The 72,089-nt window shown below is 49.4% G+C and overlaps 1 protein-coding gene and 1 long non-coding RNA gene across 3 annotated transcripts; one reads left to right on the top strand and one right to left on the bottom strand.

The window, feature by feature from the left end:
- Positions 1–34,743: 34,743 nt before the first annotated feature.
- LOC103634869 (uncharacterized) lies at positions 34,744–41,587 on the bottom strand. 2 transcript variants are annotated; one of them, XR_002264722.3, is made up of 5 exons: positions 40,781–41,587; positions 39,143–39,332; positions 38,987–39,060; positions 36,000–38,059; positions 34,744–35,048 (listed from the first exon to the last, which is right to left on the bottom strand). It is a non-coding gene; the product is annotated as an uncharacterized lncRNA (long non-coding RNA). The 2 variants fall into 2 exon arrangements; XR_004851893.1 differs by having other exon boundaries at positions 34,750–35,048; positions 37,907–38,059; positions 40,781–41,541.
- A 1,996-nt stretch (positions 41,588–43,583) lies between these two features.
- LOC100277806 (uncharacterized) lies at positions 43,584–44,590 on the top strand. Its single transcript, NM_001151283.2, has one exon. The coding sequence runs from the start codon at positions 43,889–43,891 to the stop codon at positions 44,252–44,254; it is 366 nt and encodes a 121-aa protein (NP_001144755.2). The 5' UTR covers positions 43,584–43,888; the 3' UTR covers positions 44,255–44,590.
- Positions 44,591–72,089: the final 27,499 nt, after the last annotated feature.

Below are 72,089 nucleotides of genomic sequence, written 5' to 3'. Positions count from 1 at the left end.
GAAGGATGGACTTGCCTTCGTCGAAGCTTTCCTGGCACAAGAGGTTTATCTCGGAGGGGTCGGGTTCTTGCCCTTCTTCCGGAGTTATAAATTCCGGAGGATCTGATCCCTCTTCCGCTAATCAAACACAGATAATAACAATACATCAATCATGGTGACTTTAGTGGGGGTGTGCCATTTCTTATATCTCATTATTTTGGTGCCCTATAATTTATTTGAACTATTTTTGGTACATAAAATATTAGCATATAATTCTATATGAGAAAATGGGAAAAGAAAAGAGAAAATAAAAAGAAAAGGGTTTTTCCTGCCTTGTTGGGCCCGGGGGGGGGGGATTTCGGCCCACTTGGGCGCGGGCGCGCTTGCGGCCCAGCTGGCCCAGCAGCGAGGGAGAGACGGCGGGGGACGGCGCCGTGGCGCGGGCCCGCATGCCAGGGAGAGGGAGGGGGCTGACGGTGTTGACGACAACGGAGGGAGGGGGGTTCGACCGGAGTCCGGCCGGCGGCAAAATCCCGCGGCAGTTCTCCGCCGTTGGTCCGGTTCTACGGCGGGGAGGCGGTGGCGAGGCACGGGCGGGTGCAGGGGATCACGGGGGTGGGGCCAATTTGACCGGCGGTGGCCTATGGCGGCCGGTCCGCGGCGCGGTGGCGGGTGTCCGTGGCGGTGATGTCGTCGATGCGGTTGCCGGCCACATTAGGAGGGTAAAAGTGGTGCCTTGCGACCGTGAGAGTGTGGCGGAGCTTCGAGCATGGTTTAATTGGACAGAGGATCACTAGAAAGGGGGAAAGGAGCTCACCGGAGCAACGAGGGAAGCACGGCGGCGCTAGCTTGATTCGCTTGGGGGAAGGCGGAGGAGTTGGCCGGAGCCGGTGTGGTGAAGACGGGGCTCACGCGGGTCCTTTTATAGGCGCTCGGGGGAGGGAGAGGGATGGAGGGGACGGCGAGCACCGGCGAGCTCGCCATGATGGCGGGAATGGCGCTAACGCCGATTGAGATGGCTCGGGCAGGCGAGGGGGGGAGGGGACGGGTCGGGTACAGTGGCGGGGTTGTCGCTGAGGTCGGGCGAGCCTTAATGGCGAGGCGACGAGGCGAGAGGGGCTCGGTGGCGGATGCGCCGGTGAGGCATGGGCGAGAACAACAAAGCTGACAGGTGGGGCCAAGCTGCTAGAGAGAGGGAGCGGCGTGAGAGGGAGGGAGGCGAGTCGCTGACGGGCGGGGCCAAGCTGTCAGCGAGGCGCGCGGCGCGCGGAGCTGGGCCGCCTGGGCCGGGGAGAGGGGAAGGGAAGCGCGGGCGCGCGGGGCTGGTTGGGCCGGATTTGGCCCAGCCGAGGGGGGGGAGGGAGTTTCTCTTTTTCTTTTTCTGATTTCTATTTCTTTTCGTTTTCTATTTTTGTTTCTTTTCATTTCTTTTTCCTTTGAACCAAAAATTTTCTAAATGATCTTGAGTGATAAATATAGTCTAAGTGAGGTGCTCCTATCATTACAAGTGTATGCATATGATGAGGTGATCTAGGGGTAGAATTAAGGGAGAAAATAAATTAAAGGGGGGGGTTTAGGAGGTTAGGGTTTCAAACCTTGGGTTGGGATTTTTGGGATGTTACAAACCTACCCCACTTAAAGGAATCTCGCCCTCGAGATTCAGTCTAGATTTGAGAAAAGATAAGGGTATTCCCTCCTCATGGAGTCCTCACTCTCCCAGGTAGCTTCCTCTTCTCCTTCTCTGCTCCACTGAACTTTACAGAGCTTCACCTCTGAGGTGCGGGTCTTTCTGACTGCTGAATCAAGAATCTTCACTGGCTTCTCACGGTACTGAAGATCTTTCTGAATCTGCACTGCCTCTTCATCGATGTGACTTTCTGGTGCTTGCAGGCATTTGCGGAGCTGGGACACGTGAAACACATTGTGGATGTCAGACATGGACTCTGGTAATTCAAGACGGTACGCTGCGGGTCCTACTCTGCCAATGATGGGATAGGGGCTGACAAATCGTGGTGCTAGCTTTCCTTTTGCTTGGAACCTCCTGACACCACGCATCGGAGAGACCTTGAGGTAGACGAAGTCTCCTTCCTCAAATCTGAGTTCCCTCCGCCTGTTGTCCGCATAACTCTTCTGCCGACTCTGAGCTTCAAGTAATCTCCTGCGGATCAGGGCAACTTTCTCTTCTGCCTCTTTGACAAAGGCAGGTCCTTCCAGTGCTTTTTCCCCTTCGTTGGACCACATGAGAGGGGTCTGGCATTTTCGTCCATATAGTGCTTCGAATGGTGACATCTTGATGCTGGCCTGATAGCTGTTGTTGTATGAGAACTCTGCGTAGGGTAGACTGGATTCCCAACTTCTATCGAATGCTAGCACACATGCTCTTAATAAATCTTCGAGGACCTTGTTAACTCTTTCTGTCTGCCCATCTGTCTGAGGGTGATAAGCGGTGCTGAAATCTAGCTTGGTGCCCATAGCCTTCTGAAGGCTTGTCCAGAATTTGGAGGTGAACTGAGTTCCCCTGTCTGACACTATCTTTCTTGGGATGCCATGGAGTCTGACTATCTCCTTGAGATAAATCCGGGCAAGGGTGGCTCCTCCAAAGGTAGTTTTCACTGGGATGAAATGGGCTATCTTGGTGAGGCGATCTATTATTACCCAGATGGAATCATTCCCTTTTTGCGTCCGGGGCAGTCCGGTTATGAAGTCCATGCCTATTTCTTCCTACTTCCATTCAGGTATCGGGAGGGGTTGCAATAGGCCTGCAGGTTTTTGGTGCTCGACCTTTGTTCGTTGGCAGATGTCACACCGGGCCACATACTGAGCTATCTCTTTCTTCATCCCTCTCCACCAGTATCTGGTTTTGAGATCTAGGTACATCTTGGTAGTCCCTGGGTGGATGGAGTAGGTTGAGTTGTGAGCTTCTTCGAGCAGGACCTCTCGTGCCTCCCCTTTTGGTACACACAGACGATTTTTGAACCAAAGGACTCCTTGGTCATCTGTCCTGAGGTCCGGGAGTTGTTCCTTACGGGCTTTCTCCACAAGTCTTGCTGTCTCTGAGTCTAGACGTTGAGCTTTGTATATGAGGTCTTCCAGTACTGGTCTGACTTCGAGACTGACACTGTTTCCCAGACATGTATTTAGTTGAGCTGATTCCTTCTTCCATTCTTCTAAAAAGTTGGTCCCCTTTATTCCGAATGGTTTTCGACTGAGGGCATCTGCTACCATGTTGGCCTTCCCGGGGTGATAATGAATTTCTAGGTCATAATCCTTGATCAGCTCCAGCCATCTTCGCTGATGGAGGTTGAGATCTGGTTGAGTGAATATATACCTCAGACTCTTGTGATCGGTGAAAACGTGACATTTGTTCCCGATTAGGTAATGCCTCCATATCTTCAAGGCATGCACTATGGCTGCCAATTCCAAATCATGGGTGGGGTAATTCTGTTCGTGCGGCTTGAGTAGACGCGATGCATAAGCAATGACTTTCTCGTTTTGCATCAGTACACACCCTAAGCCTTGCCTCGAGGCATCACAGAAGACGACAAAATCCTGATGGATATCTGGTAGTGTCAAAACGGGTGCGGTCGTGAGTTTCTTCTTTATGATCTAGAAACTTCCTTCACATTTTGGGGTCCACACAAATTTATGGTCTTTCTTGAGAAGCTCGGTCATAGGTCTTGCTATGCTGGAGAATCCTTTGATGAAGCGGCGGTAATATCCTGCCATTCCCAGAAAGCTTCGAACTTCACTAACGTTGGTCGGCTGCCTCCATTTTGATACTGCTTCCACCTTGGAAGGGTCCACTTCTATTCCTTCTGCGGTTAAGATATGCCCAAGGAAGGCTATCTTTTCCAACAAGAATTCACATTTACTGAGTTTGGCATAAAGTTGGTGTGCCTTGAGTTTTCCGAGAACAATCCGAAGGTGACGCTTATGGTCTTCGCGGCTCTTGGAGTAGATAAGGATGTCGTCAATGAAGACCACGACAAACTTATCTAGCTCTTCCATAAACACTTTGTTCATGAGGTTCATGAAAAAGGCGGGTGCATTTGTCAGTCCGAACGGCATCACTGTGAATTCATATTGTCAGTACCGGGTGACAAATGCAGTCTTCTGGATGTCTGCTTCCTTGATCCTTAATTGGTGATAACCAGACCTTAGGTCTATCTTGGAGAAGTATTTGGCCCCTTGAAGCTAATCGAAGAGGTCGTCGATCCGAGGAAGTGGATACTTGTTCTTGATGGTGACTTCATTTAACGATCGGTAATCAATGCACATTCTCATGCTTCCATCTTTCTTAGAGACGAACAGGACTGGTGCTCCCCAAGGGGATGAGCTGGGACGAATGTATCCCTTTTGCTGAAGATCTGCGATTTGAAGCTTCAGTTCTGCTAACTCGATAGGAGCCATGCGATATGGTCTCTTCGCGATGGGTGCCGTTCCAGGGATCAGATCTATGTAGAATTCCACTTCTCTTTCCAGTGGCATTCCTGGTAGTTCTTCTGGAAACACATCCATGAATTCTTCTACCACTGATATACTTCATGTTGCTAGATTGAACATCATTGGATCATTGGCGGGTGGCTGGGCCTGACAAGAGACTGACTTTCCTTGGTGGTCTGTGAGGAGGACTGTCTTGTCTGCGCAACTGATGATACCTTTGTGTTTAGTTAACCAGTCCATCCCTAAGATCACATCAATTCCTTCGGATGGCAAGATGGTTAAGTCTGCCAAGAATACTACCCCACTTAAATGGATTCTGACTTGGGAGCATTTGAGCTGGCATAGAAGGTCGGACCCTGGGGTTCGGGTGACCAAGGGAATCCCTAGAGGAGTAGAGGGAATGCCATGTTTCTCCACAAAACTAGTGGCTATGAAAGAGTGGGATGCTCCAGAATCGAAAAGTACGGTAGCGGGAGTAAATTCAATAAGGAACTCAACGAGCACTACTCCCGGAGCTTGCTGAGCCTCCTGGGCATCGACGTGATTCACTCGTGCCCTTCCTTGGTACTGGGTCTTGTTCTGTTGGCTGCCGGAGGAGGCGCCTTGGTGGCGGATGCCGAGGTATTCTTAGGGCCATTCACCGAGTTGGAGTAGGCGGGTCCTGGTGGCTTCAGCTGGGGACAGTTGTTCTTGAAATGACTGGGATCTCCGCAGTGCCAACATGCATTCGCCGGGGGTTGGTTACTTGCAACTGAGGGGGCATGGAAAGAGCTCTGACTCTGCTGACTGAATCGTGACGGGGCGGGTCTAGCTGGTCTACTGAAGTTTGGTCCCTTGGGTGGGAATCCAAATGATCGAGTCTTTTGGTGCCGGTCTTGCTGCTGAGCCCGGAGGACTTGGAACTTTCTTTTGAGATGCCCTTTTTCTTCCTCCTTTGCCCTTTCAACTTGCATGGCCTTGTTGGAAAGGTGAGAGAAACTAAGGAAGTCTTGGCTAGCCAGAATTGTCTTGAGTTCTGGCCTGAGTCCCTTCAGGAAACGAGCCATCTTCTTGCCCTCGGTACTGACGTCATCTGGCGCGTAGCGGGCTAACTCCGTGAACTTGTGCACATATTCGCTAACAGATCTTCCATCTTGAGTCAGTTCTCGGAACTCGTCTTCCTTAAGCTGAACGAGCCCCTGGGGCACATGGTGCTCCCGGAAAGCCGCTTCAAACTCTGCCCAGGTAGCATCTCTGATGGTGTTGGGGACTTGTTCTCAAGTGCTATGAGTTAAGAACAAGGCAACACGAAAAACGTTAATTGGTAAAGTCCTTCGTCCTTCGAAGCATTATCTCCCTTCGGATATAATGAATTTCGGACAAAGGTTATAAAGGGCATACCTTCATAATCATAATAAAAGATGAAGAAAGATTCATATGTAAAATATTGAAAAATAGCATGATTACTTTAAACATTATTATCAATTTATTTTTATTTATGCTACTTATGTAAACAATAACAAATTACAAAAGTACCTTCGGCTCGAAGGAAAGTAAAAGTACAAGCGTGACGCTAGAGCGAATGCCAAGTCAGCGTGAACAGTACAGGAGTACTGTTCATCTATTTATAGGCAGGGGACACAGCCCATGTACAATTACATCCATGCCCTTTACATTTGCTAATAACTCTATAGTAATTCTTTGAGGTCTAATTTGCCTTTTCATCTTTAAGTCGGTTCCCCTTTTTTGCTACCATGCCGAAGCTTTTCTACGCACAGCTTCGTGATCATCGAGACCTTCGTATTATTTTGGGCTTCTCCTACTGTGATACCGACTCGAGTCCGAAGGTACCTGTTCACACATTATACTCCAGAAATACTGTTAAATCATGTTTTTGAGGACCTTCGTAAGCCGAAGGCCCCCAACAGTAGCCCCTCGCAATATTAATTTGTTAAAATAATAAATTTAGATTGCGCATGGACGAAGGCTTTAAGCCGAAGGTCCGAAAAAACACCTTCCCTTTGCTAGAATAGCAACATTCACTGACAGGCGGGGTCTTCCAATTTTTAACGCACTGGGCGTATAAATAAGAGCATACCGCGAGCTCATTTGGCACGCTCTCTTGTCATCTGTTCTTGCGCACTCAATTTTTAGCTCTTGCGCACCAAGATTTGCTTAGCTTTTTAAGTTTTTAAGCTTCGGCGTTGAAAACAGTTTTTTAGTGTTTCCGAAGATGTCTGAAGATAAGAAGGCTGTTCCCGAGATGAAGCTTAGCCTCTCTGAAGAGAAGAACCTGGGGTTTCTTATAGCAATGTCGAAGACTAATACAGAAAAAATCAGCAAAGAGATTTTAGAAGGTTTGTCTGAAGATACTAATGACAGCGACAGTTATGATGTGGACAGTGGTGGTGAAGACTCCGAAGATCGCCCCTGGCGACCAAGCCATTCAATTTTTGGCAAGTCAGGTATCAAAGAAAATCATCTTGTCAACATGAGGGGAAGATACTTCCGGAATTTATCCATTGTGAGAGTTGACGAAGGAGAGAAAACTTGCCCGACCCCTGAGGAAAATGAAGTCGTAGTGTTTCGAAGCCTTTTGAAAGCTGGACTACGATTTCCCCTGAACAGCTTTGTCGTAGAAGTGCTGAAAATGTTTGAAGTCTATCTTCATCAACTTACCCCCGAAGCAATTATAAGGCTGAATATCTTCGTGTGGGCCGTGAGAAGCCAAGGTCTGGAACCTGATACGAAAAGTTTCTGCAACATACACGAATTATCATACGAGACAAAACCCTGGGGTAAGGAACAGTATCACAATAATTTTGGCTGCTACAGCTTCGTTTCTCGGTCTGGGTCAAGCTGTCCCGTGCCGACCTTTCGGAAGAGATGGCCCGACGACTGGATGACAGAATGGTTTTATGTGAAGAATGACCTGAAAGCACGGGAAGATATTAAAGGTATAATTATGCGACCTATTTGGCAAAGTTTCGGCCTGCGAAGGCCGAAGGTTGAAATGAATGAAGCTGCCGAAGAGTGCCAGAGAGCCTTCGGAGTTATTTGTTCTTTTATTGGAACGAGAGATTTGGTTCAAGAGCATATTGCTTTTAGAGTATGGCCGCTCGCGGAAAAATGGGAAATGCCACAAGAAACCATAAAGGAGGCTGACGAAGGTGGACTTATCAGGCTGAAGTATACTTTCAAGTTCAGAGATAAATTCGTTGAGCCAGATGATGACTGGCTAAAAAGTATTGAAAATTTAAGTGATGAACTGCTTGGGGCTTATTCGAAGGCCGAAGATACTGCATTGTCAGCAGCCTTCGGAGGCCGAAAAAAGAAAAGACTGAATCGGGTATTTGATGCAATCGGGTTTGTCTACCCTGACTATCGTTATCCCACTCGAGGGCAGAAAAGAAAAAACACAGCCTCTGCGAAAGAAGAAGCTGCAACTGCTCCTAGCGAGCCAGAACCGAAAAGAAAAAGGATAAAGGTTCTTACACACCGGCCACGTTATATTGAACCAGCCTCGGTGCCTGAGTTCACCGGAGAGACTCCTTCGGCGACCGAAGCTGAAAAGCCAACCAAGCCAATGTTGCTGCCAGAAGTCGCAGAGATGGCCGAAGCGCCAACAAGGATAGAATTGGAAGAACCAAAGATTTTGTTACCAGAAACCAAAGAAATGGCCAAAGTGCCGTCGACAGAAAAAATGGAAGAAGTAAAAGGACCAACTGAGGGATCAAGAATATCAGAAGTTTTAAGTCCTTCAGCAAATGTTGAAACAATAAAAAATCAAAAGGTACCGGCGGTGACTCCGAAAAGAAAAAGAATGGTCAATGTGCTAGATGTTCTGGAAACAATTAAATCCTCAAGCACACCTCCGAAAAAGACTGTTGCCATTTTTGAAGCTAAAACTGAAATTTCTGATACTAAGGCTCCAGAGCAAGAAACTGAAGCTGAAGCTGGACCCTCAGAGCCCACGAAGGTAAAATCCTTGGAAACCGAGGAAGAAAAAATAACGGAGCCAATTCTTTCTGAATAAATCAGTGCTATTGCCCCCGAAGCATCCCCCAAAGTCCTTGATTATATTGTTCGTCATGCTTCGGGGAAAAAATTATCAGAAAAAGAAAAGCAAGAGGCCCAGCTTTACGCCCAAAAACTGAAGTATCTAAAGGGGGCGTTAATATTCAATGGCAGTGGAGAAGAAGACTTTTTGTATTGTCTCCCTGACAGCAAGGAGATTTCTGTCTGTCGGGAGATGAGCAAGAGCTTCGGATTCCCAACACTAGAAGACGGGCTCTCGGTGCTGTCGAAAAACGATCTGGCCGACAGCCTGGCATATAATAGCTTAAAGGTGTAACAAATGTGATCTTTGTATTTTTTGTTGAGACCAAAATTTTTCATTTGCTTAAATCTATTGACGCACACACATTTTTTTTCTTTGCAGGGTCTGATACTTAGCAATGCCCTTAGGGCCCAAAAAGATGCCGAAGACGAAGGGTGCGCTATAGCCCTGAGCAACCTTCGTTCCGAAGTAATTGAATTGAGGAACGAAGGTCTCGAAAAAGATAAAATATTACATTCATTGATAAATAGAATAAAAGAAGACGAAGCTGCTTTTAAAGGTCAAGCTGAAGCTCGGAAGCGTGAAATTGAAGATCTTCGAAAACAACTGGCCAGAGCCAAAGAAGAACGCATACTTGAAGAAACGAAGCGAGAACTTAGCGATCAATGGGCAAATCATTTAGAGGGAACTGTTGAAGAGCTTCGTTCATCCAAGAAAAGATGCTATAACAAATCTATAGAGTGTGCCAAGAAGTTGAAAGCTAGCTTCGCCAATGTTGGCGCGTTCTCGAGTGAAGAGAACTTTACAAGAGGCAACCCCAAAGGTCCCATCGAATGGATTACTCACGAAGCTGAGGCCTTCGAGGAAATTTTAAATAGCCGCGGAGACATATGTGCTTTCTCGGGTGCCAGGGGAATTGCCACGATTTTGGAGAAAAAGGGCTGCGAGCATGTAAAAATTTTAGCACAATCCGAAGCTACCTTGTCCTTCGAAGATGCAAGAGATCCTTCAGCCGAAGCTAGCATAGTTGGTGGAAAATTTTTCACCGATGTCTGGGATAATGGTGGCCGAGAAATGGCCCGAGAAATTATCCGAAAGAGCGAAAAGGGTATTCACGATGCTAGAGAAGTAGCTGAGGCTGCTGAAAAAAGTGAAAGGCAAATAGGTATTAACTAATGGTTTTTATTGTGTTGTAATTTTTAATTTTAAACTTCGTTCGCAATTTGTAATAGCAATGTAGCTGTATCCTGTCCTCCCTCAGATCCTACTAAAGCGTCTCCGGGTCCTCCCCCGAAGGATGACGATGAAATTAAAAAGGTGGCTGAAGCTATCATGGATCAAGTTGTCAATCAACTCCTGAACGAAGCTGCAGAAGTAGTGCTTAGGGAAGACTAGGTGTTACTGTAAAAACTTCTGAAATGTAATATGTGTAATATCTTGTAACCCTGAATGTAATAAACTTGTTTTTCATGATTCAATTCTTTACGATGCATGAAATTTTACATACGTACCGTTTTTGAGTCTTTGACGAAAAAACACCTTCCCTTCTTTTCATGCTTCGTAAAGCAGAATTTTCATTTATCACAACAATACCCAGTGTTCTGATGAAGAACATCCAAACTTCATGAAAATATATTCCGAAGCTACATTCCGAAGATCAATATTGTATCCCCTTCTTGTGCCATATGCAGAATGATGTATGATGCTTATGCTATGCAAAATGATGTGATGATGTTATGCTATGAGAGAAGGTATTCGTTTCGAAGCTACACACACATCCCTGCAATAAAATACATAATCTTTTTTGAATCAGCGTTGACTTTTTGCTGTAAGCCTCCCTTAGGAGCTTCTTCGCTTTTTACTTCAGCGGAATTAGCGTTGACTTTTCGCTGTAAGCTCTGCATTCCCTTAGGAACGACTTTGGAGCTTCTTCGCCTTTTACTTTCGGCGGAATCAGCGTTTATTTTTCGCTGTAAGCTCTGCATTCCCTTAGGAACGACTTTGGAGCTTCTTCGCCTTTTACTTTCGGCGGAATCAGCGTTTATTTTTCGCTGTAAGCTCTGCATTCCCTTAGGAACGACTTTGGAGCAAAAAACTTACACTGCGCTCCTTTTGGAACGACTTTTTGTTGCTTCAAAGGATTTAATAATCCGAAGGTCCTCCTTGCTATTGCAAATTTTTAAGCTTCGACAACTTAAGCATGTGTAGAAGATATGTTTTCCTTGTGGCAAACAACAAAACTGTTACTTGAAATTTAAAAAGTGTCCTTTATTACATAGAAAATAAAATTGAATAGAAAAGACTGCTATCAAGGTAGGATATTTGTCAATATATGTGCTTCGACTCTGGCACAGTGCTATTGACTGTGCGAGCTTCGGATTGTTCTCTGAAGTCCCTTTGATGTGGGCCATATTGGCTCCCTTCTGGCTGTTGGCCTTGCTGCAGCGGTGGTGGAGGCGGAGGTGCCAAGAAGCTTGAGGTTGACTCGCCGAAGCAACAGAAACTGCAGGGTGGTTGCCTACATATTCTGGGATGTAAGGCGAATGATACGAAGCAGTGTGCATGACCTGCTTCGGCTGAGCCTGTTGTGCTGCAGCTTCGGCTATTTCCTTTTGCTTCTGGATGGTAACATGACACATCCTGGTGGTATGGCCCTTATTTTCACCACAGAACAAGCAAAATATTTTCCTTGGTTGATATCCAAATCTTCCGCCGAAGCCCCTGGCGCCTCTGCCTCTTGGAGCTGGTGGCCGGAAGAAGCTTTGCTGTTGCCCCGAAGCCTGTGAGGAGCACTGTGGCCTTTGCTGCTGACTCCCCTTATCATCATTTTGAGTAGAGTTGTGAATTGATCTGACGTGCCTCGGATAGAATCTTCCTCCGAAGCCCTTGGTTATTTCGGAAAACCTGAAAGCCTCCTCCCTTCTTTGGCGAAAATCATTGTCGGCACGAATATACTCGTCCATCTTCTGGAGCAGCTTCTCCAAAGTTTGAGGAGGCTTCCTGGCAAAGTACTGAGCTGAAGGTCCAGGCCGAAGTCCCTTGATCATGGCCTCAATGACAATTTCGTTGGGCACCGTTGGTGCCTGCGCCCTCAAACGCAAGAACCTCCTGACATACGCCTGAAGGTATTCTTCGTGATCCTGGGTGCATTGGAACAGGGCTTGAGCAGTGACCGGCTTCGTCTGAAACCCTTGGAAGCTGGTTAGCAACATGTCCTTCAGTTTTTGCCATGAAGTGATCGTTCCTGGTCGAAGGGAGGAATACCAGGTTTGAGCGACACTCCTGACAGCCATAACAAAAGACTTTGCCATGACTGCAGCATTGCCACCATACGAAGATACTGTTGCTTCATAGCTCATCAAAAACTGCTTCGGGTCTGAATGGCCGTCGAATATGGGAAGCTGGGGCGGCTTATAGGACAGAGGCCAAGGTGTAGCCTGCAGCTCAGCGGACAGAGGAGAAGCATCATCAAAAACAAAATTTCCATGATGGAAATTGTCATACCAGTCATCTTCGTTGAGGAAACCCTCCTGATGAAGGTTTTGGTTCTGAGGCTTTCGGTTCTGCTCATCGTGAGTAAGATGGCGAACTTCTTCAGAAGCTTCGTCTATCTGCCTTTGCAGTTCGGCTAGCTTAGCCATCTTTTCCTTCTTCCTCTGCACTTGTTGATGAAGCATCTCCATGTCTCTGATTTCTTGGTCTAGCTCATCCTCTTGCGGTGTCGGGCTGACAGCTTTCCTCTTCTGGCTTCGAGCCTCCCGAAGAGAGAGAGTCTCCTGATTGGGGTCCAGCGGTTGTAGAGCTGCAGCCCCAGTTGCTGAAGCTTTCTTCGGCGCCATAGCGAAGGTTTATGATCGCCGAAGGTGTTAAAAAACTCAAAGGGTGGTAGTGAGTTCACCGGAGGTGGGCGCCAATGTTGGGGACTTGTTCTCAAGTGCTATGAGTTAAGAACAAGGCAACACGAAAAACGTTAATTGGTAAAGTCCTTCGTCCTTCGAAGCATTATCTCCCTTCGGATATAATGAATTTCGGACGAAGGTTATAAAGGGCATACCTTCATAATCATAATAAAAGATGAAGAAAGATTCATATGTAAAATATTGAAAAATAGCATGATTACTTTAAACATTATTATCAATTTATTTTTATTTATGCTACTTATGTAAACAATAACAAATTACAAAAGTACCTTCGGCTCGAAGGAAAGTAAAAGTACAAGCGTGACGCTAGAGCGAATGCCAAGTCAGCGTGAACAGTACAGGAGTACTGTTCATCTATTTATAGGCAGGGGACACAGCCCATGTACAATTACATCCATGCCCTTTACATTTGCTAATAACTCTATAGTAATTCTTTGAGGTCTAATTTGCCTTTTCATCTTTAAGTCGGTTCCCCTTTTTTGCTACCATGCCGAAGCTTTTCTGCGCACAGCTTCGTGATCATCGAGACCTTCGTATTATTTTGGGCTTCTCCTACTGTGATACCGACTCGAGTCCGAAGGTACATGTTCACACATTATACTCCAGAAATACTGTTAAATCATGTTTTTGAGGACCTTCGTAAGCCGAAGGCCCCCAACAGATGGTGACGTTGAAGGTATCCCACCAGGCTAAAGCCATCCCGGAAAGTTGATGGGCAGCCAGTTGAACACGCTGATTTTCTGGACATCCGATGGCTTCCAGCTTTCTTTTAATCGTGCGCATCCAATCGTCGGCATCGAGGGGATTGCTTGATCCGGCAAACGTGGGAGGCTTGAGCCTCAGGAAATCACCCATTCTGTCTTGCGGTCTTCCACCATTTGGTCGTTGATTGTCCAGACTTCGAGTGAGGACCTCGATGAGTCGGGTTTGATTGGCTAGAACTTGGGCTAGATCTAAGGGTAATTGCGGAGGTGCGGGGAGGTGGGTTTCACTTTCCTCTCTCTCGGCTTCCCCTTCAGCTCTCAGGGGAAACCCTGCTCCAATCCCGGAGGCGGTAGGCGTGGTTTTATCCGAAGCCATCTGCCAGGGGAGAGAGTCACTATCATGCACATGCCAATTGTTTTCAAACAAGCCATTTTATTCATTACATCAGTGCATTACAAGCATATGGTTACGACAAGTTGTACTACACGAGAGCATTCCCTGAGGTACTACCGAACTCCTTCTCTAAAGTATCCCCAAACTCCTTAAGAAGATCATCAAGGCTTGCTAGGGATATATCCTTGGCGTCGGACCAATCATCTACCCTGGGGGGAGGTGGGGCTGGAGGGGTCTTCTTCTTCTTCTCCATTTGGCACCCTCGGTTGGTGGTCTTCTTCTGGATTTTCTTCTTGGGAGCGAGCTTCTTTAGCTTCTTGTCATAGTCCATCCTTAGGGTTCGATAGGCCTCACGGTTATTGGCCTCCTCGCCTTCTGCTATGTCGAGACACTCCTGGAGAGATGCCTTTTCTTGCTTAAGCTCTTTGACTTGCTACTGTAGGCTTTCCACCCGGGAGTTTAGGTGGGTGCAGTGGGAGGAGAGGTCATCGTAGTGGTTGTCGAGGGTGTGGAGGTATCCGTCCATGTAGACAATGGTGGGGTCATCCTCGGTGGGGTCTCTCTCTGACAGAGCCTGAAGTCTTTTCCTCCAGGTGGGGGTATTTTTGTTGCTGGGTGGGAAATAATGAAGGGGGGTCTCAGAGATCTCTTGGCTGTAGTTTTGGCATAGCTGTTTAAGGGCTTTTCGGGCTACACTTTGGCAAGTGTCTGGGAAGCGGTGCCCGGTGAAGTTGACTTGGAAGGGAGGGTGGTTTGGGTAGCTTCGGCTTTCTCCCAGGTAGACTGCCATAGAGCACTTTTCTACTCCATTTTCGTGTATTCCTTCGAGACATATTCGGGCTTCTTGCGGATCCCCATGCGTAGCGCGCAACTCCGTAAGAGGTGAGGGAATCCTTCTTCCCCTGAGCAATAGGATGTCCTAATAACCTAGGAGTCTTCCATCTGGTAGAAGAAAAGAAGGGTCTGTTAATATCGGGGAAAGGAGAGAGAGTGTTTCTTGGGGGGTAAGAGGTGTTTTCTTGTTAAGGCAACTTTTTAAGGTCAGGGCTGCGGTCTACGGCCAGTCCTATAGGCTCTGATACCACATGAAGCGTCCCGGTCCTTTGGGACTCAAATGTGATACAGTTACCAGTCCCAGGAGGCTAGTAACCACATTCATTCTTTAAATAGTTACAAAGTCTGAGTAAAGTTATTACAATACTGGGGGATACAAGCTCGAGAGTGAGCCGAAAATCTTAAAACGCAGTGGAAGGTAAAATAGCCCAGGCCACAGGCAGGACTGGGTGAAGACACAACCCCTTCAATCAAACATAGTAGAAAAGAAGTCTTCAGCTGCTGAAAAACATAAATAAATCTGGGTGAATACACTAGGTATTCCGCAAGCCCACCCGGCTCCCGTAAAGAGAAAGTGACCTATATTGTACATGCTTCATATGGTGGAGTTGAAGTCACTCATATTTTTTTTTCAGAGAAAGGCAGTACTCGTTGTTTAAGGTTTTCCCAAGACAATAGAAATGACCCTTGTCTGACCACCACTGAGCTTCCCGCTCCCGTGGTACTACTTGCTTTCCAGAAACACACACACATTTCCCTATTCCCGGTTGTAGTTGAAACACTAATTGTCATACCATACCAGACTCGTCTATACCAGTGGACACGGACTATTCGAATAGGTTTAGACTCTGCGCAGAGGGGTACACTTTACCCACTAGTCCGGCTCTGCGATCTCATGGCCAATGAGATCTGAATCCGAAACTCTTTCCTTCCTCGCACGTCCTAACCTTAACGGTTATACCGGAAGGAGTCAGGCCACCGCCATGTCCAAACCGGACAAAACTTTCCCCCTCCTTATCCTCCCGGTGCTCCCCAGCCTTCATAACCCTGGGGTTGGATCGTACGAGTTCAGATCGAGTGGCTGCCCACACAGCCTCGAGTGGTTGTACTTTTTGTGAGTACAGGTAATGAAAGATGACAAACCGGTCCTTATACGAGAGGACGATCCTTCTGCTCACGCCTAAACCAGCTGAGCCATCACCTTAGGCCCTCCCCTAAACCAGGGAGTCCCTGATCATCCTACTCATCAGGTGATGAGGGTGAATATCCTTCATCGCATACTTTTTGGAAAACATGTTACTTGCACCCTTATACTTATCCCATATCTTGTACTCAAAGGTAATAGTTAATGCGGGCTCTCTCATGCTCACCATGCAATTTGATTCCATCCCATATTCCAGGCTTAGGCAGTGGTAGAGAGAAATAGGTAAATAATGCATCAAGGGAAGGATGGACTTGCCTTCGTCGAAGCTTTCCTGGCACAAGAGGTTTATCTCGGAGGGGTCGGGTTCTTGCCCTTCTTCCGGAGTTATAAATTCTGGAGGATCTGATCCCTCTTCCGCTAATCAAACACAGATAATAACAATACATCAATCATGGTGACTTTAGTGGGGGTGTGCCATTTCGTATATCTCATTATTTTGGTGCCCTATAATTTATTTGAACTATTTTTGGTACATAAAATATTTGCATATAATTCTATATGAGAAAATGGGAAAAGAAAAGAGAAAATAAAAAGAAAAGGGTTTTTCCTGCCTTGCTGGGCTGGGGGGGGAGGAATTTCGGCCCACTTGGGCGCGCTTACGGCCCAGCTGGCCCAGCAGCGAGGGAGAGACGGCGGGGGACGGCACCGTGGCGCGGGCCCGCATGCCAGGGAGAGGGAGGGGGCTTACGGTGTTGACGACAACGGAGGGAGGGGGGTTCGACCGGAGTCCGGCCGGCGGCAAAATCCCATGGCGGTTCTCCGCCGTTGGTCCGGTTCTACGACGGGGAGGCGGTGGCGAGGCACGGGCGGGTGCAGGGGATCACGGGGGTGGGGCCAATTTGACCAGCGGGGGCCTATGGTGGCCGGTCCGCAGCGCGGTGGCGGGTGTCCGCGGCACGGTGGCGGGTGTCCACGGCGGTGATGTCGTCGGTGCGGTTGCCGGCCACAATAGGAGGGGAAAAGTGGTGCCTTGCGACCGTGAGAGTGTGGCGGAGCTTCGAGCATGGTTTAATTGGACAGAGGATCACTAGAAAGGGGGAAAGGAGCTCACTGGAGCGACGAGGGAAGCACGGCGGCGCTAGCTTGATTCGCTTGGGGGAAGGCGGAGGAGTTGGCCGGAGCCGGTGTGGTGAAGACGGGGCTCGGGCGGGTCCTTTTATAGGCCCTTGGGGGAGGGAGAGGGATGGAGGGGACGACGAGCACCGGCGAGCTAGCCATGATGGCGGGAATGGCGCTAATGCCGATTGAGATGGCTTGGGCAGGCGAGGGGGGGAGGGGACGGGTCGGGTACAGTGGCGGGGTTGTCGCTGAGGTCGGGCGAGCCTTAATGGCGAGGCGACGGGGCGAGAGGGGCTCGGCGGCGGATGCGCCGGTGAGGCATGGGCGAGAACGACGAAGCTGACAGGTGGGGCCAAGCTGCCAGAGAGAGGGAGCGACGCGAGAGGGAGGGAGGCGAGTCACTGATGGGCGGGGCCAAGCTGTCAGCGAGGCGCGCGGCGCGCGGAGCTGGGCCGCCTGGGCCGGGGAGAGGGGAAGGGAAGCGCGGGCGTGCGGGGCTGGTTGGGCCGGATTTGGCCCAGCCGAGGGGGGAGGGAGTTTCTCTTTTTCTTTTTCTGATTTCTATTTCTTTTCCTTTTCTATTTTTGTTTCTTTTCATTTCTTTTTCCTTTGAACCAAAAATTTTTAAATGATCTTGAGTGATAAATATAGTCTAAGTGAGGTGCTCCTACCATTACAAGTGTATGCATATGATGAGGTGATCTAGGGGTAGAATTAAGGGAGAAAATAAATTAAAGGGGGGGTTTAGGAGGTTAGGGTTTCAAACCTTGGGTTGGGATTTTTGGGATGTTACAGTTGCAAGGAATGAAACATGTCTTCCTCCCCGGTCATGTGATTTGTACATCCACTGTCAAGCACCCAACTTGACCCACCAGAGGAGTAGACCTGCAAAACAAATTTAGGCTATGCTTTTAGGTACCCAAATTGAATTGGGTCCTGCAGTGTTAGTTATAGCCTTGGGTACCCACACACTTCTTTTCATGACTTTTCTTTTTGTGTAGGCACCCACATATTTAACAACCAATTTCCCTAAATCCCAATTCAACATATAATCACAAAGATAAGAGTGAGAAATGGGAGCATTAAATTTTTCTCCACTTGTTGATCCCGCTTCCTTCATCTTACTCTTTGTGGAACTCAAGTTTACCTTTACTTGAGTTGACTTGTCATTTGAGGAGTGAATCCTCCCCAAGGCATCATATAGGGTGGTTCCCTCTATGAACTTGGGGGATCTCCACCCCTTATGCACTATGCTAGGGTTTTCCTTAACTGAGTTGAACCCAAGCCCCCTTTTTCCATTGTTGGGCTTTAGGGACTTGTACTTGGGTTCAACTTTCTTTAACCCATCATTGCTAGAGCATCTCTTCAATATTCCTTTTACCTTTACCTGTGGGCTTTTCTTCCTTGCATGGTTAGTTAAACAACAAGAAGCATGGTATTTGGCACAATGTTTGCAAAAGGTATTATTTGAGGAGCTAGACTTAGATTCAATCAATAAAGATGAGGCATTGATGTTCTTGCAATTTTCAAGTTGTACTTGAAGTTCTTGATTTTGGACATTCAAGCTTAACATGCTTGATTCAAGTGCATCCTTTTCATTTGCAAGATTAGCTATAGAGGTTTTCATATTGGTTACTTCTTTTTTTTTATCCTCTATAGTTATCTTGACTAAAGATACTTCCTTAGTCAAGGCATCTAGCATTTCATCTTTATTGAGTAGCAATTCTTGAAGCTCTAGGTTTCTCTCCTTTTCAAGGATGAGCAAGTCTTCTTGAGCATCAAGAGTTGCTTTTCTTTTATCTAGCTTCTCCATTAATTTGGTGATAACATTATATCCATTCAAGCCAAATTCTTTAATCATTTTGTTTTTCATGGCAATTTGTTCATCATCATCATCATTTGAGAAATCATCACTAAATAAAGTTACCTTATCTCCTTTTGCCATGAGGCAAGTTGGAGTGTAGGAGTCGTCTTGTAGGTTGATGAAGAGTTGTGAGCTTGAAGTAGATTGGATGGCAACGTTTGCCACCACTTCCTCTTCTTCGGAGCTAGAACTATCTTCATCGGAGTTCCATTCTTCACCAATATGGGCTTGACCATATTTCTTCTTCTTGAAATATCCCTTGTTGTTGCCTCCCTTTTTGAACTTGTCCTTCTTGTATTCCTTCTTGGCTTCTTGTTCCTTTTTGTTAGGACAATCCGCTATGAAATGACCGGTTTGGCCACATTCATAGCATGCCCTCTTCTTTTCTTTCCTTTGAAACTTGTCATTTTTCCTTACAAATTTCTTGAATGTTTTGATGAACATAGTTGTGTCTTCATCACTTGATGTCTCGACCACTTTCTTTGCCTTGTGGTCTTTGTTCTTCTTGGGGGTGTCTTGTTCATTTGAGATCAAGGCATGAGAGTCTCTTGTCTTGATTGGGGCTTCTTCAGATTCATGTTGTTGAATCTTTGCAAATAATTGATGAAGCGTCATTTCCTCATAGTCATCACGGTCCCTTATCATCCTTGCTAGACTCTTGTCCTTTTCTTTGTATGCTCTCATGAATAGTCTCGTGACCTTGGAATCACTCCAATCTTCACTTCCAAGCACTCTTATTTTGTTTACTAACACCATTAACCGATCAAAGAGTGATTGAAGTGACTCACCCTTAGTCCAATCATATCTAGCAAGCTCACTCTCCAAAGCTTCAATTCTATGTCTCTTAGCTTTGGGGTCTCCTTCATGTGACATTTTAAGAATATTCCAAATGTCACGGGCATCTTCTCTTCCTTGAACTTTCTGGTATTCTTCCGGACAAAGACTTTCTTTTATTATGCTCACCGCTTGAGCATTGCGGTGAACCTCTTGCATCATTTCCGAAGTCATCTCTTCTCCTTGGGCGGGCTTATACATACCTACATTGACAATCTCCCAAAGACTAGGATGTACACCGATTAAATGTGACTTCATCTTATCGGCCCACTCGTCATAGTTCAACTCACTAAGAGTTGGTAACTTTCCAAGTGGGGCGGAAGAGAAGTTGGGAATAAAATTTCTAGAATAATCAAATTGAACTTTATTGAACTCGTTACCTTTACTTTTGGTGGATGATCCTTCGGTGGTGATACTTACCTTGCTTATCACCTTTGACACCAAAAGTTCTACCAAGTCATCATTGTATTCAAATTTTCCCTTACCTTTATCTTCTTCGGTCTTTCTTCTTGATTCTTCTTCTTCGGCCTTTTTCTTAGCATCTTCCTCTTTCATTTTGAGGAACATCTTCTCGGCAATCTTCATGGCGAGGTCGAGGACCTTGGGGTCCACTTCCTCACCAGAAGATGTGACAGGAATTTCCTCAAGGATAGGATCCACATGGTCCCGTTGAGTAGACATGATCGTTTCCTCACGCTGTTAAGCGCAAAACGAGGTACGAAGCTCTGATACCAATTGAAAGTAGCCTAGAGGGGAGGTGAATAGGCTACACCTGAAATTTTTCACTAAATACTTCGAGATAGATCAAATTAAAGTTGCACTGGTGCAAACCGGTTCAGTTGATTTTGTTCACAACTGAACAAGTTTGAACCTGCTCAACTTAGATTAAATAATCAGTTAAACAAATATGACGAAGTAGTGAAAGATTTTGCTAATGACTTGCTCTACAGAAAATCCACTCAAATATATGAATATGAACCAACCAACAATTTTAGGCACTTAACAAGAAAGCACAAGAACACGCGATTTAACCCGAGGTTCGGCAACCACCATAAAGGTGTCCTACTCCTTGTTGAGGAGCCCACAAAGGGTCAGGTCTTTTCCAACCCTAATCCTCCACAAGCCGACCACCAAGGTCAAGGCAATCTTTTCTCAAATTTGCTCAAAGAGCGGGTAATACAAACTTCTTGGGGTTGTCCACAAATTTGGAGACTCTTAAGCAACATCTAACCGTCAAGGAACACAAGGCTCCAAGAGTAACAAATCCGCACAAGGTTAAGTTTGCAATGAGCTCAAGAACAAGAGAATGGGAGAATCAAGATGAAATTGACAGCGTGTTAGATCGACTTCACCTCACACCAAGGATCCTTCAAGCGATTGAAGGAGATGTGATTTCGGGTGTGAGATATGAATTGAATGCCCTTGTTTGGAGTTTGGTCAGCTGAGGAATCGTGGAGAGAGCAGAAGTAATGAAGAGAGAGAGTGTGGGGGGTATTTAAAGGATCCCACAAAAGCTGGCAGCCGTTGGGAGAAAAGGGCCAAAAATCGGTTGAACCGGTTTATAAACCGGTTGAACCGGTTTCCACCAGGGAGATCTCGGTTCACTGATCTACTCAGCCGGAGACTCGACCGGACTCAAAACCGATTGAGCCGAGAAAAAATCCGGTTGAACCGGTTTTCAAAAAAGTGTACACATGACTTTTCTGACAGCTCTAACTATTAGACTGGTCAGAGCAGAGGTGGCAGAGAAACAGTCCAGAAATCGGTTGAACCGGTTTCAGAGGCTGAAGAGCAAGTTTTGAAAATTCTGAAGTGAACAAAGGTGGAACTCTTGTGGGGAGAAAAAGTGGTTTCTCAAAGGGCATTCATGATCTAGAAAAATGTTCTCTTAGATGATTTTGAAGGAATTTGAACTTAGCTCATTGCATAACTTACTTAACCATTGCGGATCCCTCTTAATTGAACGGTGATTCCTATAACTCAAGAATTATAAAATGAACACGGTCGTTGTTTCCAAGCACTTGGAGCACGCCGTATGATGTAGAATTTAAATCCGTTGTGCTTTACATTTTTATACTCATAAGATATGTGCTTCTCCTATCTGTAGAATAACTGTGTACATGCTAGGAGCAAACTTGTTAGAATCTCTGTTTGTTTTGTTATTTAATCATGAAAACCCTCAATTAGGGTTGATTGCACTTACAACTGGTCTATGTGCTCACGTGTGCTCTTTCCTTGGTCACCCGAAAACTTTGTGAATTCGGGTATTCTGGTCCCATGTGGGTATGGGAGACGGTCAAACTGGATATTATAAGGTCTCCGATATGAATGCCCCCCGGGGACTATACTAACTCCGAGCTTATCTCGGAACGCCCCAGCTATTTCCTCTCTTACTATATCGATGGCAGCCGGTGGGAGACCACCGACTCTTTGGTCCAATATGGGTGAGTTTGTTTGGATGTTGGTATGTTGTTTTCGTCCCCATTGGTTTGGGTTTTGCAGCGCGTTAATACATGCCCTATGAGGCTCATAGGATTGGCCATTCCTTTCTGGCCTTCTAGGGGGTGGAAAGTACTCACTCTCACGGGTTTGGTAGATTATATTATGGTGCTGGTGTCTCGTATGGTGAGATGGGGAGTCTAGCTAGGACGGATACGGAGTTGGATATCCATCCTTCTCAAAAAACCCTGTGCCAGACCGTCCGGTTAAATACGCGGACCGTCCAACTCCGTGCGCGGACTGTCCGGCCATGTGGCTAGACCGTTCGACATTATATTCGGACTGTCTGGCGTCATACGCGGATGGTCTGAATGGGTTATCTAGGGTTTGCACGGTATGTGGCGGCTTGGGTGCAGGCCTCGGTAATTCGCTTCTAAATGGGATCGACCGCCGTTGGCCCGGACGGTCCGCACTCACGTGCAGACGGTCCGGACATGCGCAGATCAGCAAATTTATCGCCGGTGTGCGTGGGAGGCTGTTGTTGCCCAAGGTACATGTCGATCGACATCCCATAAAGGGGTTGTGACTGGTCGTGACTGAAAGGGAATTAGGCTTACACCTAGTCCCTAATTAATTTCGGTGGTTGAATTGCCCAACACAAATATTGGACTAACTAGTTTGCTCTAGTGTATAAGTTATACAGGTGCCAAAGGTTCACACTTAACAAATAAAAAGACCAAGTATTGGGTTCAACAAAAAAGCAAAGGGACAACCGAAGGCACCTCTGGTCCGGCACACCGGACTGTCCGGTGTGCCACCGGACATGTCCGGTGCACCAGAGGACTCAAACTTCGAACTCGTCACCTTCGGGAATTTCCAGAGGCGACTCTGCTATAATTCACCGGACTGTCCGGTGTACACTGGACATGTCCGGTGCTCCAGGGAAGAGTGGCCTCCGGAACTCGCCAGCCTCGGGAATTCATTAAAGCTGCTCCGCTATAATTCACCGGACTGTCCGGTGTACACCGGACTGTCCGGTGTAACAGCGGGGCAACGGCTATTTCGGCGCCAACGGCTACCTGCGACGCATTAAATGCGCGCGCTGCGCGCGCAGAGGTCAGGCACGCCCATACTGGCGCACCGGACAATCTACAGTGCATGTCCGGTGCGCCACCGGACATCCAGGCGGGCCCAGAAGTCAGAGCTCCAACGGTCGGAACCCAACGGCTTTGGTGACGTGGCTGTCGCACCGGACATGTCCGGTGTGCACCGGACTGTCCGGTGCGCCATCGAACAGACAGCCTCACCAAACGGCTAGTTTGGTGGTTGGGGCTATAAATACCCCCAACCACCCACCATTCATTGCATCCAAGTTTTCCACTTCCCAACTACTTACAAGAGCTCTAGCATTCAATTCTAGACACACCAAAGAGATCAAATCCTCTCCAAATTCCACACAACACCCTAGTGATTAGAGAGAGAGATTTGCTTGTGTTCTTTCGAGCTCTTGCGCTTGGATTGCTTTCTTCTTTCTTGATTCTTTCATTGCGATCAAACTCACTTGTAATTGAGGCAAGAGACACCAAACTTGTGGTGGTCCTTGTGGGAACTTTGTGTTCCAAGTGATTGAGAAGAGAAAGCTCACTCGGTCCGAGGGACCGTTTGAGAGAGGGTAAGGGTTGAAAGAGACCCGGCCTTTGTGGCCTCCTCAACGGGGAGTAGGTTTGAGAGAACCAAACCTCGGTAAAACAAATCCGTGTGTCTCACTTCATTATTCGCTTGCGATTTGTTTTGCACCCTCTCTCGCGGACTCTATTATATTTCTAACGCTAACCCGGCTTGTAGTTGTGATTATTTTTGAGAATTTCAGTTTCGCCCTATTCACCCCCCCTCTAGGCGACTTTCAATTGGTATCAGAGCCCGGTGCTTCATTAGAGCCTAACCGCTCGAAGTGATGTCGGGAGATCACACCAAGAGGGAGATGGAGACCGGCGACAAGCCCACTACGAGCCAAGGGAGCACTTCATCGGAAGAGTCCCGCACCAAGAGGAAGGAGAAGAAGAAGGACTCCTCCAAACGGAAGGAGAAAAGATCTTCTTCTTCTCACCACAAAGAGAAGAAGGAAAAATCTTCTTCCCACAAGTCGCATTGGAAAGGCGACAAGCACAAGAGGATGAGGAAAGTGGTCTACTACGAGACCGACACTTCATCAACATCTACCTCCGACTCCGATGCGCCGTCCGTAACTTCTAAGCGCCAAGAGCGCAAGAAGTTTAGTAAGATCCCCCTACACTATCCTCGTACATCTAGATCTACTCCATTACTTTCCGTTCCATTAGGCAAACCGCCAACCTTTGATGGCGAAGATTATGCTAGGTGGAGTGATTTAATGAAATTTCATCTAACTTCACTCCACAAAAGTATATGGAATGTTGTTGAGTTTGGAGCACAGGTACCATCCGTAGGGGATGAAGACTATGATACGGACGAAGTGGCCCAAATCGAGCACTTCAACTCTCAAGCTACAACCATACTCCTCGCCTCTCTAAGCAAGGAGGAATACAACAAGGTGCAAGGGTTGAAGAATGCAAAGGAGATTTGGGACCTTCTCAAGACCGCGCACGAGGGTGATGAACTCACCAAGATCACCAAGCGGGAAACGATCGAGGGGGAGCTCGGTCGTTTTCGTCTTCGCCAAGGGGAGGAGCCACAAGATATGTACAACCGGCTCAAAACCTTGGTGAACCAAGTGCGCAACCTCGGGAGCAAGAAATGGGATGACCACGAGGTGGTTAAGGTTATTTTAAGATCACTTATTTTCCTTAACCCTACTCAAGTACAATTAATTCATGGTAATCCAAGATATACACTAATGACTCCCGAGTAAGTAATCGGGAATTTTGTGAGCTTTGAATGTATGATTAAAGGCTCAAAGAAGATCAACGAGCTTGATGAACCCTCCACGTCCGAAGCACAACCGGTGGCATTTAAGGCGACGGAGGAGAAGAAGGAGGAGTCTACACCGAGTAGACAACCAATTGACAATGAGGAGATGGCTTTAATCATCAAAAGCTTTCGCCAAATCCTCAAGCAACGGAAGGGGAAGGACTACAAATCCCGTTCCAAGAAGGTTTGCTACAAGTGTGGTAAGCCCGGTCACTTTATTGCTAAATGTCCATTATCAAGTGACAGTGACAGGGGCGACGACAAGAAGGGAAAGAGGAGAGAAGAAGAAGTACTACAAGAAGAAGGGCGGCGACGCCCATGTTTGCCGGCAGTGGGACTCCGACGAGAGCTCCACCGAGTCCTCTTCCGACGAGGACGCCTCCAACATCGCCGTCACCAAGGGACTCCTCTTCCCCAACGTCGGCCACAAGTGCCTCATGGCAAAGGACGGCAAAAGGAAGAAGGTTAAATCTAAATCCTCCACTAAATATGAATCCTCTAGTGATGATAATGCTAGTGATGAGGAGAATAATTTGCGTACCCTTTTTGTCGATCTTAATATGCAACAAAAGGAAAAATTAAATGAATTGATTAGTGCTATTCATGAGAAGGATGATCTCTTGGACTCTCAAGAGGACTTCCTTATTAAGGAAAACAAAAGGCATGTTAAGGTCAAAAATGCTTATGCTCTAGAGGTAGAAAAATGTAACAAATTATCTAGTGAGCTAAGCACATGCCATGACACTATTGACAACCTTAGAAATGAAAATGCTAGATTAATTGCTAAGGTTGATTCTCATGTATGTGATGTCTCAATTCCAAATCTTAGAAATGATAATGATGATTTGCTTGCTAAGATTAAGGAATTGAATGATTCTCTTGATAGCCTTAGAGTAGAAAATGAAAATTTGATTGCTAAGGCTAAAGATTTTGATGTTTGCAATACTACTATTTCCGACCTTAGAACTAAGAATGATATGTTGCATGCTAAGGTTGTAGAACTAAAATCTTGCAAACCCTCTACATCTACCGTTGAGCACACTTCTATTTGTACTAGATGTAGAGATGTTGATATCAATGCTATTCATGATCACATGGCTTTAATTAAATAACAAAATGATCATATAGCATTATTAGATGCTAAAATTGCCGAGCATAACTTAGAAAATGAAAAGTTTAAATTTGCTAGAAGTATGCTCTATAATGGGAGACGCCCTGGCATTAAGGATGGCATTGGCTTCCAAAGGGGAGACAATGTCAAACTTAATGCTCCCCCTAAGAACTTGTCTAACTTTGTTAAGGGCAAGGCTCCCATGCCTCAGGATAACGAGGGTTACATTTTGTACCCTGCCGGTTATCCCGAGAGCAAAATTAAGAAAATTCATTCTAGGAAGTCTCACTCTGGCCCTAACCATGCTTTTATGTATAAGGGTGAGACATCTAGCTCTAGGCAACCAACCCGTGCTAAGTTGCCTAGAAAGAAAACTCCTAGTGCATCAAATGATCATAGCATTTCATTTAAGACTTTTGATGCATCTTATGTGCTTACTAACAAATCCGGCAAGGTAGTTGCCAAGTTTGTTGGGGGCAAACACAAGGGCTCCAAGACTTGTGTTTGGGTACCCAAAGTTCTTGTTTCTAATGCCAAAGGACCCAAAACCGTTTGGGTACCTAAAGTCAAGAACTAAAATTGTTTTGTAGGTTTATGCATCCAGGGGCTCAAGTTGGATACTCGACAGCGGGTGCACAAACCACATGACAGGGGAGAAGAAGATGTTCTCCTCATATGAGAAAAACCAAGATCCCCAACGAGCTATCACATTCGGGGATGGAAATCAAGGTTTGGTCAAAGGATTGGGTAAAATTGCTATATCACCTGACCATACTATTTCCAATGTTTTTCTTGTAGATTCTTTAGATTACAATTTGCTTTCTGTATCCCAATTATGTCAAATGGGCTACAACTGTCTATTTACTGATGTAGGTGTCACTGTCTTTAGAAGAAGTGATGATTCAATAGCATTTAAGGGAGTGTTAGAGGGTCAGCTATACTTGGTAGATTTTGATAGAGCTGAACTCGACACTTGCTTAATTGCTAAGACTAACTTGGGTTGGCTCTGGCACCGCCGACTAGCCCATGTTGGAATGAAGAATCTTCATAAGCTTCTAAAGGGGGGACACATTTTAGGACTAACAAATGTTCATTTTGAGAAAGACAGAATTTGTAGCGCATGCCAAGCCGGGAAGCAAGTTGGCACTCATCATCCACACAAGAACATTATGACAAGTGACAGGCCACTGGAGCTCCTACACATGGATTTATTCGGCCCGATCGCTTACATAAGCATTGGCGGGAGTAAGTACTGTCTAGTTATTGTGGATGACTATTCTCGCTTCACTTGGATATTCTTTTTGCAGGAAAAATCTCATACCCAAGAGACCTTAAAAGGATTCTTGAGACGGGCTCAAAATGAGTTCGGCTTAAGGATCAAGAAAATTAGAAGCGACAACGGGACATAGTTCAAGAACTCTCAAATTGAAGGCTTCCTTGAGGAGGAGGGCATCAAGCATGAGTTCTCTTCTCCCTACACTCCACAACAAAATGGTGTAGTGGAGAGGAAGAATCGAACTCTTTTGGACATGGCGAGGACCATGCTTGATGAGTACAAGACACCGGATCGGTTTTGGGCCGAGGCGGTCAATACCGCCTGCTACGCCATCAACCGGTTATATCTACACTAAATCCTCAAGAAGACATCCTATGAACTCCTAACCGGTAAAAAGCCCAATATTTCATATTTTAGAGTTTTTGGTAGCAAATGCTTTATTCTTGTTAAAAGAGGTAGAAAATCTAAATTTGCTCCTAAAACTGTAGAAGGCTTTTTACTAGGATATGACTCAAACACAAGGGCATATAGAGTCTTTAACAAGTCCTCAGGACTAGTTGAAGTTTCTTGTGACGTTGTGTTTGATGAGACTAACGGCTCTCAAGTAGAGCAAGTTGATCTTGATGAGATAGGTGAAGAACAGGCTCCATGCATAGCGCTAAGGAACATGTCCATTGGGGATGTGTGCCCTAAGGAATCCGAAGAGCCTCCAAATGCACAAGATCAACCATCCTCCTCCACGCAAGCATCTCCACCAACCCAAAATGAGGACGAGGCTCAAGATGATAAAGAGGAAGAACACAATGATGAGCCTCCTCAAGATGACGGCAACGATCAAGGGGGAGATGCAGATGATCAAGACAAGGAGGATGAACAACCAAGGCCGCCACACCCAAGAGTCCACCAAGCAATCCAACGAGATCACCCCGTCGACACCATCCTCGGTGACATTCATAAGGGGGTAACCACTCGATCTCGGGTTGCACATTTTTGTGAGCATTACTCTTTTGTTTCCTCTATTGAGCCACACAGGGTAGAGGAAGCACTTCAAGATTCGGATTGGGTGATGGCGATGCAAGAGGAGCTCAACAACTTCACGAGGAACGAGGTATGGCATTTAGTTCCACGTCCTAATCAAAATGTTGTAGGAACCAAGTGGGTCTTCCGCAACAAGCAAGACGAGCATGGTGTGGTGACAAGGAACAAAGCTCGACTCGTGGCCAAGGGGTATTCACAAGTCGAAGGTTTGGATTTTGGTGAAACCTATGCACCCGTAGCTAGGCTTGAGTCAATTCGTATATTATTGGCCTATGCTACTTACCATGGCTTCAAGCTCTACCAAATGGACGTGAAGAGTGCCTTCCTCAATGGACCAATCAAGGAGGAGGTCTATGTTGAGCAACCTCCCGGCTTTGAAGATAGTGAGTACCCTAACCATGTCTATAGGCTCTCTAAGGCGCTTTATGGGCTAAAGCAAGCCCCAAGAGCATGGTATGAATGCCTTAGAGATTTCCTTATTGCTAATGGCTTCAAAGTCGGCAAGGCCGATCCTACTTTATTCACTAAAACTCTTGACAATGATTTGTTTGTATGCCAAATTTATGTTGATGATATTATATTTGGGTCTACTAACGAATCTACATGTGAAGAATTTAGTAGGATCATGACACAAAAATTCGAGATGTCTATGATGGGGGAGTTGAAGTATTTCTTAGGATTTCAAATGAAGCAACTCAAAGAGGGCACCTTCATTAGTCAAACGAAGTACACTCAAGACATTCTAACCAAGTTTGGAATGAAGGATGCCAAGCCCATCAAGACACCCATGGCAACCAATGGGCATCTCGACCTCGACACGGGAGGTAAGTCCGTGACTCAAAAGGTATATCGGTCGATGATTGGTTCATTGCTTTATTTATGTGCATCTCGACCGGACATTATGCTTTCCGTATGCATGTGTGCAAGATTCCAAGCCGACCCCAAGGAATCACACCTTACGGCCGTAAAACGAATCTTGAGATATTTGGCTTATACACCTAAGTTTGGGCTTTGGTACCCTCGGGGATCCACATTTGATTTGATTGGTTATTCGGATGCCGATTGGGCGGGGTGTAAGATTAATAGAAAGAGCACATCGGGGACTTGCCAGTTCTTGGGAAGATCCTTGGTGTCTTGGGCTTCAAAGAAGCAAAATTCGGTCGCTCTTTCTACCGCCGAAGCCGAGTATATTGCCGCAGGCCATTGTTGCGCGCAATTGCTTTGGATGAGGCAAACCCTGCGGGACTACGGTTACAAACTAACCAAAGTTCCTCTTCTATGTGATAATGAGAGTGCAATCCGCATGGCGGATAATCCCGTTGAGCATAGCCACACTAAACACATAGCCATTCGGTATCATTTTCTTCGGGATCACCAACAAAAGGGGGATATCGAGATTTCATACATTAATACCAAAGATCAATTAGCCGATATCTTTACCAAGCCTCTTGATGAACAAACTTTTACCAAACTTAGGCATGAGCTCAATATTCTTGATTCTAGGAGCTTCTTTTGCTAATTTGCACACATAGCTCATAAATATACCTTTGATCATATCTCTTTGATATATGCTATGACTAATGTGTTTTCAAGTGTATTTTAAACCAAGTCATAGGTATATTGAAAGGGAATTGGAGTCTTCGACGAAGACAAAGGCTTCCACTCCACTCTACTAACTCACCCTTCGCCGTTGCTCCACTTCACTCTCCGTCTTTGGTATAATCTTCACTCATTTATTTATGACCAAAGGGGGAGAAAGTACTTCTAAGGGCTTATATCTCACTCAAAGTATCCGTTTTTGGCGATTCATGCCAAAGGGGGAGAAAGTATGAGCCCAAAGCAAAAGGACCGCACCACCAAACTAATTTTAAAATTAATGGTTTTCAATTGAAAATTTTCAAATTGGTATCTTAAAACCCTCTTGAACACTAAGAGGAGAATTTATTTGAGGGGGAGTTTTGTTTAGTCAAAGGAAAAGCATTTGAAACAAGGGGAGAAAATTTTAAACTTGAAAATGCTTTGCAAAAATCTTATTCATCTACCTTTGACTATTTGCAAAAGAACTTTGAAAAGGATTTACAAAAATACTTTGCAAAAACAAAACATGTGGTGCAAATGTGGTCCAATATGTTAAAAATAAAGAAACAATCCATGCATATCTTGTAAGTATTTATATTGGCTCAATTCCAAGCAACCTTTGCACTTACATTATGCAAACTAGTTCAAATTATGCACCTTTATATTTGCTTTGGTTTGTGTTGGCATCAATCACCAAAAAGGGGGAGATTGAAAGGGAATTAGGCTTACACCTAGTCCCTAATTAATTTCGGTGGTTGAATTGCCCAACACAAATATTGGACTAACTAGTTTGCTCTAGTGTATAAGTTATACAGGTGCCAAATGTTCACACTTAACCAATAAAAAGACCAAGTATTGGGTTCAACAAAAGAGCAAAGGGACAACCGAAGGCACCTCTGGTCTGGCGCACCGGACTGTCCGGTGTGCCACCGGACATGTCCGGTGCACTAGAGGACTCAAACTTCAAACTCGTCACCTTCGGGAATTTCCAGAGGCGACTCCGCTATAATTCATCGGACTGTCCGGTGTACACCGGACATGTCCGGTGCTCCAGGGAAGAGCGGCCTCCGGAACTCGCCAGCCTCGGGAATACATTAAAGCTGCTCCGCTATAATTCACCGGACTGTCCGGTGTACACCGGACTGTCCGGTGTAACAGCGGGGCAACGACTATTTCGGCGCCAACGGCTACCTGCGACGCATTAAATGCGCGCGCTGCGCGCGCAGAGGTCAGGCACGCCCATACTGGCGCACCGGACAATCTACAGTGCATGTCCGGTGCGCCACCGGACATCCAGGCGGGCCCAGAAGTCAGAGCTCCAACAGTCGGAACCCAACGGCTTTGGTGACGTGGCTGTCGCACCGGACATGTCCGGTGTGCACCGGACTGTCCGGTGCGCCATCGAACAGACAGCCTCACCAAACGGCTAGTTTGGTGGTTGGGGCTATAAATACCCCCAACCACCCACCATTCATTGCATCCAAGTTTTCCACTTCCCAACTACTTACAAGAGCTCTAGCATTCAATTCTAGACACACCAAAGAGATCAAATCCTCTCCAAATTCCACACAACGCCCTAGTGATTAGAGAGAGAGATTTGCTTGTGTTCTTTCGAGCTCTTGCGCTTGGATTGCTTTCTTCTTTCTTGATTCTTTCATTGTGATCAAACTCACTTGTAATTGAGGCAAGAGACACCAAACTTGTGGTGGTCCTTGTGGGAACTTTGTGTTCCAAGTGATTGAGAAGAGAAAGCTCACTCGGTCCGAGGGACCGTTTGAGAGAGGGTAAGGGTTGAAAGAGACCCGGCCTTTGTGGCCTCCTCAACGGGGAGTAGGTTTGAGAGAACCGAACCTCGGTAAAACAAATCCGCGTGTCTCACTTCATTATTCGCTTGCGATTTGTTTTGCACCCTCTCTCGCGGACTCTATTATATTTCTAACGCTAACCCGGCTTGTAGTTCTGATTATTTTTGAGAATTTCAGTTTCGCCCTATTCACCCCCCTCTAGGCGACTTTCAGTGACAACCTGTAGCCGATGCATTACGTGTGTATTCCCTTAGTTCAACCTCGTGCGAAGGAAGATTTGCAATAGTAGACTTATCAAGCGTATGCACTAGCCTTTTATGATCATTTTGTATATCCCCTACGATACGTTGCATCTGCTCTCGCTGTTCGTCTATGTAAGCTTTAAGAGATTGGAGTTCATTGGTGGTACTTACATTGGGGGTATTCGTAGTAGGTCAGAGCGAAGCCAGATCTGTCGCCCGTTGCCGAACGACTTTTGTTGTTCCTGTCCACCTTGAAGTCAGCCAGGGATTTCACATTTGCTTCCTGGATCAGCTGCTCTTGGCGCTCCTCGAATAGGAGCTATTCTTCAGCCGGCAAGGTTTCCCATGTTGGCTTGATGATATTGCTGGTGGAAACTTCAGAGCTATCCTTTGAACCGGCCATTGAGGGCCGATCTCGATAGGTCTGTATGAAATCTTCCCCAGCGAAGTCGCCAAAAGTATGTTGACACCTTTTTCGGGCGCCAATCACTCAACACAAACCGTGGCGGTGCTCTCTGCACAAGGGCAGACGGTCCACGACCTGGCGTAGGGCTAGGGTTTCCTGCCTGACGGCCGGATGGTCCGCGCGTGCGCAGGGGGCGGCGAAGGTTGCCGGCGGCGCCTAGATCTCGCTCCCGGGAGGGACCCTGTCGGGGAGGAGAGATCCTAGGTGATGTCTAGGCTCGGGCAGACCGACCTAGACTCCTATAATCGACGTAGAGTCGAAGAGAAGCGGAGAATTTGGGGATTGAAAGGCTAAACTAGAACTACTCCTAATTGTACAGGAAACAAATACGAGATAAAAGTGTTATTGATTCGATTGATGATTTCAAATCGGTCGTATACCTCTGTATTTATAGAGGAGGGGGGCTGGACCCTTTACAAACTAATATCCCGAGCTAATTCCGCGAATTTAGCTAACAACCGTAGCACAAAACTCGAAACCCTAATCTGCTCTGTGCACGTGCAGACCGTCCGCACCACCAGTACGGACCGTCCGGCCACAGGGTCCGGACCGTCCGGTCCTCATTTTGGTACTCAACATATGCCTCCTGCCTTTTGGTAGAGCTGAGCGAACCAAAAGCAACTAACCCGATGTGATCACATCGGTTTTCTTAGACATCTTGCCACCTACTAGGATAGTACGCAAGGGTCTTGGTTCTGATGGTTAACTCAACAGACGTGACCCATTTAGCTTTGATCGGACTGTTAGTCCCAATATCACTGAGTGTCGTACTGGTCTTGACCAATTCGTCATCTTGCTTTCCTAATTTTCTGAGTGTTCTAGCGTAGCTCCGTAGTCAATCAGGTCTTCTCCTTGTAGGTCGTCTTCTTCTATAGGTGTCGGTACGTCGTTGGAGGTGTCCTGGCGTAGTACGGACAGTCCGGCCTCAGGAGTTGTACGGTTCGTGCCCTATACGATTGGTCCGATCTTTATAGCCGGACTGTCTGCCATACCTGCAAAGAGCTGCACAGCTGTTATTTTATTTTATGTCTTTGTGGCCGTTTGATTTTCCTCAACGACTAAGATTTGTGGTAATAGACTGGGAACGGACCAGTCAGTTTTGCCGCTGGTGTGGGAACAGACTGCTGCTGGGTCTCTCAGCAGCAACGGCTCTTGTGCTCGGTGTTTTTTTGCTGCGTGTGTGCTTTGCCCATGATATATTGTGGTACATCACTGTATTCTTCCTAAGTTTAAGTTAACAGATGGATGTCGATTTTTATGTGTATCCTGGACACACACTATCCATGCGCGCGTTGAGTGCCTCGCTTGATGCAGCCTGACCCGTCGATACGCGCCTAGGCTGTGTCTTCGTAGATGCGGGTAACGTTATTTGATTTGGGTTGGATTACATCCGCACATGTAGGTCTTATTTGTCATATACAAGCAATCAAACTCGATCAGTCAATGCATGTGCAAAACCTGTAGGATCTAGATAGCTAGAGGGGTATGAATAGTCTATAAAAAACTATTCTACGAAATATACAACAATGACTAGATCCAGAGTTTTGAAAATGCATAAGCTCTTACCTGCTCTAGTCCTAATTTACTCTAAGATACATCTTAACCAAGCCACTAATCAAGCTACCCACTCACTAATAGATAAAGTTTAATTACAACTACACACATAACTAAATGAACTCATATAATATAACAACTAATGGTAAAGATTCTTTAAAGCACAAACCACATGGGACAAGATGGGACACATAATATATCCCCAAGCAGTGTCGGCCCTGGCGGGGGTCGAGCAGTGCCCCCGACCAGGGCCCCTAAATTAATGTGGCCTCACTTTAATTACTAAATAACAGTATATATATACAGTCATATAGCGTATATTATATATATATATGTCTGTTAGCTCTACAAAACTTTTAAAGATCTAATTATAAGTCAACAACACGGTAACAACAAGCAAGAAGGATTAGACGTAACCCATTAATCTTGATTTCTATATTCTAGTAGTAGTACTTCTTAGTCTCAGGCCCATCTGCCTAGGCTCTCAGTCGCAAACAGACAGGCAGTCATGCCCTCTCCTCTCGGCAGCCAACACACGACATTGGGTACGACAGCGCTTTTGTCTTTCCCTACATAGCGAACACGAAACTAACATGACATAATCGATTGATCTCACAACGTATTACATCTATTTGATCATTGTTCGAGGTAACTTTCTTTTGAGTCATCTGGACACATATATACCCCATGTTATATTTTAGTTACTTTATATTTAATATAAACAACGTTTTCAAATATACATAAATATTTATTAATAATATATATATGCACTATAATTATGTGTAATAATTAATACTAGTATGGTGCCCGTGCGCTGCTACGGTTTTTCTTTGTTCATATCTGAAAGAGCATTGCTACGGGTTTTCTTTGTTAATATACAAAGAAACATTGTTCAATCTAAATCCGAACGAATGTAGAAAAATCTAGTTCCTAGACCAAATAAGTAGCACAAACATCAACTTTCAAATCCGAATGAACATATTGGTGATGTGCCCGTACATTGTCACGGAAGTTAAAAATTAATATAAAACATAGATACAGAACAAAAAAACATCATTATGATATGCAAAATCCGTGTGATAAAATATCACTGTAAATATCATACAAGGAAAGTATGTAATATTATTATAAATATGTAATATTGTTATAAATATGTCGACTTTTGGGTCATAGGCACGCAGGGAGAATGCCTTCAATGTAGGCACCACTATGTTCTCCATCAATCCCGATGGAGATGGGAGTTTGGACCATGTCATCCCTGATGATACTTGCCTTCACACTGCATTGTAGTCGAGTAGCCTAGTAGAGTACGAAGTCGCCTACAATCACAAATACATCACCAATATATGTTTTATATATACATGTAGGGCTCAATGTTTTATCAACTCGTCTAAACCAATTGTATCAAATGTTATCCCAAAATTTCTCGAGAAGTCACCATGATGGAACAAATTAAAATGTTGTAATGGCAAATAGAGACGTTAAAAAGTTGCTCCCACACTGGCACATCGGATCTAGCAACTGCCCAACAATGTTTCAGCACTTCCATTGATCCACTCACGATAATCTGCTCTTTACTACCATTTCCACCACCAACCAACACCAAAAGATCACTATCAGCCAACACTTGTGCAAGTGGATGCCCCAACAATAAACAAAAACATTGTTGCAGTTGCAGCTAGCAAATGAGAAACAAATGCTCAACCCAATGCACGTCAATCACCTTAAAAGTAACAACTACAGAAGGCGACATTGTACTTATATTTTACATAGTAGCATTTTCAGTGTGAGCATTCATAAAAGTTTATAAAGTGGGGCACTAAAATAAGAATTCAGGAACGAAACAGTACTGATTGCACGCAACCGAAATTGTAGCTGGTTAGCAAAGATTATCTGCGCAAAGTACCCCTCTTACCGGCTGATAAAGAAAAGATACATGTTATATAGGAACAGAGTTGAGATAGCATTGACCAAAGCTACAAATTCCAAAGAGGTAACAGCGAGAAAAGATGCAGCCCACAACTTCACTCTGGAATATTGGCAAGAGTGGTCGAGTTAGGGAATTAGTGTGCCCTTAATTATAGGATTCTGTTTTTTCTAGCGCAATTCTAACCCATTTTGCCAATTAATTCATTAGATATTTCTTTGACTTGTAAAGGCCACAATACTGAAGTGTCCATGTAAATTGTCCTTAAATATATGGAATTAATAATAATTAACGAGTTGCTGCTAAGTTCACTAATAAGGAGATCAAGGGCAAATATGTATACCTCCATCTGTTTCTCATCAGATGATATGACAAAATTATCTGTGCCGAGGAGATTAATGGCTTGAACTCTCTTCGATTCACTCGTCTAAAAACAGTGACCTTCAACCCAAATGCCTTCCCAAATTTGAAGGCCATGTGGCCCAATCCACCCAGTCCAATCACGCCAAGGGATTTACTTGGTTGGTTCATGTTGTGCCGAATCATGGGCGTATATATGGTGATTCCAGCACACATCAGAGGCGCTGCCTTGGCCAAAGGGTACCGGTCAGGTTTTTTGAAGCAGAATCTGAAATAGTGAAACTACAAGAGGTAAAATGACCTCTACTCTTTTTTAAAATCTTCCTAAGTGAGAAAAAATACTATGGAATTAAATCAATCACATATGTAAAAGAATATGGGAAAAAAATCCAAAGCGTCAATTCAGAAAATTATAGCCCAAAACCTCAAACAGCTTCTATCTAGACACATGTGATCCTAAACCAAACACACACTATCCAGCATTGGTAACACTACTAAAGTTTTAAGTTTAAATATCAAATATCAATTGCAAATAAGTGGTTGGCTTGTCTATTTAATAGTTTTGACCATAACTATGCTTGTCTACTTAAAAACTGTAAGCATTAGTAAGAGGACCACATTAGCAGTTAAAAATAATATAAAATGCGAGGCACAAGACTGGAGTTCTTGTTTACAAACATGGTTTGATGATCGAAAAGCTCCATGAATGTTATTTGATTATATTTCAGAGCTTGATGGCAGGAAATTACATAACAACATAACACTGGACATGATGGTTTTCAATTTAATGTGAGTTTTTGTCCAAATTTAGACAGAGAGTGAGGACATAATAAACTATGTGGCGTCCATATTGTGGAGCTAGCAGTCAGATTATTGATACATCATACATCATCTTTTTTTACCAACACCACCTTTTCCTTACCAATTATTGCAACTCTCACAGAATACATGTGTTTGAATGCTAGAGAGAACGAAGCCGGTGGCTGTCAAAAATTTGCCAAGTACTATAGATCCCGTTACCTTGGAGAATATGCGAGTATTTCTGTTTCTTTTTGTGATAGCTACAATTGTTTGCTATGATTCTGGAGAAAAAAATCCTTTTGAGTAATTGCTCCCTTCATCTAGAAATGACAAGTGTATTTGAACAGAGGTAAAATCATGCAAAGGAGGTTTTGACCCTCTATTTACTAATGGTCCCAACTTGCCTCATTTAGAGAAAGGTAACCTCATGCATGAGCACCTTTTATTCATATTTATCATATGTGACCGATGAAGCTATCTAAAGAAGTTCGTGCATTGAATTATCATTTTTAAAATTTGAACTTGTGTTGCAAATGGAGGGAGTACAATATATGACATTTACGGATTACACTGAATAGCCATGGTTCAAGAGCAAATAGACCACTATCAAAGGTTTACATTCCCTAAAGTCTTATGCCCTGAAAGATGTTCCTTGAATTTGCAAGATGATCTTTAGTGTAAAGATTTATATGTTCATAACTTCAAAATTAGTAAGGTAATGCACCCCCTGATAGCATCAATCAACATGTAGGGATGCAAATGTAGTCCAAACCAGCAAATAGGCCATTTTAAGCAGGCTGCTCGAACCCACTTGCATTCTTAATCAGCCACCACTAAGAGTAAGCACAATGCTATAAACCCCCAATTTACTCACATGGGTCTAGTAAATCTTCTCTCCATGTCCCTTGTAGGAGGACTCCTGCTCAGTCCTAAACCAAGCTCATTTACGAAACAAGGAGTTGAACCACGAACCTAATAATATTTGCATCTGATGCAGTGCCCTCTATACCATCTCAAGGAAACGCTGGTGTAAAGCGAATAGATAAAAGGACGGCAAGGGGGTGGGGTGGATTGGGGAAGGGAATGAACCTTGAGCGAGAAGTTGAGGGCGACGGAGGGATCACTGAGCCTTGAGGAAACCATGTCGTTCCCCTTCACACTCAACCAAATCAACGGGAAGGCCCTTGTCCTTCATGGCCTTGTATATTTTTGTTGCTTGATCTGGTGATACCATGATACAACCTGATATCAAAGTGAAAAGCCAGTAAAATGAAATCAATAGCGGCAGGTTCATGATAAGAAGTTAATAACTGGTAAGGCGTAGTTTGTTCCTAGTCGGTCCCGGTTCCCTCATTCATGATTAATGGTTTGGAGTTTATTCATCAGTAGTTAGTTTCCTTTTTATACACCACAAGGTAGTTGATGTGTTAAATAGGCTGGCGTTTTCTTATCCCCTCATGTCTTTCCGTGAAGAGATAGGAACACCAAACCATTTAAGGAGGTAATATGGTGGTATGAAAATAGAAAAAACACATAAATCTTCACATACCTTTTTTATAAGAAGTTGGACTTTAGATAAGTATGTCGGCAATAGGCAAATAATTTTCACTCTTATATACGAGGACGTTGGTGACGAAGTAGTCTCGGCCGAGCCTACGATCCGCGGCGGCGCCCCGACCTGCCGCACCTCGATCCGCAGTGGCGCGGCTATCGGTCGCTGTTCCCTCTGGCGGCCCCATAAGCAAGGAAGAAATGGAGGCTTATGGTGAGGGGGTGGGGTGACGACGAGGTTTCAGGGCAGGGGGTGGCAGCCGCGACACAGACGCATCTCGCGGGCGAGATTTCTGTGGGTACGACATGGGCGGGGACAGGCAACGCGGGGACGTGGGCGTCTCGGTGCGGTCAGCCGGGGTGAGCGGTGCCTAGGCGTGGGCGTGGGGCGGGAGCAACAGAGTCGAGGGTGTGGGGCGGGTCCAATGGCAGAGGGGTGAGGCAGAGCGTAGCTGTGGTATCGTGGGCGCCCACTTTAGACGCTTAATTAGTAGTAGGGATTTAGAAATATGTATATAAAATCTAACAAAGTGTTTTAGCTAATTATTTCTGATGTAACATAAAGTCATGATCATAAATGGCGTAAATAAAAAGGGCAAAAATAATATATTTGTTTACCATGAGTTGTGATCGGTAGGGGAGGCTTTCGTCTGATGAACCACTGCCTGAATATGGAAAACAGGTTCATTCTTCTGAACCACATAAAATAAGATAGTTATTAGATGTTTCCCAAGCGATGTTTCCCAAGCGAAATGGTTTCAAGAGAAATTTCACCTGAAACCGATGTTTCCCAAGCGAAATGGTGAACACTACTGGACACTGAGAGAGTACCATCTGGTCGATGCCACTGTGTAAGGTCCTTTAGTTCAGCTCTGTCCTTAACTCTCCTGGAACCATCAGGTTTGACATCAATTCAGACGTATCATCTCTGCAGCTTTTGATCTGTGTCACCAATATGCAACACCTGAAAATGTAGATATGGATCACGAAGCAGCCCCTGTGAGCACAAGACTTCAACCTACTAATGAATAGCATTAATTACGAACAACATTAAGAAATCTTACATAATAAGGTAACAATCTAGTGCATAAACCTATCAACTATCATCCACTTTGCATGTGAGTACACAAAATCACAATTAAAATCTCGTACATATGATATGAGTAGTGCCTTGACATTGAAAAAATATTCCTGCAACACAACCAGCCACAATGCATTCAACTACATTCCCTATCTTTTTTATTTTCTTTTGCTAAATAAGAAGCAAGTTTGAGATTTCGTTAATAACCATGCTGTAGGTATATATTTATAGTGGAGTGGTGATTTAATTCCTATACCTAAATCGATCTATTCAACTTACTTGATATAGAATCCTTTCTATTGGAATTACTAAAACTGTTCAAGTTGTTAAGCTGAAGCCTAGCAGACCAATCCCAATAGCTAGTCCTCGTTATGAGAGAAATCTCTCTTAGGTCATCCAGGACCTCTAGTTTTAACTCATTAGAATGTGCCAAGTCATTTGGATTCTGATCGAATTCCCATGTTGCTGCATAGATCCAAAGCCCATTAATCTTGAGATGGAAATGAATAGCTTGTGCCAGATCCTGAAATAAGAAGACCAGTGTAAAGACATACCAACATTGAGGTTTGCTGGTGTATGCAAATAAAGGTCTTCCTTATGATCATAGCTCAAATTTAAACTTCTCTACTTGATAAGAAATACATGACGAATGTGCAATGCAATTTTTAATTGGCTAATAACTTGTTGGCTAAATTACAGTGTGTGGCCCCAAGTCGTACTAAATGTATAATTGAAAATCTGGAATAGGGTTTCAACTTTCATCGATTTTCTTGTGAGCAGAGCACAATGTCAGTGTACAATCCAAGACGAGAACATGTGCGAAATCGAGCAGAGCAGCAATAAGTTACAAAGGTGAACTTTAAATTTAACAACCAACTAAGGATGAATCGGTCTGCTATTGGACTATTGGTGGTGGTGGCATTCACCCTTGGTGAGGTGCATGGTGATGACATCCTCGGAGTCCGGTATGATGGTCTCTGTGGTGGACACGATGTTGAACAGTGTGCGCTCGGGCAAGGCCGCTGGGTCATCGCCACCATCGACGGCTCCTGCCTCGTCGCGATCAAGCCTCAATTGAAGAGCGTCTAGAAACACCCCTCCTCAAGCCCATTGAAGAGCAGGGAGGATGTGGCCTACGGGAAGCCTCTAGAACCTTCCGCACATGATCTAAAGCTTCGGAAATCATGCCATGGTCGGATATGAGCGAGGAGGGCATGAATCTGGGCAGGGCAGCAGCGATGGATAGGAGATCTGGGGAGGAATATGCGGGCGGGATCAAGGAGGTGGCATTCGTATTATGTCCCGCGAAAGATTAATGCTGCTGTACTTACCGAAGACAGTGTTGATGGGATTCATGGCGATCTGATTCCTGGCGGCGACGCCGAAGACACCCCTTGAGCATCAGCCGCTGCGCCGACGCCTCGTCGGAGGGGCACTCCCCTCCCATCGTGTAGTTCATGTATCACTCCAGCTCGTCTCGGTACCGGTGGCACGCCTGCCCCAGCGTCCGCGCCCCCGCCCCTGTGTGGGTCGACCACCAGCTTCAGCTCGCCGCCCAGCTTTAGCTCCCGCTGCCATAGCCCGCCCGCCGCCGCCATCCGGCTGCCTCCATGTTGCGGCACCTTCCAAGACGAGTGGTGGGGAGGAGGGTGGGGGGATCCGCGGCAAGAAAGGGTGGGGGATCTGTGGCACCTTCCATCCGCGGCAAGAAATCAAGAGCAGCACCTTCCATGACGGGCGGTGGGGAGGAGGGTGGGGGATCCACGGCAAGAAATCAAGAAATCAACAGCATCTGCGGCACCTTCCAAATTGCGGCCTCGATTCCAGGTAATCGCGGATCAAGAGGGGGAGGAGGATGGAAGCAACCTCCGCCACTTGATCCGCAGGTGGGATTTGAGGATGGGAGCCGCTGCGGGGGCTCGAGGATGGAAGCCGCTGCCGGGGGTTCGAGGATGGAGCTGCTCGATTCGAGGATGGAAGGAACCGCGACTGCTTGATCCGCGGGCGGGATTCGAGGATGGGAGCCGCTGCAGGGGTTCGAGGATGGAAGCCGCGGGAATCGGGGATCGAGCGTGGAGGACGGATGGAGCGCGGAGGGAGACCAAGGGAGCGCGACGGCAGAACCGTGCGCCATCCTGGACTGTGGACGCCTACGATACAAACATAATAAGTAGTAGAGATTATCAAAGGGCCTCCATTATAAGTCTTGTCCCGGACCTCTAAAATGTCAGGACCGGCACTGTCCCCAAGGTTCGACTACTTGCCGACAACCTGCGTCATCGTTATGGTAAGTTTGAGCTTGATGATTTACGCGCTAATTAGCATCAGACGTCAAGTCTATAATAAAAACACCGTAAGAACCACTATAGGCAGCTACTCCAACAAGCCAAGATTTCACCATAGGTGCTCTCCGGAATGAGCACAAGAATCCCTCAAAATGATGGTTAAAAAGTACGGGTTGAAAAGGAGCATGACCCCTCTTTTTTATAGCTTGTTGGGTCGCTCGTATTCTTTCCGCCAGTGGGATGATACTATGCGGGAGTGCCGCACTACGTGCTGCTTCATGTCGTGTCGGGCTCGAATGGTTTCTCACAACTCACTGGCATGCTTCAAACGAGGAAGAGAAACACGGCGCAAAAAACTCACAAGCACGAAAATGACGATTTAGACTGGTATTCCCTAAATTTCTCCAACTGTATCCCCACTTTTGCGCCAAAAAATTGTACTTGTGGCACAGTACATGTAGATGAGAGGAGGGAGGGAACTATGATGCCGACCCGCGTGCGACAGGCCTGCAACAGCAAAGCGAGCGGGCAGCTGCAGCCTGCAGGTTGCAAGGCAGTGACCGAAAACGCAGTAAAGACTGAAGGGTGCGTGTGTGCGCGCGCGCGTGTCCATGGCGAGTTGTGTAAAAAAGCGTGATGGCGACGGAAGCGGTCGATGGCGGGTGTTGGCTACTGCTGGCTGCGGGATGCTGCTCCTCCTCCATGGCGTCGCGCTCGCACCAAGCACCCTACTGTTTGGTCGATGCGTCTCCTCGCATCATTCACATGCATGGCAAAGGCTGGCAGGAGGTCGAAACGAGCTCCCTTGTCTTTTTCTCCCCTGTTCTTGACGGCCCGGCCCGATGCCTGTGCCTCACTCGCAGCAGTGCAACCATCCAAGCGGATGCGGATGCAGTTTTGGGAGGGTTGGCCAAGGGTCGCTGTGCTATGAATTGAAGCGGATCTTCGGCGGCGATCCCGATAACGGCAGACCGAAAAGGCCCATCGTGTTTGAGAGAGGCAGAGGCTGAAGAGAGAGGGAGAGGGCGTCGCGTCTGATCGAGCCCCGGGCCGGACGTTGTCTTGCCTTTGGGTCTTGGGAACTGGGAAGGATCCCTGACAGGGCACTTACGCTGCGCTGGGTTCTGCGAGACGTCCGGCGGATATGACAAGGTCCTGCCTGCCTGCTTGCCTGCGTGCGCCTCACATGGCAGGCACACATGCCATGCGGCGGGCATCCGGAATCCGGACACGGACCGGGTCGCGTCGCGGCATGCCATGGCGTACGAGCGAAACCAACCAAGGGCGTGTTCGGCTGGCTACAAGCCGACACTGTTGCAGCTGTTTGGACTGCTGCAGCTGCAATCCATAGAGAGAAAAATACTGTAGAAGCCGCAGCCGCAGCCGGATTGCAGCCGCAGCAAGCCGCAGCGAACAAGCTGCAAACCGAGCGGCAGCGGCTGGAGGCCGTCAAAGCAGCGTCACATGCATGCATGCCCTTGTCGTGGATACTCCCATCCGGTTCCTTGGGCCTTGGCGCAGCCGCAGGGACGGCGGGCGCGGCCTCTGCCGGGTGCCGGCCGTGCCACGGCGCGGGTGCGAGCGACAGGCAAGAGAACAAGCAGGGACGGGGACGTGTGCACCGACGCCGGCAGCGAGCGGCCGGCAGGCGACGCAGGGGGCTCACTCATTGCGCCTTTTGTCCCGCCGCCCGGCCCACGTCAAATCGATCGAGTCGCCCCCCCACCCCCACCCCCACACCCCCGCTCTCGTCGTCGCCTTGTTCCCGTTGCGCTGCTCGCGTCGTCCCGTCGCATCATTGCCGATTATTACAGCGCCACCACCACCACACGCCAAGCGGCCAAACGCCACGCCATTCTTCTTCGGGGAGAGAGAGAGAGAGGCAGAGCCGCACAGAAGCCCAAGTAGTCCACTCCTGCATGCTTTTTGCCCGGTTGCCTCGCGCCCCTCAATTCCCCTCTCTCACTTCACTCGCAGTCGCAGCAGAGTCGTAGCCAGGCCTGCCTGTGCTAAGTGCTACCGTTATCTATACCGCCTCGCCTCGCGTCGCGTCGCGTCAGCTGTCACCCGGCCGGCCGGCCCGCGCCGTCGTCCACGCTCGTGGCCAGGCACCAAGACCGATCTCCTCCTCCCCGTCCTCCGTCTAGTCTAGATATGAGCGCCGGCAGGTGGCTGAGGCTCGCGCTGCTGCTGTCGCTCGTCCCGCTGGCGCTGAGGGCGGCCTCGCTGCTGCTCGGCGTGCCGGCACTGGCGTCGCCGTCGTCGTCGTCTCGCCAGTCCTGGACGACCGACCCGCACGAGAGAGCCGCGGCCGCCGCCGTCTCGGTCTGGCCGGCGCGCGACCGCGACCGGCCGTATCGCCACGCGAGGCACCGGCGGCGGGCCGGGAGCGGGAGCGCCGCCAGCTCATCCGACGACGGCGCGAGGAGGCGGCTCCGGCAGGCCGCCGCCGGCGACTGGTTCGAGGACGACAAGCGGCTGGCGCCCACGGGGTCCAACCCGCTGCACAACCTGCGATGACGGACGGAGGGCGGGCGGGGACGGACGCGCGAGCATCGTTCCGTTCTCCCCGGCCCGGCCGGCTCGGCTCGTCGTCGATCGATCTCTCTCAGGTCGGCACGCAATGCACAAATGGCGACGACGACGTCTCGTCTGTCGTCTCCCTGGTAATGCCTGCAGCCAGCCAGCCATCTCTCGGTCCGTGACTTCTCCTTGATGCCATCGTACGTGGTGGTGGTGGTGGTACACGTGCCACATACTTCCATCCCTTCGAGTTCATTCCTCCATGTACATACGATTTGAATACTTGAATTGAAATTGCATTGGTGTGATGACTGCGAGGAGATGCTTGCCAAATCCTCATCTGATTAATTAATTAATGGCACCTATGCTTCAGCTGATTTCAGACGTACTGTACAAGCCACAACTCAAAGGCTGCGCTGCGCGCGGCTCCACACACACAGTAGACGTGAGCATTCAGGGTTTACTCCGGCACAGTGACCGGACGCCGACGGATTCCCTTTGCTCGATCGTCGGGGCGTTCCTTTTTTTTTCTGTTTCTTATCGTTTTCTGTCGCTCCCTCTATATATAAATAGCTCACGCGAAGAAATAAAAAAAATCGAACCTCTTTCTCGCGTATACACGGCAACACCGTAGCTTACACGAGAATGATCGCAAACAGGACCGGATTTTAGACCTATGATGCTTTGGTATAAGACAGAAAAAAGTCTAAAATTCAATTTCAAAGAGAACACGAGAAATGCTACCTAGACCCACATAACCAACAGGACCTTTCGTCCACGTGAAGAAATTAGAGGGAGGATCTTTTGTTCAAGAAGAAAAAAAAACCATAATAATAATCCGTGGAGTACAGTACAGCCGATGGAGCTTGTCCAAAATTTTAGCAGTGCCCCCACCCCCCTTGCGCAATCATGGTGTCGCCGCACGGCACGCCGGAAACGAACTGATGTGAAGGCACGGACGGGAACCTAATCGCTGCAAGCTAGCGACAGGCGCCGCGGTACAACCCACACTGGCCACACATGACACATCTAATAACAATCCAACAAGAATCCGATCTGGAATTAGAGAAGTAAAAAAAAGATCGATCTCCAATCCCTCGAGAGCGAGACACGTCATCACAACCTTATTTACCATCGTCATTAGATATTAACTGATCGTGCAGTAACATTTGGGCATTTTCCAATCTGGAATTAGGGAAGACTCGGCGGCCGTCTTGCTCGCTGTTGCTAGCCTCTCCGTGCGAAGACGTGACGTGACGTGACGAGCGGGTTGAGTGAGTCTTGGGCCCGGTCCACTGGCCCACCTTCGGTTCGGTGCAGAGACTGATCACGGGCCATCCGACCAACAACAGAACCCCCCGCATGTAAAAAAAAAAAAACCCGGTCCAGAGTAAGTGTGTGTCTGGTCAGATTCGGGTCATCGCAGACCCGACCCGATTCAACGTTTCGGCCCAATGTAGTAATTAGTAAACTTAAAAAACAATCTCATCTGTAGTGCTCCCTGACCGGCATATCAGCATTTTCTATTTTCTGTAAGAAATCGGATTCTTCTCTGTTCCACTAAAATTTATATAAGCGTATCAACATTTACATTTTCAGGCATGTTTATGATAGTACAATATTTTTAACAATTAACTTACGCGTATAACTAAATAAATAGTTACTCCTCCGTCCCAAAATATATAGTTCATTTTAGCCCTCTTTTTTTTCTGTCCACATTCATAGGTTAATTAGTTAATGTTTTGTTTAGTCTAAAACAAATTATATTTTACAACTGAGGGAGTAGTTTTAAAAGTTTGAGTACTCCAAACGACGGAAAATAAGACGTGCATTATTATTATTTTTTAATTTTTAACTCAGCTCGGTAGAGCTACAGCCTATAGGTGAGGCGAAGAGTAGCTGCAGATCTTTCCACCTTTCAACTGTCAAGCTCCAACATGTGCATGCATGGCTGGACCGTTGGACGACCAGGTGAAAGCCGAGATGCTATCTATCGTCTTTGCGTTGCGACACTACCTGACTTGCAGTACCCATGGAGCACGCGGCTGCATGATGATTGCGTCCGGTCCAGTCCTCTGAACTTGATTGCTGCACTGAGCACAGTACGGCCAAACCTGAACAGTCACAAACTCACAACCATACGGCCGAATCACAGCTTGGCAGGCGAGACTTTTCGCCGCCACGGCCTCCGGTGTCGCGTGCTGTCCAGTTTGGGTTGGAGCTGTGTTCAATTAGGCTCATTTGTGTGTGACCTAATTCAATAAGGAAACTAAGATGATGTATAAGAATGACGGCTTATTTGTGTGTGACCTAATTTAATAAAGAAGTCAAGATGATGTGTAGGAATGACACAGGGCTTTAGTCCCACATCGTCCATCTAGATAGGAGAAAACCAACTTATATGTGCGAGTGTTCACTACTCTTCACATGAGACGAATAAAGGGCTATAAAGACTGCCACACACGCGCTTGCTCGCGTTTCGCGTTTTTTCGTGTTATTTATCGTGTCGTGACGTGTTGTAAACGACAGTTTAATTTTTGCCTTTTGTTTATTTGTTTATCAAATATCACACCTACACTGCCACGTCAACCAGGAGTAACAGGCACGCACGCTTCTCTGCCCTGCCGTCCCTTCGTCTGTCGTGCAGCATATCAAGGGAGAGCGGTGTTTCCGAACCACTACCGACGTTTTGACGACCTGCTCTGGTGCCGGTGAATCAGGTTTCTAGGTAGTGCTTCGCGCCCGTCCGTTCAGGTTCCTCTTCAACACTCGTGGAAATCACTGTGAGTAAATCTGCGGTTTCAGTTTATTGCGATGACGGTCTTATGGTTAGATCTTGTCGGTACCCTGGTTCAGGGGTACCCCTTACTACGGTATGAAGACATGATGCCTGTGCGGCTATCCCTAGCCACGCGGAGAACAGCCCCAAGGGTATCTCGTGAGCGGTTAAGGTGGCGTTGTCCGAGACACCATCATTAGGCCCAGACCTCCTCAAGAAGGCGTAGGACCCCTGTGCGCACAAGCCGGACCCACGAAGTAAAGCAGCCTGGAGCCATTGGATGGAGTTCGAACCCCACCAAGTAAGCTCCGGACCACCCATAACAAGGTCCCGGGGGAGGAAGTGCCATGGCCTAGGCATGGGTCCGGTGCTGACACGTGTCCGGGCTCTATCCGGTACGCCTCCGCTCGGCCGAGGGCCCGATACTGCCACATGGCTTATTGCCTGTGACGGAGGCCAGCGGGCGGAGCATGACGTAAGGACTTTGGGCCGCGCGGCCTCCGCATTTATTGCGGAGGGGATGCGCCGTCTGCCCACCCTGCTGACAGGTGATGTGCCCCTTCAGCATTTAATGCGTCCTGTCCACTCCGCTGGCAGACAGCGCCCAGGCCATACAGCAGGCGCCGTGCCCGTCTAATCCGAACAGTATGCCCGTGCTGTAGGATACACAGATACGCTATGTCCACGAGCATTTGCGTATTACCAGGGAAGCTTCCCCAGCACACCAAGACTACGCGAACCACGGCTGTCAGAGCGTGGGAAGATTGCTCCAGCAGACAACTATTGCTGCCCCAAGTCTTACATCCATCATGCTCCTGGGCCCACATGTCAGGGCTCAGCACTCTTGTACATGCCCCCCTTGAGCTATAAAAGGGGGAGCATGCAACGTTACAAGGGGACTCAGACGCAAGTCACTCAGGCCTGAAGCTTCCACAACAATCCAACACACAGTGGAGTAGGGTATTACGCTCTGGCGACCCAAACCACTCTAAATCCTAGCGTGTTCATGTGCTTGATGATCGCTTAGCAAGACAGGCAAAACGCTTAAGCTCCTTCCTCATCTTAGGATTTAGGGTGGGTGCACTCCGCCACCCGGTCGAAGAATTCCCTCTCCGACATTTGGCGCGCCAGGTAGGGGTCTAGGCTCGAAGTTTTTGCTTGTTTTCTTGCTCGACGCCATGGTCCATATCGTCGATGTAGGAAACGGATGACGCCTAAGAGGGGGGGGGGTGAATTAGGACTTCTAAAACTTTTACTAAACTAGGCCACAATAAAATCCCTAGAGCAAAACCTATGCAAATAATCAAAATAGAATGTGCAAACTAGGTTATGTCTGAGTGTTGCTATCTCTACCGCAAAGGTTAAGTTTCAATCTACACTAAATAAGTATGGATACAAGATTGAAACTTAAATGCTTAATATAAATGCGGAAACTTAAAGAGCAAAGTAGAGAAACAAACTCTCGTGGATGACGCCGGTATTTTTACTGAGGTATCCGGAACCACGCAAGGTCCCGACTAATCCTCATTGGTGCCCCTACGCAAAGGGAAGCCCACGCGAGGGCCAAGCACCACGGTCGAGTAACTCCGTAGAGAGCCGCGGGCCTTCTCCACGCGCAAGTGGTGCTCCGCTTCCGGCTCCTCTCGGACGCTCCCCGCCGTCTCCACTATCGAGCTTCCGGCCGAAACGCCGCGGGCCTCGTTCCCTTCGGTACACGGTGGCGGCCGTGACACAAACGCGGTTGTCACAGTCTCGCAAGACTCTCGCCCCACTCCGGTACAATTACAACGACTCACGCAAGAGCCGAGGGGTTGTGTGGTTTTACAAAACTCACTTAACTAACTAGGGTTCACCTAGAGCAAGCGCTAAAGCGGTCTAACTAACCTAAGCACTTCGCAAAGCACCTACGTTAATCACCGAGTGATTCTATTAAGCACTTGGGTGTTTGAGCACTTGGAAATATGCACTATGTGTCTTGGTATGTTGCTTGGGCTCTCACACTTGAGAATGGCCGGTTGGGGTGGTATTTATAGCCTCCAATCCCCAAACTAGCCGTTGGACAGAAAGCAGCAACTTTCTGTCGTCGAGTGCACCGGACAGTCCGGTGCACCACCGGACAGCCACTGTGCAGTGTCCGGTGCACGCCACGTCAGCCGACCGTTGGCGCCTGTAGCAGTCGACTGTTGGATCCGACCGTTGCCGTCTATCCGGTGCACACCGGACAGTCCGGTGCTACAGCCAGAGAGCGCCTGTCCGTGGCCTCTCTACGCAGACTGTCCGGTGCCACACCAGACAGTCCGGTGCACACCGGACAGCACTGTCCGGTACGCCACTAGGCGCTGGCTGACAGCCCGCATCTTGGATTCCTTTGCTGATTTCTTCGGGCTTCTTTTGTTCTTGAGTATTGGACTCCTATGCATCTTTTTATGTCTTCTTTTGAGGTGTTGCATCCTCATTGCCTTGGTCCAATTCTCTTCGCATCCTGTGAACTATAATTATAAACACTAGCAAACATATTAGTCCACATGTTGTGTTAATCATCAAACACCAAAACTCAATTAGCCAAAAGGCCTGGGGTCCATTTTCCTTACAATCTCCCCCTTTTTGGTGCTTGATGACAACACAACCAAAGCAAGCAAATAATACAAGTATTTGAATTAAAATATGCAATCTACTTGCTAAGATGCATGATTATCCCCACAATGTGAAATTATGGACTTAAGCCTCCCCCTGACTCCATAATTCACTTACTTCCTATTTTTGGACCAAATAACCAAAACCACTGGAAAAACCATTTGTAGATATAAAATTTTAAATTGGTGGTGTTTGGTGTTTGATATATGGTGTTTGGTGTTTGATATAGTTTTCATTGCTTTGGTCCCTAAACTTCTCCCCCTTTGGCATCAACCACCGAAAAGGAAGACATTAATAGCATGTAGGAAGTAAATAAAAGCTTGCCCTCAACAAGAATTGTATCAAATGATATCACTAGAAGGATATTAAATTAAACCATATGAATGATACCAGTTGAAAGGATTACTCCCCCTAAATGAGTGTTCTCTTTAGAAAGAAGTTTTTCCCCCTTTTTAGAGATGAAGAAATACTCCCCCTGACAGATATCTTCTATTTAGGAAAAAGCATGTGAAAATTAGAGGTGCAAGACAAGATTTGAAAAGACTAACTTCCCTTATGCATAGGTAACAGAATATGAGTTAACTACTTATGCATTTTTGCAACATGGAAGCATATGATATGAAATATAGTCTAATCAAATTTTGGAGAAGGCATGTAAATGATACTGAATGTAGTCTCAAAAGATACCAATTGAAAGTCAATGGTGAGCTTGAGAGACATGGGAGTTCTTGGAGATTTTGCAGTGAAAGATTGTTGTCTTTCTCCGGGGACTTTATTTTCCTTACAATGAGACTATCACATGAAATAGACTTGAAAAGGTGTTAGTCTCAAAGTATTAGATTATAGAGTAACCTCCCCCTGAAGGTGTGCATACAAGTTTTGAATACTTGTAGGAGACTTGCACTTTGATTTGATATCAAGAGAGGCAAATTATCTATAATCCAAACTTTAGCACATATAAGTTAAATGATACAACTTGTAGAAATCAAAATTTTCAATTGATGCATCATTTACTATGGAGTGATATAGAAGCTATGTGTCGTGCTTAAGTAAACATTTTAAACCATGTAGGTTTGCTTAAGTATATGAATTGAAAGCAAGCAATCCTACCATGTGTTTTACCTAGTATGCATGATTTTAAACAGAAGTAAATAACAAATGTAATACTAGGTAAGAAAGGTAAACTAGATACAAGGTAAATAGATACGCATATCTAAAAACAAAAGATATAATAAATCTAGTTACCTTAGTCATGGGTGGGAAATTTGGGTCCAAAGTTTTCACTAACCCACTTGGCAATAAACTTGATCCAATATGTTGTATCCCATGATATACATCCTAAATTTGCCAAGTCTCCAAATTTCCTGGTGACCTTCGGTCTACTCACTTCCCTTTCGGGATCCAAACCTTCTTGGTGCTTTTCATTGTTGAAATTATTTCCTTTGGCACCCAGATGCATTTGGCTCCTTTTCCTTTGTTGGCTTGCTTGTTGGCCTTGATTGCTATCACCTTTCCATTCTTTTTCTTCTTAATCAAATATGGTGTAGCATCCTTTTTGTTCACCTTTTTGATGTAGGTGTTGGAGATTTTGCTTAATGGCTTTTGCTTGAGCTTTTGCCTTTGTTTATCCCCGGTCATCACCTTGCATTGGAAAGACTTGTGGCCTTCCATGTGGCATAGCCTACAAATCACAGTTTCTCCCTCCATAGGCTTGTTCACTCCCGCAGTGGTGTTATCCTGTGGAGGTCGGATTTGTTTGGCTTTGCCTTTCTTGTCATACAAAGCCTTTCCAAGGCGAGCCACTTCTTGCTTTAATTGTTCATTTTCCTTTGCAACCTCATCCGAACATGTTTCTACAATAATATTCTCAACAAGAACTTGGTTGCAGGGGTTAGAATCATTAATTAAATCAAAGCAGGAAGTAGAAGCATCTTTCTTAATAATTTCAGGTATTTCAACTATAGATGCTGCTGGGGTGCTACTAATGTTTTCTAGTTTAGTAGTTAGCTCATTATTGTGTATGCTAAGAATTTCCATTTTCTCTAGCAAATTTTTAATAGCTTCTTGGGAGCTAGCTAACTTAGCCTTAAGTTTTTCATTCTTTTTAATAAGGCTATCATCGGTAGCAGTGGATGGAGCACTAGATTCTAATAGCTCAATTTTAGTTGATAGCTCACTATTTAAGTTTGCAAAAGTTTCAAATTTTTCTAGCAAACCTTTGTAATCATTTTGAGAGCTAACCAACTTATTTTTCAAAGTTTTAAGTTGAGATTTTTGCTTAGTGCAAACATCCTGGAAAAATTCTACGGCTTCCGCAAGCTCATCTAGAGAGGCCTTTCCCTCACCTTCATCATCACTACTACTTTCATCACTAGAGGAAGGAGTGCTTTTGTTACCTCTTGCCATAAGGCATTTGTGCGATGACCGTGATGATCGTGATGCGGACCGGTGGCTGCGCGTCCTTGGAGGTTCATCTTCACTTGAAGAATCATCCCAAGTTCTAACACTTGTTAGCTGCTTTTGCTCCTCTCCTTTTTGGGTTTGGCCATATTTGGACAGTTGTCCCTGAAGTGGCCCTTCTCCCCACATGCGAAGCATCCTCTCTTCCTTTGCTTTTTCCTGTCAATGTTAAAGAGAAGATCCTCGACCTGCAGGGGCACACCCATTAGATTAATCTTGCGGATCATCCCCATTACCTTTCCGACGCGTCAGATTGTTTCTTCGTCCTCGGAGGATGATGTGCATGGTTGATTATCTTCATCATCATCACTTTCTTCTTCTTCCTCTTCTTCACTTGAGGAACTTGGAGTGGGAGCCTTCTTTTTGCCCTTCCTTTCATCACATGCAAAAGCATATGGTCTTGAGGAAGTTGGCTCCTCTCCCCGACTCATTTTTCGCGACATCTCAAAGGCCGCGATTTTCCCAATCACAATGGTCGGGGTCATGTTGCTCAAGTCCTCCATGTTGTGAAGGATGGTGATGATGCTCCCATATCTTTGTTGTGGTAGCAGGGAGATAATCTTCCTCACAATGTCCGCATCACCTAGCTTATTAATGCCAATAGAATTGAGCTCATTGATAATTAGATTCAATCGAGAATACATGTCTCTAACAAGCTCATCATCTTTCATAGCAAAAGAATTATACTCATTTAAGACTAGGCAATGTTTTTGCTCACGGACATTGGATGTGCCGTCATGGAGCTCATGCAACTTTAGCCAAATCTCATTAGCAGTTTTCAAGGTAAATACTTGATTAAAAATATCCATGCTAAGATATTCATACAAGCAATTTTTGGCTCTAGCATTTAAATGAATTTCTTTTTCCTCACTCGTGGTGGGTTTCTCGGGATTCTTGAGGGGTTTCATCCCGTCACGAGTGACTCTCCAAACACCTAGATCAACGGCCTCTAGGTAACAAGCCATTCTAGCACTATAATATGGGAAGTTAGTACCGTCGAAGTGTGGTGGCCTATGGGTATCCACCCCTTCCTCTAAAAGCGTCGGCTCTTTTAGCGGTGAAGCTAAAGCGTTTCAAATGAGCCAAACCGGGCTCTGATACCACTTGTAGGAAACGGGTGACGCCTAAGGGGGGGGGTGAATTAGGACTTCTAAAACTTTTACTAAACTAGGCCACAATAAAATCCCTAGAGCAAAACCTATGCAAATAATCAAACTAGAATGTGCAAACTAGGTTATGTCTGAGTGTTGCTATCTCTACCGCAAAGGTTAAGTTTCAATCTACACTAAATAAGTATGGATACAAGATTGAAACTTAAATGCTTAATATAAATGCGGAAACTTAAAGAGCAAAGTAGAGAAGCAGACTCTCGTGGATGACGCGGGTATTTTTATCGAGGTATCCGGAACCACGCAAGGTCCCGACTAATCCTCGTTGGTGCCCCTACGCAAAGGGAAGCCCACGCGAGGGCCAAGCACCACGGTCGAGTAACTCCGTAGAGAGCCACGGGCCTTCTCCACGCGCAAGTGGTGCTCCACTTCCGGCTCCTCTCGGACGCTCCCCGCCGTCTCCACTATCGAGCTTCCGGCCGAAACGCCGCGGGCCTCGTTCCCTTCGGTACACGGTGGCGGCCGTGACACAAACGCGGTTGTCACGGTCTCGCAAGACTCTCGCCCCACTCGGTACAATTACAACGACTCACGCAAGAGCCGAGGGGTTGTGTGGTTTTACAAAACTCACTCAACTAACTAGGGTTCACCTAGAGCAAGCGCTAAAGCGGTCTAACTAACCTAAGCACTTCGCAAAGCACCTACGCTAATCACCGAGTGATTCTATTAAGCACTTGGGTGTTTGAGCACTTGGAAATATGCACTATGTGTCTTGGTATGTTGCTTGGGCTCTCACACTTGAGAATGGCCGGTTGGGGTGGTATTTATAGCCTCCAATCCCCAAACTAGCCGTTGGACAGAAAGCAGCAGCTTTCTATCGTCGGGTGCACCGGACAGTCCGGTGCACCACCGGACAGCACTGTGCAGTGTCCGGTGCACGCCACGTCAGCCGACCGTTGGCGCCTGTAGCAGTCGACCGTTGGATCCGACCGTTGCCGTCTATCCGGTGCACACTGGAAAGTCCGATGCACACCGGACAGTCCGGTGCTACAGCCAGAGAGCGTCTGTCCGTGGCCTCTCTGCGCAGACTGTCTGGTGCCACACCGGACAGTCCGGTGCACACCGGACAGCACTGTCCGGTGCGCCACCAGGCGCTGGCTGACAGCCTGTATCTTGGATTCCTTTGCTGATTTCTTCGGGCTTCTTTTGCTCTTGAGTATTGGACTCCTATGCATCTTTTTATGTCTTCTTTTGAGGTGTTGCATCCTCATTGCCTTGGTCCAATTCTCTTCGCATCCTGTGAACTATAATTATAAACACTAGCAAACATATTAGTCCACAGGTTGTGTTAATCATCAAACACCAAAACTCAATTAGCCAAAAGGCCTGGGGTCCATTTTCCTTACAGTCGAGCACCAAGATTTCATGCCCAAGGACTATATGCTAGAGGAGGAAGCTGCCTCTTCTGCCCCGCGGGCCACTAACCTCCCGGCGCCTGGTGTGGCGGCAGCTATGCACTCTGCACGACAGCACACTCCCACACAGGCGTCCAGGGCGTCTAGGGCTGCGCCTGGGGCGCTGTCAGCAGCAAGGGAGTTGCTACGCCACCCTCCATATTCCACAGCCTCTCCAAGTGCCATGAAGCAGTGGCGCGACGACGTGGATCGCCTTCTTGGCATGGCGCACTCAGCCTCAGCCAGGCCTAAGCCTCGGTCATCCCGGCGTTAGCATTAGGCGTTGGCGTCTGTGCGCTCGCCCTCGGTGAGGGCAGCGCCAACCGAGGACCTGAGAGCGGAGCTTAACCGCCGGCGCGCGGCGGAGGGCGCTCCGGTCTCTATGGAAAAGTTTAATGACCTGCAGGCAGAACTCAACCGCAGACGTGCGGGCGAGGACGCCCACGTCTCCTTGGAGAGGGCGTGAGAGCGCCGACAAAACATCGAGGGGCGTAACCTCGACCAAGACTTTGCAGCGGTAATGCCGCAAACGCCGGCGAGTGCCCGGATCCAGGCCGGTGTCCCATTGGCTGGCGTAGGCTGCACCGCTCTCGCGGATCATCACCGTGCGGCATCCTGGCCATCCAAGTTCTGACCGCACTTGTCGGAAAAGTACGACGGTACGTCAAACCCGTCGGAATTCTGCAGGTGTACGTCACCGCTATCACAGCGGCAGGTGGAAACACGCTGTGATGGCGACATATTTTCATGTCGCCTTGTCTAGGCTCGCCCGGACTTGGCTCATGAATATTGCCCCAGGGTCAATCTACTCCTGGGAGGAGCTCTGCGCATGATTCACAGCGAACTTTGCGAGCGCTTACCAGCAACACGGCGTGGAGGCCCACCTCCACGCAGTAAGGCAAGAGCCCAGAGAAACTCTCCAGACATTCATCTCCCGCTTCACCAAGGTGCGAGATACTATACCTCGCATCTCCGATGCTTCTATCATCACGACCTTCCGCCAGGGGGTACATGACAAAAAGATGTTAGAAAAGTTGGTCACGCATGACGTGGAAGCAATCCCCACTCTCTTTGCTCTGGCTGACAAGTGCGCCAGGGCTGCTGAGGGCCGTGCGTGGCACACAGTGCCATAGACCGGGGCTGCCCAAACGGGTGGCTCAGGCGCCGTCGCTCAGGACGGCAAGAAAAGAAGAAAAAGAACCGCGGCAATGAGAAGCCACACTCCGCCGCTCTGGTCGTGGCAGCTGCGACTGGGGGCCAGGGCGACCACAGCAAACGCCCATGGCCACCGAGGGGTAACAGCGACACATGCTCCGTGCACCCCAACGGTCGCCATAGCGCCGCAGAGTGTCGCGAGATCATCGACCTCATGAAACATGTCAGCGCGCGGCGCGAGCAGTCTTCCGGGGATGGCTCCCCACCTCGTCGTCGACCCGGTAAGGAAAGAGCCAGCCACGAAGAGGTGGCCGCGACCGAGACGGACCTCGGGTATCAGTCACCCGAGGGGGTCCTGAAGGATGTCTTCACCAGAGGCTCCAATTCCGGTGAAGACAACTAGACGGACCACCAGGGGGCTCTGTGCCACCTGACCTACAGGGCCAAAGCCTGTCTTCCCCCGGAACCCCTTTTGGACTCCCCACGGGTTCAACCTTTCGATGGGTTTGTATAGAGGCAACTACAGTGCGAGGACGTGGACTCAAGCGGCGGACTCAGATGTCAAGTTGCAACCCGAAATGCACATCGTAACCAGGCGCTCAAAGTGCTATGGTCGGCGGTGCATGCATAGTAGGGAACCCAGGGTCGGGACCTAATCCTGTGGTAAAGTACTGAACCAAGAGGGGGTCCGCAACTCCTCCCCCAACAGGGAGGAACCCCTCAAGGCGATGGAAATATGCCAACCCGGGGGATGCCAACTTTGCTATAGCTGAAGAAGTACCCTCCTATCTCTGTAAGTTCAATCCATTGAAGCAACTCTGAGGGGTTAAATTATTCTTCTTTTATATATAGTTAAATTTCGCATATGTGTACACCTGCCCGGAGAGGTCTGCCCTCGTAAACCCGGCCCGATGGATTACACCCATGCAAGTCAAGTTATAAAGAGGAAATTCACCCCCTCAGACGCATTTCTATGACGACTTTATCTTCCTGCTTCATGGATTTAACCTACAGTTTTCAGATAATACTTTTTATCTAACCCACTCGCATGGTTCCCATCTGTCCTGACATGACAACATTCAAATTGAACAGCCAGGCTTGCAGTTTAGGACCTCCTTTACGAAAGCTGGGAGGTCCAATAGCCCGGGGGCCGGTTCTTAAAGAACGGGAGCTCGTTCCATGGAATGGTCCGGAGCAGTGTAGCCGCTTAGCCTGGTCCCGTACCGTAAGCCTGCATAGCCCACCATTCTGTGACGGGTGCCTTAGTATTTGGAGCTATAAGTTCTGCGGGTCCGACAACCTAGGGTCCGGCTCCAGAAAACGGACACTTGTCCCCTGGGGTGGTCCGGAGATGTGTAGCCGCTTAGCCTGGTCCCGTACCGTAAGCCTGCACACTCCACCACCCTGCGACAGAAGTCCTAGTATCTAGAGCCGCGATCCAAGGGGGTCCGGACACACAACTTGGCCACTCGGACTAAACCCTGCGAGTCCCGAGCATGTATCAAAGGATGGCTAATATCAGACAGGGGACCCTATGGGCATACTACTAACGCTCCCTAGCTGAAGCTGTGTATAGGTCCAGATCCCGGCCGAGGCTGCCTCCCGGGAGTTGTTGACAACCCTTTTAGATACGCTGGTATTCAGCCTCGACACATCAAGCCTGCATCCTAGGCGGGGGGCCAGGTACCAGGGAGGAATCAACAACATCACACATAGCAGCAGGGACAGGCGGTACACAGATAAGTAATAACACTGCTTGAATAGTGCTGAAAGGTACCTTACAAAAAGCAAAAGTATTACATCAGCCTTCAAGAGGAGTCCTAGCTCCATCTCTACTCTGCAGGAATGGACTACTCTTCACCGATAGGGACGTGTTGGAAGCTAGCTCCGGGGCAGCCTCACCAGCAGCAACAACCACCTTCTGCACCGAGCAACTCGCCGGCGGTGATGGCCGCCTCAATGTGTGCGCCATCGCGAAGAGGTCCTCGCCCCTGTCCTCCTACGGGGGGCGACAACGAGGCCATTAAAGCCAAAGAGCTGGAGGCTCGGTGGCAGGTGACGCCGGTGGTCTCGCCAGTGGAGGCAACCACCTCTGCACCGGGCAGCCTCACCAGCGGCAACGGCCACCTACGCGCCAATGGCTTGCCAGCAACGACGACCACCACAGCGCATGCGCCGCACCGAAGGGGACCTTGCCCCTGCCCTCCTGTGGGGGTGAGGACAAGACCATCCAAGAACGTGGCCGCCACCTCCACGGCGTACAACGTCTTGTACAACCCCCCGGGTGGCATCGGAACAGCGTGGCTGGCGGCGCAAGGGACGCTACGGATGCGGCGGACCTGCGCACGGTGCGACCGTCGCCCGTGCGGTGGACGGATAGCCATGCCCCACTTGACGGCGGGAGGCAGCGTTGGAGGTGACACCAAAGCCATCCAAGCCAAGGAGCCAGACACGCGGCAGCTGACGGCGCCTGCAGCCGGCCGACCCCGTGTAGCCGAGGTTCGCCTCCTCCGCAAGGCTGGTGAACATCCTTCTCCTCCAAATGCTGGAGGAAGAAGCGGGTCACCAGCCCATGCGGAAGGCAGGACCCCGACTCGGCTCGCCTTCCACCCCAGCGAGGATGATGAACATCCTTGAAGCTGAGGGCAGGGGGGAGACCGCAGCCTAGCTCGCTTCTCTCCACCACGAGGCTGGTGGTCATCCTTGTAGATGACCACTGGCAGGAGACCGCAGCTGGGCTGCATGATGAAAATCCTTGAAGCTGAGCGATGGCAGAAGAGCGCCAACCCCCATGAGGTCGCGCTCCTCCAGCAGTAGCAAGAAGACAAGATCGACAGAACCATCGCACAGGAAACAAAGAGCGTGAGCTCCCCGGCGGTGAGACCGCTGGGGGGTGGCCCTGACACGGATCCTTCCAGCGAGCACCGGTGCGCTCCATCCTGAGGCCCGGAAGGCGGAAGGGCGCGGCGAATGGAAGAAAAGCGAGGCATGGTTACTGCCCGGGGGATGAGCTCCTTTTTAATGGCAGATTTCCCCGCTCGTGCCTCGAAGCGTCACGGGCGAGTCTCCCCCAATGCACACCAAGGTATCTATCCTATGGCATGGGGGCCCGACCCTGCATGACTTATAGCTGGCTCGCTGGGGCGAAGAAGGCGAATCACCGCGCAAGGAGCGTGTTACCGCCCCGCGGTAGGTGCACCGCTTCGTCTTCGCCGCGACCAACGGTCCAACCTCAGACCGGGGGCCAGGTCTGCATGTCAAGCACCTGGCATGCCGGTTCCTGCACACAGAGGAGACAGACCGTCGTGGGAGAAGGCACGCCACCGCCCGCGGTGACGCGCCTCTCCGCCTCCACCAAAAGCAACGACCCAGTCTCTCACGTAGGGGCCCGGACCCACGAGTCATCCACTGTGGGTGATAGTCCCTGGGTGTAGGGGAGTCAAACCGCCGCTCATGCCAATACCGCGCCTCCTCGGGACAGCCGCAAAAGATGGGGAGGTTAAATTTTCAAAGTTAATATAGCAGTATCAAGGCACCCTGCGCGTGACCCGGCGAAAACGGTCGAATACGGAAGTCACGGGTCAATATCGGGAGAGCTGGAGCAGCATGGCAACCGCTGATCAAGCTTTGGCCCCACCTGCAGGTTTGTTCCCTCCCCTGAGGCAGGCCCGGGGGCCACTGTCGGTACCCTGGTTCAGGGGTACCCCTTACTACGGTATGAAGGCATGATGCCTGTGCGGCTATCCCTAGCCACACGGAGAACAGCCCCAAGGGTATCTCGTGAGCGGTTAAGGTGGTGTTGTCCGAGACACCATCATCAGGCCCAGACCTCCTCAAGAAGGCGCAGGACCCCTATGCGCATAAGCCGGACCCACGAAGTAAAGCAGCCTGGAGCCATTGGATGGAGTTCGGACCCCACCAAGTAAGCTCCGGACCACCCATAACAAGGTCCCGGGGGAGGAAGTGTCGTGGCCTAGGCATGGGTCTGGTGCTGACACGTGTCGGGGCTCTATCCGGTACGCCTCCGCTCCCCGCTCGGCCGAGGGCCCGATACTGCCACATGGCTTATTGCCCGTGACGTAGGCCAGCGGGTGGAGCATGACGTAAGGACTCTGGGCCGCGTGGCCTCCACATTTATTGCAGAGGGGACACACCGCCTACCCACCTTGTTGACAGGTTATGTGCCCCTTCGGCATTTAATGCGTCCTGTCCACTCCGCTGGCAGACGGTGCCCAGGCCATACAGCAGGCGGCATGCCCGTCTAATCCGAACAGTATGCCCGTGCTGTAGGATACATAGATATGCTATGTCCATGAGCACTTGCGTATTACCAGGGAAGCTTCCCCAGCACACCAAGACTACGCGAACCGCGGCTGTCAGAGCGCGGGAAGATTGCTCCAGCAGACAACTATTGCTGCCCCAAGTCTTACATCCATCATGCTCCTGGGCCCACATGTCGGGGCTCAGCACTCTTGTACATGCCCCCTTGAGCTATAAAAGGGGGAGCATGCAATGTTACAAGGGGACTCAGACACAAGTCACTCAGGCCTGAAGCTTCCACAATAATCCAACACATAGTGGAGTAGGGTATTACACTCCGGCGACCCGAACCACTCTAAATCCTCGCGTGTTCATGTGCTTGATGATTGCTTAGCAAGACAGGCAAAACGCTTAAGCCCCTTCCTCATCTTAGGATTTTGGGTGGGTGCACTCCGCCACCCGGCCAGAGAATTCCCTCTCCGACAGATCTGTTATCGATTCTTATTTTATGCGTTAATCTTGTTGAGTTAGTTCAGAATTGTTCTGTTCTCATGTCGTGGATATTATCTGCCAATACATCTGGGTTTTTTGTTTTATGCTGCATTATCAAATTAATCTTAGGCCCTGTTAATTTTTCAACAACATAGAATGTAACATGACTAAGAAACCGACGTGGGAATTTGCGAGAAATTTTGATCGTAAACACAAAACATCCATCTGTTAGCGGGGTGTTCTTATATGTAACTATGATGCCCAAGCATGATAAGTGATCCTCAAGAAGATGATCGTCTCTCTCCATAAGTTTGCAGACTAACCATGATGTAAGTGTGGTGTTGTACAGTATGTCTCTTGCGGCAGTGCAGAGGCGATGGTTGACGATTAAATGTGGTGTTCTACAACATGTCTCTTGCGTTGGTGTGCAGTGCGGAGACGATGGTCGACGATAAAGATGACAATCAAGGTTCAAGTCGATGGACTGAGAGCAGTAAAGGATGAATGCCAAGACATGGACAAGGGGACGAGAAAAGATGAAGGATTGACCATGATTTCTCGCATCTGTGGACATCGAGTGCAAGATTGTATGGAGGAATAGACTTTGGGTGTGTTTAGTCTGGCTTTTGACTTTGGCTTTTGTCCCCTGTCAGGGACCGTAATTAGGGGTACCCCTAAGGCTCCTAATCTCAGCTGGTAACCCCCATCAGCACAAAGCTGCAAAGGCCTGATGGGCGCAATTCCGGTTAAGGCTCCGCCCACTCAAAGGGCACGATCTCGCCTCGCCCGAGCCCAGCCTCGGGCAGGAACGGAAGACCAAGGCAGATTCACGCCTCGCCCGAGGGTCTCCTCAAGCAACGGGCACACCCTTGACTCGCCCGAGGCCCAGCTCGGGTAGGCTTCACGGAGAAGCAACCTTGGCCAGATCGCCTCGCCAGCCGACCGGATCGCCGGAGCATTCAATGCAAGGATCATTTGACACCTTATCCTGACGCGCGCTTTCTAGTCGACAAGGCCGAAGTGACCGCAGTCACTTCGCCCCTCCACTGACTGACCTGACAGGAAAACAGCGCCACCTGCGCTGCTCCGACTGCTATGCCACCCGCCAGGGTGAGGCTGACAGCAACCAAGTGCAGCCTCGGGCGCCATAGGAATCTCCGCCTCGCCCGACCCCAGGGCTCAGACTCGACCTCGCCTCGGACGACGATCTCCGCCTCGCCCAGCCCCCGGGCTCGGACTCAGCCTCAACTCCGGACGACGGTCTCCGCCTCGCTCGACCCCCGGGCTCGGACTCGACCTCGACTCCGGAAGAAGGTCTCCGCCTCGCCCAACCCCCGGGCTCGGACTCAGCCTCAACTCCGGAAGACGGTCTCCGCCTCGCCCGACCCCAGGGCTCGGACTCAGCCTCGACCTCGGAGGAGTCACCACCTCGCTCAGGCCGACCACGCCACAAAGGGAGGCCATCATTACCCTACCCCTAGCTAGCCCAGGCTACGGGGAACAAGACCGGCGTCCCATCTGGCTCGCCCCGGTAAAACAAGTAATGATGGCACCCCGCGTGCTCCATGACAACGGTGGTTCTCAGCCCCCTACGGAAGCAAGGATACGTCAGCAAGGATCCGACAGCCCCGACAACTGTGCTTCTACAGGGCTCAAGCGCTCCTCCGACGGCCACGACGCCACATGAACAGGGCTCCAACACCTCTCCGACGACCACGTCGGCACGTACATAGGGCTCTAGCTCCTCTTTGCTAGACACGTTAGCACACTGCTACGCCCCCCGTTGTACACCTAGACCCTCTCCTTACGTCTATAAAAGGAAGGTCCAAGGCTCTCATACGAAAAAAAGGTGGCCGCGCGGGAGAACGGGCAGCCTCACGCCCCCTGTCTCTCTCTCTCTCCCTCGCGAGCGCTTGTAACCCCCTACTGCAAGCGCATCCGCCCTGGGTGCAAGACAGCACGAGGCCGCGGGTTCCCCCTTACTGTTTTCCCCCCTTGTGTCTCCGTCTCGCGCCGACCCATCTGGGCTGGGACACGCAGCGACAATTTACTCGTCGGTCCAGGGACCCCCCGGGTCGAAACGTCGACAGTTGGCACGCCAGGTAGGGGCCTGCTGCGTGTTGACGAACAGCTTCCCGTCAAGCTCCAGATGGGGAGTCTCCAGCAACCTCTCCAACCCGGGACGAAGCTCCGTTTCGGGAGTATCGAGTTCATGTTCCTTGACGGCAGCTACGACATGATACTCCTTTATCCGCCGTGCAACAACGACAATGGCGGCCGTTAGCCCGCCCGCCGATGGCGGAATCGACGACGTCTTCCCCGCGTGGCGGAAGAACAGCATCCGAGTCTGTCCCGTCACCCTCCCCGTCGACGGGGAAGGAGGCGGGGCAATCATGGCCAAGCAGGAGGCGGCGCCTCGTCGGCTGTCGAGCGAGTCGACGACGCCAGCGCCCCAGCGGGAGACACGTCGAGCATTGACCTCGCGTCTGAGACGAAGACGAGCGTCGTTTCCCCGCAACACGCCAACCCCAAGCATACGACTGGCGACGCCAGCACGCTCGCGAAGGACTTGCTGGGCGTTAGCCTTGTACCTGAGATAACGGTGCAGTCCGTCCCCGACGCGACTTCGTCACCGTCCGTCGATCAAGAGATTGACGACCGTCTCGACCTATGGGCCCCCGGGTTCCGAGGAGGACGACGAGCCCGACTCTGGTTGGGATTTCTCCGGGCTCGGTAACTCTAGTGCCATGCGGGACTTCATGACCGCATGTGACTACTGCCTCTCCGATTGCTCCGATGATAGCCACAGCCTCGGCGACGAGGAATGTGGCCCAAGTCACGAATGTTTCCATGTCGATCTAGAGGGTCTCGACGAAGGCAACCACCTTGGTATGCCGAAGGACGGCGATCCCTCTAGGCCTGCGCCTCACGTTGACATCCTTCGGGAGCTAGCTGTGGTCCCAGTCCCTGCGGGGGGGTCAGGACACACAACTCGAGCAAATCCACGAGATGTAGGCCAGGCTTGACGAGGAAGCAGGACAACTTGTGCAGCTCCGGCAGAACATCGGGCAGGAGCGGGTAGGCCGAGCACTAGTCGGAGAAGCGTGTCATCTGGCCCAGGACGTCCAGCGCCGCATCGCCGACGGTGCCAGGGCAAGGCTGCCCCCGACTTCCAGTGGGATCGGCCAGAACCTGGCTGCAGCAGCAATGCTGCTCCGCGCGATGCCGAAACCATCCACCACCGAGGGGCGACGTATCTAGGGAGAACTCAAGAATCTCCTAGAGGATGCCGCGGTCCGACGGGCTGAAAGCTCTACCTCCCGAAGGCAGGGATACACCCCAGTGCATCACGCTGCGACTTCCCGATTCATGCGGGAGGCCTCGGTCCACACCGGGCGCACGCGGGACATAGCGCCTGCGGCCCCGGGCCGCCTCGGCAACGAGCACCATCGCCGCGACCGTCGAGCCCACCTCGACGAGAGGGTGCGTCGAGGCTACCACCCCAGGCGTGGGGGACGCTACGACAGCGGGGAGGATCGGAGCCCTTCGCCCGAACCACCCGGTCCGCAAGCTTTCAGCCGGGCCATATGACGGGCGCCGTTCCCGACCCGGTTTCGGGCCCCGACTACCATCACCAAGTACTCGGGGGAAACGAGACCTGAACTGTGGCTCGCGAACTACCGGCTGGCCTGCCAGCTGGGTGGAATGGACGATGACAACTTCATCATTTGCAACCTCCCCCTGTTCCTCTCCGACGCCGCCCGAGCCTGGTTGGAGCATCTGCCTCCTGCGCAGATCTCCAACTGGGACGACCTGGTCAAAGCCTTCACTGGCAACTTCTAGAGCACATACGTGCACCCTGAGAACTCCTGGGATCTCCGAAGCTGCCGCCAGCAGCCGGGAGAATCCCTGCGGGACTGCATCCGGCGATTTTCGAAGCAGCGCACTGAGCTGCCCAACATCACCGACTCTGATGTCATCGGCACGTTCCTCGCCGGCACCACTTGCCGCGACCTAGTGAGCAAGCTAGGTCGCAAGACTCCCACCAGGGCGAGCGAGCTGATGGACATTGCCATCAAGTTCGCCTCTGGCCAGGAGGCGGTCGAGGCCATCTTCCGGAAGGACAAGCAGCCTCAGGGGCGCCAGCCGGATGACGCCCCCGAAGAGTTCGCTCAGCACGACACGAGGAAGAAGGGCAAGAAGAAGTCGCAAGCAAAACGCGACGCCGCCGACGCAGACCTTGTCGCTGCCGCCGAGCACAAGAACCCTCGGAAACCTCCCGAAGGCGCCAACTTGTTCGACAAGATGCTCAAGGAGTCGTGCCCCTATCATCAGGGTCCCGTAAAGCACACCCTTGAGGATTGCGTCATGCTTCGGCGCTACTTCCACAAGGCCGGGCCACCGGCGGAAGGTGGCAGGGCCCCCGACAACGACAAGAGGGAAGCTCACAAGGCAGAGGAGTTCCTCGAGTTCCATGACTGCTTCATGATCTATGGTGGGCAGGTGGCGAACGCCTCGACTCGGCACCGCAAGCAAGAGCGCCGGGAGGTCTGCTCGGTAAAGGTGGCGGCGCCAGTCTATCTAGATTGGTCCGACAAGCCCATCACCTTCGACCAAGACGACCACCCCGACCGCGTGCCGAGCCCGGGGAAGTACCCGCTCGTTGTTGATCCCGTCATCGGCAACATCAGGCTTACCAAGGTCCTCATGGACGGAGGCAGCAACCTCAACATCATCTACGCCGACACCCTTGGGCTCTTGCAGATCGATCTGTCCTCGATCCGGGCCGGCGCGGCGCCCTTTCACGGGATCATCCCTGGGAAGCATGTCCAGCCCCTTGGACAACTCGATCTGCTTGTCTGCTTCGGGACTCCCTCCAACTTCCGGAAGGAAAACCTCACGTTCGAGGTGGTCGGGTTCCGAGGAACCTACCACGCAGTGCTGGGGAGACTATGTTACGCCAAGTTCATGGCCGTCCCCAACTACACCTACCTTAAGCTCAAAATGCCGGGCCCCAACGGGGTCATCACCGTCGGCCCCACGTACCGACACGCATACGAATGCGATGTGGAGTGCGTGGAGTACGCCGAGGCCCTCATCGCCGACATGGAAAACCTCTCCAAGGAGGTTCCAGATGCAAAGCGCCACGCCGGCAACTTCGAACCAGCAGAGGCGGTTAAGTCCGTCCCTCTCGACCCCAGCAACGACGCCTCCAAGCAGATCCGGATTGGCTCCGAGCTCGACCCCAAATAGGAAGCAGTGCTCGTCGACTTTCTCCGCGCGAACGCCAAGGTTTTTGCGTGGAGTCCCTCGGACATGCCTGGCATACCGAGGGAAGTCACCGAGCACTCACTGGATATCCGAGCTGGAGCCCGACCCGTGAAGCAGCCTCTGCGCCGATTCGACAAAGAAAAGCGCAGAGCCATAGGCGAGGAGATTGACAAGCCGATGACTGCAGGGTTCATCAAAGAGGTATTCCATCCCGAATGGCTAGCCAACCCTGTGCTTGTGAAAAAGAAAGGTGGGAAATGGCGGATGTGTGTAGACTACACTGGTCTAAACAAAGCATGTCCGAAGGTTCCCTACCCTCTGCCTCGGATCGATCAAATCGTGGATTCCACTACTGGGTGTGAAACCCTGTCATTCCTCGATGCCTACTCAGGGTATCACCAAATTAGGATGAAAGAGTCCGACCAGCTCGCGACTTCTTTCATCACACCTTTTGGCATGTACTGCTACATTACTATGCCATTCGGTTTGAGGAATGTGGGTGCGACATACCAAAGGTGCATGAACCACGTGTTCGGTGAGCACATTGGTCGAACAGTCGAGGCCTACGTCGATGACATCGTAGTCAAGACGAGGAAAGCCTCCGACCTCTTCTCTGACCTTGAAACGACATTCAAGTGTCTCAAAGTGAAAGGCGTAAAACTCAATCCCGAGAAGTGTGTCTTCGGAGTCCCCCGAGGCATCGAGGCCAACCCGGAGAAAATCGCGCCCATCACCAACATGGGGCCTATCAAGGACTTGAAAGGAGTACAGAGGGTCATGGGATGCCTTGCGGCTTTGAGCCGCTTCATCTCACGCCTCGGCGAAAGAGGCCTGCCCCTGTTTCGCCTCTTAAGGAAGACCGAGCGCTTCACTTGGACCCCCAAGGCCAAGGAAGCCCTCGGGAACTTGAAGGCGCTCCTTACAAGCGCGCCCATCCTGGTGCCTCCCGCTGTCGGAGAAGCCCTCTTGATCTACGTCGCCGCTACCACTCAGGTGGTCAGCGCCGCGATCGTGGTCGAGAGACGAGAAGAAGGGCACGCACTGCCCGTCCAGAGGCTGGTTTATTTCATCAGTGAGGTACTGTCCGAGACCAAGATCCGCTACCCGCAAATTCAGAAGCTGCTGTACACGGTGGTTCTGACACGGCGAAAGTTGCGACACTACTTCGAGTCTCATCCGGTGACTGTGGTGTCATCCTTCCCCCTCGGGGAGATCATCTAGTGCCGAGAGGCCTCGGATATGATTGCAAAGTGGGCGGTGGAGATCATGGGCGAGACAATCTCGTTCGCCCCTCGGAAGGCCATAAAGTCCCAAGTCTTGGCGGACTTTGTGGCTGAATGGGTCGACACCCAGCTTCCAACAGCTCTGATCCAACCGGAACTCTGGACCATGTTTTTCGACGGGTCACTGATGAAAACAGGAGCGGGCGCGAGCCTGCTCTTCATCTCACCCCTCAGGAAGCACCTCCGCTACGTGCTGCGCCTCCATTTCCCGGCGTCCAACAATGTGGTTGAGTATGAGGCTCTGGTTAACGGGTTGCGCATCGCCATCGAGCTAGGGGTTCGGCGCCTCGACGCTCGTGGCGACTCGCAGCTTGTCATCGACCAAGTCATGAAGAACTCCCACTGCCGCGACCCGAAGATGGAAGCCTACTGCAACGAGGTTCCGCGCCTGGAGGACAAGTTCTACGGGCTCGAGCTCAACCACGTCGCTCGACGATACAACGAGACTGCGGACGAGCTGGCTAAGATAGCCTCGGGGCGGACAACGGTTCCTCTGGACGTCTTCTCCCGAGACCTACATCAACCCTCCGTCAAGACCAACGACACGCCCGAGCCCGAGAAGGCCTCAGCTTTGCCCGAGGCGCCCTCGGCCTAGCCCAAGGCACCCTCGGCTCAGCCCGAGGCAGCCTCGGCCCCGCCCGAGGCACCCTCGGCCCCTGAGGGTGAGGCACTGCGTGTCAAGGAAGAACGGAATGGGGCCACGCCAAATCAAAACTGGCAGACCCCATACCTGCAATATCTCCACCGAGGAGAGCTACCCCTCGATAGAGCCAAAGCTCGGCGACTGGCGCGGCGCGCCAAGTCGTTCGTCTTGTTGGATGACGAAAAGGAGCTCTACCACCGCAGCCCCTCAGGCATCCTCCAACGATGCATATCCATCACAGAAGGTCAAGAGTTATTGCAAGAAATACACTCGGGGGCTTGCGGTCACCACGCAGCACCTCGGGCCCTCGTGGGAAACGCCTTTCGACAGGGTTTCTACTGGCCAACCATGGTGGACGACGCCACTAGGATTGTACGCACCTGCCAAAGGTGTCAATTCTACGCAAAGCAGACCCACCTGCCCGCTCAGGCTCTGCAAACAATACCCATCACCTGGCCGTTTGCTGTGTGGGGTCTGGACCTCGTCGGTCCCTTGCAGAAGGCACCCGGGGGCTTCACGCACCTGCTGGTCACCATCGACAAATTCTCTAAGTGGATTGAGGTCCGACCCCTAAACAGCATCAGGTCCGAACAGGCGGTGGCGTTCTTCACCAACATCATCCATCGCTTTGGGGTCCCGAACTCCATCATCACCGACAACGACACCCAGTTCACTGGTAGAAAGTTCCTAGACTTCTGCGAGGACCACCATATCCGGGTGGATTGGGCCGCCGTAGCTCACCCCATGACGAATGGGCAGGTAGAGCGTGCCAACGGCATGATTCTACAGGGACTCAAGCCGAGGATCTACAACGACCTCAACAAGTTCAGCAGGCGGTGGGTGAAGGAACTCCCCTCGGTGGTCTGGAGTCTGAGGACGACGCCAAGCCGAGCCACGGGCTTCACGCCGTTTTTTCTAGTCTATGGGGCCGAGGCTATCCTGCCCACAGACTTAGAACACGGCTCTCGGAGGACGAGGGCATACGACGCCCGAAGCAACCAGACAAACCGAGAAGACTCACTAGACCAGCTGGAAGAGGCTCGAGACATGGCCTTACTACACTCGGTGCGGTATCAGCAGTCCCTGCGACGCTACCACGCCCGAGGGGTTCGGTCCCGAGACCTCCAGGTGGGCGACTTGGTGCTTCGGCTACAACAAGACGCCCGAGGGCGCCACAAGCTCACGCCTCCCTAGGAAGGGCTGTTCATCATCGCCAAGATTCTGAAGCCCGAAACATCCAAGCTGGCCAACAGTCAAGGCAAGGTCTACAGCAACGCTTGGAACATCCAACATCTACGTCGCTTCTACCCTTAAGATGTTTTCAAGTCGTTCATGTACCTCGTTTACATACACAAGCAAAGTCTAACCTTCAAGGAAGGGTCAGCCTTGCCTCGGCAAAGCCCGACCCTCCCTCGGGGGCCAGAAGGGGGGAACCCCCTCTGCGTCAAAATTTTCCTCGGAAAAAGTCTTTCTGCCAGAACATCTTTCGTGCTTTTCGACTACTTCAATAGTGGAGTCCTGAAAATGATGGATTACACGTAAGCAGGCAAGGCCGGCCGAGCCGAGGGACTCCTACGCCTCCGGGATACGGATACCTCACTCATCACCTTCTGCGATAAGTAACTCACGCTCGGATAAGGGATTCCACTGTCCGAACAAGTCTTAACGCTCGAAAACTTCTTCTGCCGAAACGATTTTTCGTGCCGTCTCGACTATATCGATAACAGAATCCTACGGACGAGTAAGAGTACACGTAAGCAGGCAAGGCCGACCGAGCCGAGGGACTCCTACGCCTCCGGGATACGGATACCTCACTCATCACCTTCTGCGATAAGTAACTCACGCTCGGATAAACGATTCTGTTACCGACGAACAAGTCCTGATACTCGAAACAAGGGGAAAAGAAACGCAACTTTACAACACGACGATGGTATGTTTTGGCCTTGGCGACCGCAAAAAACATACGCACGCTACAAACAAACTGTTCCTGCAGGTTCAGACGTCAGCAGGGGGAGCAGCAGCACCCTCGGCATCGACTCCACCTTCGGCGGAATCCGACCCGGCCTCGGACAGCAACATGGTCAGAGGATCTCCACCCCGAAGGAAGATGTCAACACCGCGCCTGGGCCATCGCCGCCAGGGTCTCCTCCAGGAACCCGGCCCAAGCAGACGGCCGGACCGGCCGCTCCGTAGCCTCAGCCAGCTGTCCCTCGAGGACACCAGCCCGGCTCATGGCCTCAGCAGCCCGACTCCAGGGTTGGCCCCACCAGCGGACGACCTGGCCAGGTCCCAGCCGCTACTGCAATGCCTCGTCGGCCTGGGAAGTCCCCTACTCCTGGGCCAACGAAGTTTCTTCTCCAGCTAACTCCGCCTCTGTCCATGCTGACACCGCTGCCTCCGGCTTCGGCTCATCATAGAGCAGCCGAGGGTTTCTTTACTAAGCAAGAGAAGCCTCGAGCGGCAAGGCTGACCGAGCCGAGGGACTCCTACACCTCCGGGATACGGATACCTCACTCGTCACCTTCCGCACAGGACAACTCACACTTGGTTAAGCGGTCCAGCTAGCCGACAGGCGAGTCCTGGTGCACGAAATGGAGAAGAAACACGACTTTACGCCCAAATACACAAATGTTCAGGCCCCGACAGCCACAATGAACATACGCCAACACTCAAGGTGCCATTATAAACGGGACTCCGGTTCCGTTCCCACAACGACGACCTCCGCCCCGGGCGGCCAAACAGCAGCAGCTATGACCTCAGGGCAGACGCTGCTGCGACAAGGTCCTCGCCCACGTCTCCACTCGAGGGGCGAGGACAAGCTATCAAGGCCACAGAGCTGGAGGCCTGGAGCGCAGATGGCGCCAACGACCCCGTCGGCGACGAGGACTTCTCCTGCTGCTGCCACCACCTCAGCACCGACGGCGGTGTCCACCTGTCCGCCAACACCGCACCAGTGGGCGCCAGCCGCCCCAAAGTGCACCGGCAGGTCCTCACTCCCGTCCTTGCCACGAGAACGAGAATGGGACCGTCCCAGAACACGAGCACCGCCCTCACGGCGTACGACATGTTGTGAGACCCCCCCCGGTGCGGCTGGCCACCGTCGCCTGGACAGAGGACAGAGTGCTACACACTGGCCGGGCAGCAGCAGTTCGCCTCCCCCTGCATGGCTGGAGGACACCTCCTCCGCAGAGCTGGAGGATGGTTTCCACCCCCAGAAGCTGGAGGAAGAAGCGGGACGCCAGCCCACGCCAAGGTAGGGCTCCGGCTCAGCTCGCCCTCCGCCCCAGCAAGGATGACGAAGATCCTTGAAGCTGAGGGCGGGGCAGAGGCCGCAGCCCGACTTGCTTCTCCCCACCATCGAACTGGTGGTCACCGTCTTGGGTAACCATCGGCGAGGGGATGCAGCCGGGCTGCCTGACGAAAATCCTTGAAGCCGAGTGATGGCTGAAAGGTACCAACCTCCACAAGGTTGCGCTCCTTCCACAACAAGACGAAGACAACGCGGGTGCTCCCCATCTGGGGGCTCGGAAGGCGGAAGGATGCGACGCATGAGGAAAGTGTGAAGGCATGGCTACCACCCAGGAGGTCGATCCCTTTTTAAAGGCGACTCTCCCCACTCGTGTAACACCCCTGGTGTTACTGTAACTAAAACTTGAGCATGGCATCATAAGCATTGACATTGCATATGTCTGATACACCTAGAGTGCATTCACTAGGTAAAAATTTCAAACAAGTGTATTGTTTTTGGTGTTTTGCAAATAGGACCCTGGATAGGGAACCTAACCCTAAATAAGGCTCAAAGGGGTAAAACTTAACCCAAGATGAGAAAACCTAAAGGCTTTAGGGAAAGAGTCATAAAATGTCCCCAAAAACAAAGTTGAATCACATTTATACCCCTGGGATACCAAAAATCTCAATTAGAACCCTGGAAAACCCTAAATCCAAACCCTAGGGGCCTATGTGCAAAATTAGCCCACTTTTGGACTAAAGTGCAAAAACCAAGTCAAATAAGTATCTTAAGTCATTTGGGTCACAAATATGTGAATTTGCAAGTTAAACCCTAAGTTTTGGGCTAATTTGCAAAACTCACCTCTTAAGCCCTTTATAGTCTAAGTCTGATTTTCAGTGATATTGGCTCAACTTTGGAGCCTTGTATCTTTCAAATTCTAGGGTTTTTGCCCTAGGTCACCACATCAAAATTGTAGCCCAATTATAGGAGAACAAGTTTGCTTAAAAGTGCAAGCCATGTTCTTGTGAGAAATTGGAAGATAATCTTGCCCAAAGTTGGACTG

The sequence above is a fragment of the Zea mays genome, chromosome 8 (assembly GCF_902167145.1).
Source record: "Zea mays cultivar B73 chromosome 8, Zm-B73-REFERENCE-NAM-5.0, whole genome shotgun sequence".
Classification (NCBI taxonomy): Eukaryota; Viridiplantae; Streptophyta; class Magnoliopsida; order Poales; family Poaceae; genus Zea; species Zea mays.
The sequence above is the reverse complement of the archived record's forward strand: the minus strand, read 5'-3'. Positions and strand labels throughout refer to the sequence as shown.

What these genes read in the sequence shown, in the direction of transcription:
- LOC100277806 (NM_001151283.2), top strand. Translation starts at nt 43,889, where the DNA reads ATGAGCGCCGGCAGGTGGCTGAGGCTCGCGCTGCTGCTGTCGCTCGTC.